This window comes from Oncorhynchus mykiss, chromosome 3 (assembly GCF_013265735.2).
Source record: "Oncorhynchus mykiss isolate Arlee chromosome 3, USDA_OmykA_1.1, whole genome shotgun sequence".
Classification (NCBI taxonomy): domain Eukaryota; kingdom Metazoa; phylum Chordata; class Actinopteri; order Salmoniformes; family Salmonidae; genus Oncorhynchus; species Oncorhynchus mykiss.
Genome location: NC_048567.1, coordinates 2,346,475 through 2,407,422, shown reverse-complemented (window position 1 = coordinate 2,407,422; position 60,948 = coordinate 2,346,475). Strand labels below are relative to the sequence as shown.

Sequence of the window (60,948 nt, the reverse complement as noted above, 5' to 3'; positions counted from 1 at the left end):
TTTGACAGCTCTTTGGTCTTGGCCATAGTGGAGTTTGGAGTGTGACTGTTTGAAGTTGTGGACAGGTGTATTTTATACTGATAACAAGTTCAAACAGGTGCCATTAATACAGGTAACGAGTGGAAGACAGAGGAGCCTCTTAAAGAAGAAGTTACAGGTCTGTGAGAGCCAGAAATCTTGCTTGTTTGTAGGTGACCAAATACTTATTTTCCACCATAATTTGCAAATAAATTCATAAAAAATCCTACAATGTGATTTTTCTGGATTTTTATTCTCATTTTGTCTGTCATAGTTGAAGTGTACCTATGATGAAAATTACAGGCCTCTATCTCATCTTTTTAAGTGGGAGAACTTGCACAATTGGTGGCTGACTAAATACTTTTTTGCCCCACTGTATGTGTGTCTGATGGCAGTGTATTCCAGATATGGGAAGCTCTCGCAGAGAAAGCAGATTGACTAAACGTGCTTTTCCTTAAGGGAATGGTACAGTCACCTCTCATATTACTAGTTTATCTAGCGTGTCCTGCGTTGCAATGATGTTGAAATGCAACGCAGGGGGATGGTTAAACAAAAGCGCATTTGCGGAAAAAAAGCACAATCGTTACACGAATGTACCTAACCATAAACACCAATACCTTTCTTAAAATCAATACACAGAAGTATGTATTTTTAAACCTGCATATATAGCTAAAAGAAATACAGGTTAGCAGGCAATATTAACCAGGTGAAATTGTGTCACTTCTATTTCCCCAGAATTCTACGTAATTATGACATAACATTGAAGGTTGTACAATGTAACAAAAAAAAAAATTAGACTTATGGATGCCACCCGTTAGATAATATACGGAACAGTTCCGTATTTCACTGAAATAATAAACGTTTTGTTTTCGAAATTATAGTTTCCGGATTCGACCATATTAATGCCCAAAGACTTGTATTTGCGTGTGTTATTATGTTGTAGTTAATTCTATGATTTGATATTTGATAGAGCAGTCTGACTGAGCGATGGTAGGCACCAGCAGGCTAGTAAGCATTCATTCAAACAGCACTTTCGTGCGTTTTGCCAGCAGCTCTTCAAGCATTGAGCTGTTTATGACTTCAAGCCTATCAACTCCCGAGATTAGGCTGGTGTAACCAATGTGAAATGGCTAGCTAGTTAGCAGGGTGCGCGCTAATAGCGTTTCAAATGTCACTCGCTCTGAGACTTGGAGTACTTGTTCCCCTTGCTCTGCATGGGTAGCGCTGCTTTGAGGGTGGCTGTTGTCGATGTGTTCCTGGTTCGAGCCCAGGTAGGGGCGAGGAGAGGGACGGAAGCTATACTGTTACACTGGCAATACTAAAGTGCCTATAAAGAACACACAATAGTCAAAGGTATATGAAATACAAATGGTATAGAGAGAAATAGTCCTATAAATACTATAACAACCTAAAACCACTTACCTTGGTATATTGAAGTCTCATGTTAAAAGGAACCACCAGCTTTCATATGTTCTCATGTTCTGAGCAAGGAACTTAAATGTTAGCTTTTTCACATGGCACATATTGCACTTTTACTTTCTTCTCCAACACTTTGTTTTTGCATTATTTAAACCAAATTGAACATGTTTCATTATTTATTTGAGGCTAAATTGATTTTTATTGATGTATTATATTAAGTTAAAATAAGTGTTAATTCAGTATTGTAGTAATGGTCATTATTACAAATAAATAAATCAAATGTAAAAAAAAATAATAATAAATAAAGGCTTTTTTTTGGTCCTCCAATAATTGGTATCGGCGTTGAAAAATCATAATCGGTCGACCTCTAATTGGGATGCATAGATCTATCCTAGGCTGTATCCCAAATGGCACCCTTTTCCATTTATAGTGCACTACTTTTGCCTAGACCCCTATAGGCCTGAATCAAAAGTAGTGCACTATAAAGTGATTGGAAATAGGGTGCCATTTGGGACACATATCTATTGAATCTCTTGTCAAATCAGTGCTAGTTCCCTCTGTCACCTTGGCGGTGATGGCGAGTTGAGCCCTGTTGCGTTGCCGTATGGCCTGGTTCTGCAGCTCGCTGACAGCCCATAGTGATGTCAACAGGTTCTACACATAGAGATCTAACCCACGATACACGTCCCTCACACAGGCCTCTTTGTACAGTTCACAGATGTCCTACACAAACAGAGGGTAGATAGTGATGACGTCTAACTGATAGGTTCAACACTAAGGCATCTAGTTCTTTGCTAACACATAGGGCATAATGACAGAATATACTGCAGAAGAGATGGGGAGGGTGATGTGTGTGTGTGTGTGTGTGTGTGTTGAGGCGTTAGGTAGGTAGATGATGTCACCTTGACAAACCTCCTGAGCTCTGCGCCCATCTGGTCCATGTTTATCTCCCTCCACTTGGTCATTGTCCAGACCTCCACACTGCACTGCATAGATAAATATACACAAGTGAATGAATGGGGAGCCTTAATGGGACCGTTTTGAAGTTACCAGGGACACACTGGTGTTATCCTGAAGAGAGAGGAGAGGGCTTCCACAGCTCTGGGGTTATATTATGGTGTTATCCTGAAGAGAGAGGAGAGGGCTTCCACAGCTCTGGGGTTATGTTATGGTGTTATCCTGAAGAGAGAGGAGAGGGCTTCCACAGGTCTGGGGTTATATTATGGTGTTATTCTGAAGAGAGAGGAGAGGGCTTCCACAGCTCTGGGGTTATATTATGGTGTTATTCTGAAGAGAGAGGAGAGGGCTTCCACAGCTCTGGGGTTATATTATGGTGTTATTCTGAAGAGAGCGGATAGGGTTTCCACAGCTCTGGGGTTATATGATGGTGTTATCCTGAAGAGCGAGGAGAGGGCTTCCACAGCTCTGGGGTTATATTATGGTGTTATTCTGAAGAGAGCGGATAGGGTTTCCACAGCTCTGGGGTTATATGATGGTGTTATCATGAAGAGAGAGGAGAGGGCTTCCACAGCTCTGGGGTTATATTATGGTGTTATCCTGAAGAGAGAGGAGAGGGCTTCCACAACTCTGGGGTTATGTTATGGTGTTATCCTGAAGAGAGAGGAGAGGGCTTCCACAGCTCTGTTATATTATGGTGTTATCCTGAAGAGAGAGGAGAGGGCTTCCACAACTCTGGGGTTATATTATGGTGTTATCCAGGTCAAACAGCATGTCTGTCCCTGACCGCCAGCAGGTGTCCCATCCCCTCCACTAAGACACCACGATCGCCCTCAGAGACAGCCTGCCTCAGCCCCTCGTCTTGGCCCGCACAAACTGCTCCAGCTCATCCAGACTGGGAGGGTAGGGGAACCATGGATGTAATGTTTAAACAGTAGATAGTGCTGACTAAATTAGAGGTCAAGTCTTAAACAGTAAATAGCCTCTGAAGTGTGTGCAATGTTTTCTCCTGATCATAGCTCCACCAATAAACAACATTTTTCTCCTGATCATAGCTCCACCAATAAACAATGTTATTCTCCTGATCATAGCTCCACCAATAAACAACGTTTTTCTCCTGATCATAGCTCCACCAATAAACAATGTTATTCTCCTGATCATAGCTTCACCAATAAACAATGTTATTCTCCTGATCATAGCTCCACCAATAAACAATGTTTTTCTCCCGATCAGAAATCCACCAAGAAACAATGTAGGGTTTTTTGTTTGCTGTTGTGATGGAAATTATTTTGCTGCTGAACCCAACCCATCCTGACAACACACACTTGGGAGGAGCACACATTGAATTCTGCTAGATAAATGAAAAGACGTTCTGTCAGACAACCTGTCAGTGACGTATGTCATAAGATGTTCCTTGAACATCCAGCTCCGCTTCTTAATGATATTCGGAAGACTGATCTTGAATGACTTGATATCTACTCTGAACCATCCCCCAAACACTCTAACGTCCACCAGCTTCATAGTAGTCAATCTGGAAAATCAAGCAGAAACTGAATTAGAAATCACCTAATTTAGTGACAGATTTGAGTATTGCAGTCTTTTAAAATATCTACTAGGGTTGGAACATTCCTGTAGATCTCCCCAAATTCCCTGGTTTCCCAGAAATCCTTGTTGGAAAATTCCCAGAATAAACAGGAACACCGGGAATCATCCAAAACGGATTACTGAAAAAAAAACAGAATTTTGAATAAAGTTACTGGAATTTTGCAACCCTAGTCTCTGTAGAGCTTTACAATGTCCTAAAATGTAGTAAAATGTTCAAATTGGGAGACTGCTTGTGTAACAGTTTCTTCCTTCCCTCTCCTTGCCCCGAATCAGGGACCCTCTGCACACATCAACAATGGACACCCTCGAAGCAAAAGCCACAGCCACAACTATTTCAAGGTCTCAGAGAAAGTGACATCACCAATTGAAACGCTATTAGTGTGCACCCCGCTAACTAGCTAGCCATTTCACATCGGTTACACTCACCATCATATCTATCTAACCGAACCATGACACCACCAGACCAGTAAACATCTATCTAACCAAGCCAAGTCCTAACAGCTGAAATCTGATGATAGTTAGATACCTGATAGCCCTCCATGTCTAGGTGTTCTGCCACCCTCTTCACCCAGACTGACGTCTTAAAACACATCCCCCACCAGGCCCTCCAGCAGCTCATACATGCCGTACCCAGCCTCTCTCTCCAGGGAGGGGATGAAGGTCACCACGGGCCTAGGAGGGGAGAGCACCATGTGGGACTCAAACAGAGGAGCCTGCTGCCTCCACCCAGGTCCTCCCCCAGCCATGTTCTCCACAAAGAAGTCCAGAGAGCGGATGTTGAAATATGGCATCTCATAAGAGGGACACTGTACCTGCTGGGATATGATGAGTATATGATATTTCCTGAAGGTCCAGAAGTTGAGCTCAGCACTGGGCCCTGGATTCTTGGTTCAAACCCTTCAGAAGCAGCTCAGCACTGGGCCCTGGGTTCTGGGTTAAGACTTAAGAAGTAGCTCTGCACTGGGCCCTGGATTCTGGGTTCAAACCCTTCAGAAGCAGCTCAGCACTAGGCCCTGGGTTCAGATCCATCAGAAGCAGCTCAGCACTGGGCCCTGGATTCTGGGTTCAAACCCTTCAGAAGACGCTCAGCACTAGGCCCTGGGTTCAGATCCATCAGAAGTAGCTCTGCACTGGGCCCTGGATTCTGGGTTCAAACCCTTCAGAAGAAGCTCAGCACTAGGCCCTGGGTTCAGATCCATCAGAAGCAGCTCAGCACTGGGCCCTGGATTCTGGGTTCAAACCCTTCAGAAGAAGCTCAGCACTAGGCCCTGGGTTCAGATCCATCAGAAGCAGCTCAGCACTAGGCCCTGGGTTCAGATCCATCAGAAGCAGCTCAGCACTGGGCCCTGGGTTCAGATCCATCAGAAGCAGCTCAGCACTGGGCCCTGGGTTCAAACCCTTTAGAAGCAGCTCAGCACTAGGCCCTGGGTTCAGATCCATCAGAAGTAGCTCTGCACTGGGCCCTGGATTCTGGGTTCAAACCCTTCAGAAGAAGCTCAGCACTAGGCCCTGGGTTCAGATCCATCAGAAGCAGCTCAGCACTGGGCCCTGGATTCTGGGTTCAAACCCTTCAGAAGAAGCTCAGCACTAGGCCCTGGGTTCAGATCCATCATAAGCAGCTCAGCACTAGGCCCTGGGTTCAGATCCATCAGAAGCAGCTCAGCACTGGGCCCTGGGTTCAGATCCATCAGAAGCAGCTCAGCACTGGGCCCTGGGTTCAAACCCTTTAGAAGCAGCTCAGCACTAGGCCCTGGGTTCAGATCCATCAGAAGCAGCTCAGCACTGGGCCCTGGGTTCAGATCCATCAGAAGCAGCTCAGCACTGGGCCCTGGGTTCAGATCCATCAGAAGCAGCTCAGCACTGGGCCCTGGGTTCAGATCCATCAGAAGCAGCTCAGCACTGGCACCTGGGTTCAAACCCTTTAGAAGCAGCTCAGCACTAGGCCCTGGGTTCAGATCCATCAGAAGCAGCTCAGCACTAGGCCCTGGGTTCAGATCCATCAGAAGCAGCTCAGCACTGGGCTCTGGGTTCAAACCCTTCAGAAGCAGCTCAGCACTGGATTCTGGGTTCAGATCCATCAGAAGCAGCTCAGCACTGGATTCTGGGTTCAAACCCTTCAGAAGCAGCTCAGCACTAGGCCCTGGGTTCAGATCCATCATAAGCAGCTCAGCACTAGGCCCTGGGTTCAGATCCATCATAAGCAGCTCAGCACTAGGCCCTGGGTTCAGATCCATCAGAAGCAGCTCAGCACTGGGCTCTGGGTTCAGATCCATCAGAAGCAGCTCAGCACTGGATTCTGGGTTCAAACCCTTCAGAAGCAGCTCAGCACTAGGCCCTGGGTTCAGATCCATCAGAAGCAGCTCAGCACTGGGCTCTGGGTTCAAACCCTTCAGAAGCAGCTCAGCACTGGATTCTGGGTTCAGATCCATCAGAAGCAGCTCAGCACTGGGCTCTGGGTTCAAACCCTTCAGAAGCAGCTCAGCACTGGATTCTGGGTTCAGATCCATCAGAAGCAGCTCAGCACTGGGCTCTGGGTTCAAACCCTTCAGAAGCAGCTCAGCACTAGGCTCTGGGTTCAAACCCTTCAGAAGAAGCTCAGCACTAGGCCCTGGGTTCAGATCCATCAGAAGCAGCTCGGCACTGGGCTCTGGGTTCAAACCCTTCAGAAGCAGCTCAGCACTGGATTCTGGGTTCAGATCCATCAGAAGCAGCTCAGCACTGGGCTCTGGGTTCAAACCCTTCAGAAGCAGCTCAGCACTGGATTCTGGGTTCAGATCCATCAGAAGCAGCTCAGCAATAGGCCCTGGGTTCAGATCCATCAGAAGCAGCTCGGCACTGGGCTCTGGGTTCAAACCCTTCAGAAGCAGCTCAGCAGAATCCTCCTTCAAAATCTTCTAGACCAGATGGGTCCAGCTGATCACCATAGACTCAATGACATGGACCACTGTCCGGTCATGGATATCATGCCTGATTCAGAAGATAAATGCCCTAAAATCACTCAAAGACATTGAATACTGTAGTAATGCAGCAGCTGCCTCAAATGGCACCACGTTTTTCCATATATAGTGCACTACTTTGAACCAGTGAGCTATTAGGGAATAGGGTGCCATTTGGGATGTAGCCCGTATTAGGACCCCTTAGAGTGTGTCTTATGTTCTGATGTTCCTCTGAGAGCCCTCGATCCTGGCTGTAGCGGTTGAGGATCGTTTTCCCAAAGAACTGTCCCCTAACCATGGACACCTTGTTCCTCATGTTCTCTGAGTGACCAACTAGGTCTTGTGACATCAAATGCGGCCACGTCTGATGGTTCTTCTCGTTGGACAGTAGTGGCACACACACACCTTGACAAACTAGATTAGTAAAAGTAGACCTTCTCTATCTGTTCATGTCTTTGGTCTTATGGATAAACACACATGTACTGTAGTCATTGACTACATCTTAATATGATGACTACATGTGGATATTTTGTCACCTTGACCAAATAGAGAAGGTAAAATCTCTCAATGTTTATTGGTCTTTGGTACAAACAAGCAGTGACAAATATTCCCTTTAATCTATCAATATAGGTCTAACCTTATTTCATGCTAGTTGTTTAATTATTTAACATAATTCAGGTCAGAATCATTTGGTGGGCTGACTGACTGTAATATGGATTGGGGACTGGGTCAAAACAACAACACTTGATTACCTGTTCAACAGTGAATGACATCTGTGGAAGAAGAGGCTGGGAGACCAAGCCAAAAAGTAAGTTTCCTGCAGTTTTCAGCAATTATGGACACAGCTCTCTTCTTGAGAACATAACAGTATTTGTCTTTAGAAGCAGGTAAGGCCTAAAGATTGATTTACAAAATAGTTAGAAATTACAGGCAGTAGCCATGACAACGTTCCACTGTAAAAAAAAAAAAAAAATAGTCAAGTAAAACTATTATTTACAGTCTCCTTGCTCATCGACCCAAAACAATAATGTGTTAACAGCACTAATAACACATTCAAGTACTAAAGTGACTGAGTAACCTGCCAGCCTTACCTCGGGGAGCACCAGTCGATGGTAGAGTAAAAAACAATACTTTGCTTTTCGAAGACACCTTTCAGAGCGGTCTGGCTTTCCTCGACTGTAACACACTTCTTCTCCCAGGTTTCCTGCCTCACTTCCAAAATCCGACAAAACGTTTGTTTTTATAAACTTTACTCTGTCATCCTCCTAAAAGGGGGGAACATTCTCCTCGACAGACATGTTTCATCCTGACAATTCCTTGTCACTAAAACTTCAAACTTGTGTCACTATATAGCGTTACTTCATTCCGCGGGAAAGTATTAACAGTTTCTGACTATTTGACGAACTAATCATGATGGACGTGAAAGGTATGCATGCTCTCCTGCGCAAGATTTTCCTTTGCCGTACAATGTTAGGGGGCTGTGCAGCGTCTCGTTTCCTTGCCGACGATTATACAGATGCTCAAACTTCCTTGTATCTTCAAAGAGAAAACCACTCCTGGAAAAACAAATCTTCCCAAATTGCTCAGTAGTTGAAGGTTTTTTTCAAACCATATTCAGGGTTGGGGAGTAACGGATTACATGTAATATGTTACATGTAAGAGATTACAAAAACGGTAACTGTAATCCGTTACATTACCAGCAAAAATATTGTAATCAGATTACAGATACTTTTGAAAAACTAGATGATTAATTCGAGGATTACTTTTAAATTCAGAAAAGATGTTTACGAAAAAAAATGTTTGACACTCCTCTGCTTTCTCAATGACATTCAAAACAGCATTGAAAAAAATCTCAAATTTAAATTGGTTCCACTTGAGCGAGTCTGACCACAACTCAGAGACCACTGTGATGACACACCAAATGTGTTTGATGGATCGCGGGAAAAGAACAGCAATAGCATTTTATAGGCTACAGTCCAAGCTATGTCTTCCATTGGTGCGACTGCTGTCGGCATCCAAAGATTATACAATTTGAACAAACGCTTGGAGGTAAGGATGACAGCTGTGGTGTAGTCTACGGCGATATAGATTTCACTTATTGTTGATATCTACATAGCGCATTGATGTGAATCATACTGCTGCTCTCTCATTTAGCTATTTGCGGCTTTTATCAGTGGTGGAAAAAGTACTCAATTGTTATACTTGAGTAAAAGCAAAGATACCTTAATAGAAAATGACTCAAGTAAAAGTGAAAGTCACCCAGTAAAATACTACTTGAGTGAGTAAAAGTCTAAAAGTATTTGGTTTTAAATATACTTAAGTATCAAAAGTAAAAAATATAAATAATTTCTTATTCCTTATATCAAGCCAACCAGACGGCACAATGTTCTTGTTTTTTTACTATTATTTATGTATCGTCAAGGGCACACTCCAACACATAATTTACAAATAAAGCATTTGTCTTTAGTGAGTCCACCAGATCAGAGGCATTGGGGGTGAACAGGGATGTTCCCTTGACAAGTCTGTGAATTGGACCATTTCTTTGTGCTGCTAAGCATTCAAAATGTAATGAGTACTTTTGGGTGTCAGGGAAAATGTATGGAGTAAAAAGTACATAATTTTCTTTAGGAATGTAGTGAAGTAAAAGTCAAAGTTGTCAAAAAATATAAATAGTAAAGTACAGACACTAAAAAAACGACTTAAGTAAAAATACTTTAAGGTACTACATAAGTACTTTACACCACTGGCTTATATTGCTCAGTCTAATTCATGCTGATAAAAAAAAATCCATAGGCCTAATGGACACATGCTCAAACTTGCACACTTTTGATAGACTTTTGATAGACTTAATGGGGCAATCTGTAGTTCCTACATACATTTTTGGACTTATAAATGTTTTATATATATATATATATAAAATGTATAAGTCCAAAAATGTTATATATATATTAATGTAAAGATATAATTTAATCGTATTATTATATGTAGTAGAAAGCGATGGGTTAGAAAAAGCCTACATAACCAACCCAGAAAGTAAAATGTAACATCCATATATGGCCAGCTATGTAAACTTTAACATTTATTTATCCTGCAATAGATCATTCAATTGGTAACATACATTTGTGTCTTCTTCTAATGCCTCTTAAGGGGAAAGTAATCTAAAAGTAACTGAATGTAATCAGATTACGTTACTGAGTTTGGGTAATCCAAACGTTACGTTACTAATTACAATTTTGGACAGGTACAGTAATTAGTAACTGTAACAGATTACATTTAGAAAGTAACCTACAGTACCCAACCCTGACAATATTTTATAATAATTACTAGTTGACTACAGAAAGAGCATGGCAAATGTAGGTAGTGGAATAACCTAAATTGCAATCCAGGGTAAGTTTGTTGAATAAATTCACCTGCATTGATGTAGAATTGTGTTTGGGCAATATTCAACATGTAGATCAGACTGTTAAATGGAATACAATTGTATTGTATTGAACTGATGATCCCAACTGTAGGCTGGGATGTTGTAGGTGTTGTCCTTTGGGACTATGGGGCCCAGGGGGTGATCATCTCCATTTTAGGGGTTTGTGTGTACAATGCTGTCCAATGTCCATGGCAACAGACAGTCCTGTGACAGGGGCTGAACTCAGCCTTCTAAAGCCCTAACACTGGTCAGGGTAGATAAGGAGAGGAACGGAGAAGTGTCATTTCAGACTTCCGACTAGCACGTGAGTGCAGAACTAGTAGACATGCATGTGGTGAGTTCATCCACATAGTAATTGTGCTGAAATGTAATATATTTAGATAAGGTTAGCAGCCCATAAGCCGATGCATTTCAGAGTTATATTGATGATCACTAAGGTTAATATGACCATATTGATTATCAATTTTCACAATGCAAAGACAAATGTACCCAAGAACCTTCACCCCTCGTAATGCGATTATGAATCATGCAAACATGAAAATATGTTTTTGCCATTATCTCCAAATTCAGCACTCTCAATTATAAAGAGTCCTGTATAGGAGGATGACGAATGTGGGAACTTGTCTTCTTGAATTCTTGAGATGTGGTCAATAATGCAATTACCTGCAAATAATGACAGACATTTTGTCAAATTTACCTACAGTTCCTTATTATTAACATTACTACTTCAGGATTACAGCAACCTGACCTATGTTGTGTTTCCTTTCTTACACAGGCTACACCAGGGGGAGGAAACCCTGGTCCTGGAGGACTGCAGCCTCTTCATGTGTTTGATTTAACCAACCTGGAAGACCAGGTGTGTTGAATGTAGGCAATCACTGTACTGATCAGTTAGCTCAGTTGGTCAGGTGTGGTGCCGAGTTGGAACAAAATCCTGCAGTACCTGTGGCACTGCATGAACAGGGTTGCCTATCCCTGGGCTACAGAGTAGGCTACCTATTTTCAGAACTCGGTTCTACTCAACACGTGGTAGTGTTGAGTAGACCAACCCTCACCTTTGATGTAGGCTAGATAGCTAGAGTAAGACAGCATGTCAAGGATGCCCCCTGCAGGATATAGGCAGCCTACCAAGGGCGCATCGGCCTTTCACACAAGTGTTCATCTCCAGCAGGATAGACTGTGCTTAGCTTTCTATAGCTTTCTCTTTAGACTGTGCTTAGCTTTCTATAGCTTTCTCTTTAGACTGTGCTTAGCTTTCTATAGCTTTCTCTTTAGACTGTGCTTAGCTTTCTATAGCTTTCTATTTAGACTGTGCTTAGCTTTCTATTTAGACTGTGCTTAGCTTTCTATAGCTTTCTATTTAGACTGTGCTTAGCTTTCTATAGCTTTCTCTTTAGACTGTGCTTAGCTTTCTATAGCTTTCTCTTTAGACTGTGCGTAGCTTTCTATAGCTTTCTCTTTAGACTGTGCTTAGCTTTCTATAGCTTTCTCTTTAGACTGTGCTTAGCTTTCTATAGCTTTCTATTTATACTGTACTTAGCTTTCTATAGCTTTCTCTTTAGACTGTGCTTAGCTTTCTATAGCTTTCTCTTTAGACTGTGCTTAGCTTTCTATAGCTTTCTCTTTAGACTGTGCTTAGCTTTCTATAGCTTTCTCTTTAGACTGTGCTTAGCTTTCTATAGCTTTCTCTTTAGACTGTGCTTAGCTTTCTATAGCTTTCTATTTAGACTGTGCTTAGCTTTCTATTTAGACTGTGCTTAGCTTTCTCTTTAGACTGTGCTTAGCTTTCTATAGCTTTCTATTTAGACTGTGCTTAGCTTTCTATTTAAACTGTGCTTAGCTTTCTATTTAGACTGTGCTTAGCTTTCTATTTAGACTGTGCTTAGCTTTCTATAGCTTTCTATTTAGACCGTGCTTAGCTTTCTATAGCTTTCTATTTAGACTGTGCTTAGCTTTCTATTTACACTTTGCTTAGCTTTCTATTTAGACTGTGCTTAGCTTTCTATTTAGACTGTGCTTAGCTTTCTATAGCTTTCTATTTAGACTATGCTTAGCTTTCTATTTAGACTGTGCTTAGCTTTCTATAGCTTTCTATTTATACTGTGCTTAGCTTTCTATAGCTTTCTATTTAGACTGAGCTTAGCTTTCTATAGCTTTCTATTCAGACTGTGCTTAGCTTTCTATAGCTTTCTATTTAGACTGTGCTTAGCTTTCTATAGCTTTCTATTTAGACTGTGCTTAGCTTTCTATTTACGTTTTGGGTGTTGAACAGTCTGGAGAATCAGGAGGCTTTGTCTCATGGGATTTAACTAGATTTTTAAATGACAAAACAGTTGAATCGCTAAAATGAATCACTGAAATCAAATTAATTAAAATAACAACAAACTTTACTGTAGTTGGAAGAAAGGTGCTCTCCAAAAGTCTGCCTATTCTTGATGAGGCATGTCACCACGTCAGAAGGGAAATAAAAGCCTTCAGTTTTCTGAGTCTCAAGACGATGATACATTTGATTATGAAGAATTCTGACGTTGCATTGGGTAGGTTAGCTATCATGTCCTGCAGAGGGCACTGCTTTGTCTCTTTTAGCAGACTTATCTCAAGACAACGCTTGACTTTTTCATGCCTCTGAGTTCCCCTCGCATTATGCAACAGAGTGAAACACAACGGTGAGTTTTTAACATGTAATCCAAACAAGAACTGGCCTATTAGATCAGATTGTGCGATTTCAACATTGATGAGGTGTGTTTTTCAGTAGCCTCTGTCTATTTTTACAGCAATTAGGCAAACGTCTATACGCCAGCAGTGCCACTAAAATGCAGTCAAATGTAGGCTAAACTTATGCCATAATAAACTGCATCACTGTGTCATGTGTGAATTAATAAAGACAATGTCAGTGATGAAATGAATAGGGCCGACGGATAGGCCTTACAACACAACACAAACATAGTTGTACGCTATTCCATCAATCTGAAAGTGTAGCCTAACATGGTAACGGCTATGTGGCTGTCGGAAAGCCCGTAGCTATCGATGGAAATAGTTGATCTTTACACGCACAGGTTGTGTAACTTTAATGTAGAAATGTAGTATGCATTTTTAAATGATAAAGAAGTGAATATCGTACAATTTGAACAGCATAACGTGAGTATGAATGAGTATTATTGAATGAGTATTATTTATTAGTATAGACTAATGTTGGCGTATGTATTTGTTTATTTATTTCGGTTATTTATTTTATCATGGAATTCCTTACATCCCCATATTATTATTATTTTTAAATGGGTCTATAAAGACAAAAAAAAAACACAAGGAAAACATCTCGATTGATATGAATGCAGATATGAGCCCACATCAAACCTAATAGTCTAAAAATCAACGATGCATTTACTAAAAATAATCCATATTGATAAACAAACAAACAAACAGGTAGTTTTTTTTATACCGCTGGAATTGTGTTACAGCAGAGAGACTAGCATGTCAAATCCGGCCCCATGCAGGTTTCCCATGAGGCTACTGCTGTGTTATGTAAGCCCCCGAATGAACAAATTTGTTATCCCACACCCGAGGGCATCTGTTGATGGATACGCTGTCCTGTGGGACAGAGTAAAGCTCCAGTACAACAGCCGGCGCTTATCTTGAAAGGCTTGTTTTAAGTGTTCCTCTGTTAATATACAAAAGATTTAAGGACACCCATTACCTGACTATTGTGCTATAATCCCATGGTTTTGTGTTAAACGTGCACAGTTGATAGTTTGGACATATGTCTGCTACTTAAATATCAAATTCAGCCGTTTTTATCTCGATATCAAAACATTTCTTGGTAACAATTAAGTACCTTACTGTGATTGTTATCAATTAAAATGTTCAAAAATAAACAAAAAGCCTTTCTCAATCAATAATTTGCTAGGACTGTCTGAGTGGGAGGGGAAAACTGAAAATATATGATTATTATTGGTCTATTAACTACTTTACCACCTGATGATGTCACCAGGCAGGCCAAAACTCCATTCCCCGAAACAGTTAGACATTTCAGGCGGTCTTTTCAAACAGCTCTTACACTAAAAGGGAATTATCATCATTTTGACAATTCAACAGTATTATTCCAACCTCATGGTGTGGAAATAATATAAAACACTGGGAATCACTTTGTTGACTGCACTGGGCCCTCAAGGGTTTTAGTATTCATTTACAGGCTTTCAATATTTCTTTTATTGCAGGTATGTCCCACCAAACGATGTCAGCAAATTATAATTGAATCTTTAATCATAATAAGCTAAATATATTAAAGCCATAATATTCTAGAATTAGGACCTAACCAGTATATTGTCCGTTAATGTGAGTCACACAAAACTATTTTTCACAATTTAATAGTCCAGAATATTGAAAGATACATGCATATCTTATTCGCTTAGAATTTCACATCACTCCATGTCGCTCTCTTTTAAAAAATTAAATACTGAAAACTGTATCTCAAAACCCAAGAAAATATTAAGAAAATATAAGAAAATATATTCGATCAAATGGAGCCATAAGTAATAGCCTAATATAATTTATTGTACAGCAACCCTTCCAAGACATGGCCTGCCGGTCCTGCACAGTGACCCATGGTAGCACAGTTACTGCACAGGGGAGTGTTTGGTGTGTGTAGTGGGTGTGGAGGGGTGTGGAGGACTTAGACTAAGGGGAGTGGTGGGACACTGAGGGGAGGGGAGAGGAGGGGTGGTGTGGGACACTGAGGGGAGGGGAGAGGAGTGGTGGGGTGGGGCTGAGGGGAGGGGAGAGGAGGGGTGGTGTGGGACACTGAGGGGAGGGGAGAGGAGGGTTGGGGTGGGACACTGAGGGGAGGGGAGAGGAGGGGTGGGACACTGAGGGGAGGGGAGAGGAGGGGTGGGACACTGAGGGGAGGGGAGGTGTGGGGTGGGACACTGAGGAGAGAGGAGGGGTGGGGTGGGACACGGAGGGGAGGGGAGAGGAGGTGTGGGGTGGGACACTGAGGGGAGAGGGAGTGGAGGGTTGGGGTTGGACACTGAGGGGAGGGGAGAGGAGGGGTGGGAGACAGGAGAGGGGTAGAGAAGGGGTGGCGTAGGGGGCTGGGACCAGACTGTGGAGGAGACCTGTGGGGACGGGACTGGGACTCCCGAGGATTCCCAGTCCACTTGTGTCTGAAGGGCTGGATGGTTTATCCCACTTAATCAGCATCCTCTGAGACTGGCACTACCCCTGTGGTCATAGGACCTGCATGGGGTCACTGTGGAGGAGTCTAAATGAAGTGAGGCCCACGGAGACAATGGTTCTGTCAATCAGACTTAACCTGACTTACTTGTGTAATTATTCACCATAAATGCAAATTAAATCTCTCCAGTGTTATTTTAGTATAACATACAGGACAATATTGGGCCGCAGGTAGAGAGGTTTGAGTCATGTCTTTGCATGTCCTCTACCTACATCGTTGTTCACGTTCTTGTCAAATGTGTGATTGATACAGTAGGACTTTACTACAGAGTTAGATACTATATTTATCACAGCTTTCTACCCACAGATGAATTGGACAGTGGACACACAAAACAATAATTTTCTATCACAGTGTTGACTCCCATCATCTCCAAACCCTCCAGTATCATCATAAGATCAGATCCATCCACAGACAGTGACAAATCACACCATGCATAACATGCTGCAGCATTACCCTGAAAAACAACTGATGAAAAAGTTTCAATGAACATACATAGGCATCGTCACGATCAAAACATATATCATATCAAAACATATCAAAACATACAGTATATACAGTGGGGCAAAAAAGTATTTAGTCAGCCACCAATTGTGCAAGTTCTCCCACTTAAAAAGATGAGAGGCCTGTAATTTTCATCATAGGTACACTCAACTATGACAGACAAAATGAGAAAAAAAATCCAGAAAATCACATTGTAGGATTTTTAATGAATTTATTTGCAAATTATGGTGGAAAATAAGTATTTGGTCACCTACAAACAAGAAAGATTTCTGGCTCTCACAGACCTGTAACTTCTTCTTTAAGAGGCTCCTCTGTCCTCCACTCATTACCTCTCTCATCTTTTTAAGTGGAAGAACTTGCACAATTGGTGGCTGACTAAATACTTTTTTGCCCCACTGTATATGTACTGTATATATATATATATATATATATATATATATATATATATATATATATATATAATGTGTATCTCAGAAAGCCAACAGGTAAATGAAGATGTGACATTGCTTCCTGCAATTAGCCCGAGCTCGTCTCTTCCGCTGCTGTTTGGGCCATCATTTGTAGTTATTGGGATGGCACAGTGGTTTGGAGGTTGTAGCGGTAATGTCCTGGGGGCAGCTGTCAGTCCTACCCCATTATAAATGACAGAGCTGAGCGAGCCTCCTTGGCTGACTCTCAACACTCCGGGCTTCCTTCGGGGCCTTGCGTAGAAGCATTTGTCAGAGCGTGTGCCCTTTTGGTTTTCTAATCGCAGCACAAGCTGTGGAATGCTGGCCCTCGATGAGATATTCCGCTCACAAACAGTGATTTATGTTCCTTGCGGTTTGCAGGCTGTTCGATGGTGAGGGGATTGCAGGTGTTGAGGAACTGGAGCCCCAGTACAAGGTTTGAATATGCACACCTCGGGGTCTTTAGGCACAGCCTGTACCGGGAGGTGGGACAATACATGTTTAAAATGCATATAGGTCCCTACAGTCAGATAGCGATTATACAAACACCCATATATGAACGATTTTCCCCCCAACACATACTGTAAGTCTATGTCACATACAGCTGAAGCCTGGAGTTTACATACACCTTAGCCAAATACATTTAAACTCAGTTTTTCATAATTCCTGACATTTAATCCTAGTAGAAAGTCCCTGTCTTAGGTCAGTTAGGATCACCACCTTATTTTAAGAATGTAAAATGTCAGAATAATAGTAGAGAGAATGATTTATTTTAGCTTTTATTTCTTTCATCACATTCCCAGTGGGTCAGAAGTTTACATACACTCAATTAATATTTGCTAACATTGTCTTTAAATTGTTTAACTTGGGTCAAACGTTTTGGGTGGCCTTCCACAAGCGTCCCACAATAAGTTGGGTGAATTTTGGCCCATTCCTTCTGGAAAGCTGGTGTAACTGAGTCAGGTTTGTGGGCATCCTTACTCGCACACGCTTTTTCAGTTCTGCCCACATGTTCTATAGGATTGAGGTCAGGGCTTTGTGATGGCAGCTCCAATACCTTGACTTTGTTGTCCTTAAGCCATTTCGCCACAACTTTGGAAGTATGCTTGGGGTCATGTCCATTTGGTAGACCCATTTGCGACCAAGCTTTAACTTCCTGACTGTCTTGAGATGTTGCTTCAAAATATCCACATAATTTTCCATCCTTATGATGCCATGTATTTTGTGAAGTGCACCAGTCCCTCCTGCAGCAAAGCACCCCCACAACATGATGCTGCCACCCCGTGCTTCACGGTTGGGATGGTGTCCTTCGGCTTGCAACCCTCCCCCTTTTTCCTCCAAACATAACGATGGTCATTATGGCCAAATAGTTATATTTTTGTTTCATCAGAAATAAAAAGTATGATCTTTGTCCCCATGTGCAGTTGCAAACTGTAGTCTGACTTTTTTATGGCAGTTTTGGAGCAGTGGCTTCTTCCTTGCTGAGCGGCCTTTCAGGTTATGTCGATATAGGACTTGTTTTACTGTGGATATAGATAATTTTGTACCTGTTTCCTCCAGCATCTTCACAGAGTCCTTTGCTGTTGTTCTGGGATTGATTTGCACTTTTTTCACCAAAGTACGTTCATCTCTAGGAGACAGAACGCGTCTCCTTCCTGAGCGGTATGACGGCTGCATGGTCCCATCGTGTTTATACTTGTATACTATTGTTTATACAGATGAACGTGGCACCTTCAGGCATTTGGAAATTACTCCCAAGGATGAACCAGACTTGTTGAGGTCTACAATTTTTTTTATGAGGTCTTGGCTGATTTGTTTTGGTTTTCCCATGATGTCAAGCAAAGAGGCACTGAGTTTGAAGGTAGGCCTTGAAATACATCCACAGGTACACCTCCAATTGACTCAAATGATGTCAATTAGCTTATCAGAAGCTTCTAAAACCATGATCATTTTCAGGAATTTTCTGAGCTGTTTAAAGGCACAGTCAACTTAGTGTATGTGAACTTCTGACCCACTGGAATTGTGATACAGTGAATTATAACTCAAATAATCTGTCTGTAAACAATTGTTGGAAAAATTACTTGTATCATGCACAAAGTAGATGTCCTAACCAACTTGCCAAAGCTAAGGTTTGTTAACAAGAAACTTGTGGAGTTGTTGAAAAAACAAGTTTTAATGACTCCAACCTAAGTGTATGTAAACTTCCGACTTCAACTGTATATACATCGCTATATGTAGTAGGGAACAGCCTGATTTCTCCAAGAGAGACCTGATCCTGGATCATCCTTATTTAGTTGTCTGTGGATCAACAATGCATCAACCAATCAGATAAAATGACAATCCGGGATCAACAATACATCAACCAATCAGATAAAATGATGATCCGGGATCAACAATACATTAACCAATTAGATAAAATGATGATCTGGGATCAACTCAGCTTCTGTAAATTATATCACATAATCAACACAGTAAAATGAACATTTGTTATTTGTTTTGATAACATAAAAATTGGATCTAAGTCGAGCACAGTTCATCACCAATCGGTAACTATATCAAAGAGTGCCTGTCTACATACTGTAGATAATTAGTTTGGAGAATAAATATGTTATACCTCCAGATCTAGACAAGCAGTGTTGTTGATAAGCAGTGTAGGCTAGTGTTCAACATACCGCTTAGCTTCTCCTCTCTTTATGGAGTAACCCAGCTGACCTTTGCCCCCGATTTGTATTGAAAGTCACAACATAAAATCAAGAAGGCAAAACGGAGAGTGTTTTTTTTTTTCACAGCTCTAGTGTTTGCCCTCTCTTCACCACTTATGCTGCTTTGGTGTCTACTTTAAAAGGTAATTGAAGCTTGGAGAGCACATCCTTTTTGTCATGCAAAGCAGAGCTAGGTCCTTTTAGCTCTTTAGCTTCAACTGGAGAATTGGCGTTGAGAAATAAAGATTCCATTGTTGGGAAATTCCCCTCCGGCTTTGTTGTAAGATTTACGATTGTTTTTGTGAATGAGTGTTTTGGCAAGAGGCTACTGCAATATTTCACTGAGATACATATATTTTATGGAAACATCCACAATATTTTATAGGTGAAGAAGTCACAGTTCAAATGACTTTTTTAAAACTATGTGAGTTTCATAATGTGTGATAAAAAAAACACATCTGCACCCTTTGTGTGTTTAGATCATTGTTACTGTGTTGTTGACTTATTGTTACTGTGTTGTTGACTTATTGTTACTGTGTTGTTGACTTATTGTTACTGTGTTGTTGACTTATTGTTACTGTGCTGTTGACTTATTGTTACTGTGTTGTTGACTTATTGTTACTGTGTTGTTGACTTATTGTTACTGTGCTGTTGACTTATTGTTACTGTGTTGTTGACTTATTATTACTGTGTTGTTGACTTATTGTTACTGTGTTGTTGACTTATTGTTACTGTGTTGTTGACTTATTATTACTGTGTTGTTGACTTATTGTTACTGTGTTGTTGACTTATTGTTACTGTGTTGTTGACTTATTGTTACTGTGTTGTTGACTTATTGTTACTGTGTTGTTGACTTATTGTTACTGTGTTGTTGACTTATTGTTACTGTGTTGTTGACTTATTGTTACTGTGTTGTTGACTTATTGTTACTGTGTTGTTGACTTATTGTTACTGTGTTGTTGACTTATTGTTACTGTGTTGTTGACTTATTGTTACTGTGCTGTTGACTTATTGTTACTGTGTTGTTGACTTATTGTTACTGTGTTGTTGACTTATTGTTACTGTGTTGTTGACTTATTGTTACTGTGCTGTTGACTTATTGTTACTGTGTTGTTGACTTATTGTTACTGTGCTGTTGACTTATTGTTACTGTGTTGTTGACTTATTGTTACTGTGTTGTTGACTTATTGTTACTGTGTTGTTGACTTATTGTTACTGTGCTGTTGACTTATTGTTACTGTGTTGTTGACTTATTGTTACTGTGTTGTTGACTTATTGTTACTGTGTTGTTGACTTATTGTTACTGTGTTGTTGACTTATTGTTACTGTGTTGTTGACTTATTGTTACTGTGCTGTTGACTTATTGTTACTGTGCTGTTGACTTATTGTTACTGTGTTGTTGACTTATTGTTACTGTGTTGTTGACTTATTGTTACTGTGTTGTTGACTTATTGTTACTGTGTTGTTGACTTATTGTTACTGTGTTGTTGACTTATTGTTACTGTGTTGTTGACTTATTGTTACTGTGTTGTTGACTTATTGTTACTGTGCTGTTGACTTATTGTTACTGTGCTGTTGACTTATTGTTACTGTGTTGTTGACTTATTGTTACTGTGTTGTTGACTTATTGTTACTGTGTTGTTGACTTATTGTTACTGTGTTGTTGACTTATTGTTACTGTGTTGTTGACTTATTGTTACTGTGTTGTTGACTTATTGTTACTGTGTTGTTGACTTATTGTTACTGTGTTGTTGACTTATTGTTACTGTGTTGTTGACTTATTGTTACTGTGTTGTTGACTTATTGTTACTGTGTTGTTGACTTATTGTTACTGTGTTGTTGACTTATTGTTACTGTGTTGTTGACTTATTGTTACTGTGTTGTTGACTTATTGTTACTGTGTTGTTGACTTATTGTTACTGTGTTGTTGACTTATTGTTACTGTGTTGTTGACTTATTGTTACTGTGTTGTTGACTTATTGTTACTGTGTTGTTGACTTATTGTTACTGTGCTGTTGACTTATTGTTACTGTGTTGTTGACTTATTGTTACTGTGTTGTTGACTTATTGTTACTGTGTTGTTGACTTATTGTTACTGTGCTGTTGACTTATTGTTACTGTGTTGTTGACTTATTGTTACTGTGTTGTTGACTTATTGTTACTGTATTGTTGACTGATTGTTACTGTGCTGTTGACTTATTGTTACTGTGTTGTTGACTTATTGTTACTGTGTTGTTGACTTATTGTTACTGTGTTGTTGACTTATTGTTACTGTGCTGTTGACTTATTGTTACTGTGTTGTTGACTTATTGTTACTGTGTTGTTGACTTATTGTTACTGTGTTGTTGACTTATTGTTACTGTGTTGTTGACTTATTGTTACTGTGTTGTTGACTTATTGTTACTGTGCTGTTGACTTATTGTTACTGTGTTGTTGACTTATTGTTACTGTGTTGTTGACTTATTGTTACTGTGTTGTTGACTTATTGTTACTGTGCTGTTGACTTATTGTTACTGTGTTGTTGACTTATTGTTACTGTGTTGTTGACTTATTGTTACTGTGCTGTTGACTTATTGTTACTGTGTTGTTGACTTATTGTTACTGTGTTGTTGACTTATTGTTACTGTGTTGTTGACTTATTGTTACTGTGTTGTTGACTGATTGTTACTGTGTTGTTGACTTATTGTTACTGTGTTGTTGACTTATTGTTACTGTGTTGTTGACTTATTGTTACTGTGTTGTTGACTTATTGTTACTGTGTTGTTGACTTATTGTTACTGTGTTGTTGACTTATTGTTACTGTGTTGTTGACTTATTGTTACTGTGTTGTTGACTTATTGTTACTGTGTTGTTGACTTATTGTTACTGTGTTGTTGACTTATTGTTACTGTGTTGTTGACTTATTGTTACTGTGTTGTTGACTTATTGTTACTGTGTTGTTGACTTATTGTTACTGTGTTGTTGACTTATTGTTACTGTGTTGTTGACTTATTGTTACTGTGTTGTTGACTTATTGTTACTGTGTTGTTGACTTATTGTTACTGTGTTGTTGACTTATTGTTACTGTGTTGTTGACTTATTATTACTGTGTTGTTGACTTATTGTTACTGTGTTGTTGACTTATTGTTACTGTGCTGTTGACTTATTGTTATTGTGTTGTTGACTTATTGTTACTGTGTTGTTGACTTATTGTTACTGTGTTGTTGACTTATTGTTACTGTGTTGTTGACTTATTGTTACTGTGTTGTTGACTGATTGTTACTGTGTTGTTGACTTATTGTTACTGTGCTGTTGACTTATTGTTACTGTGTTGTTGACTTATTGTTACTGTGTTGTTGACTTATTGTTACTGTGTTGTTGACTTATTGTTACTGTGTTGTTGACTTATTGTTACTGTGCTGTTGACTTATTGTTACTGTGTTGTTGACTTATTGTTACTGTGTTGTTGACTTATTGTTACTGTGTTGTTGACTTATTGTTACTGTATTGTTGACTGATTGTTACTGTGTTGTTGACTTATTGTTACTGTGTTGTTGACTTATTGTTACTGTGTTGTTGACTTATTGTTACTGTGTTGTTGATTTATCATTTTATTTTTGAATTAACTTGTTCCCCTTTCTTAGTCTATTAAGTCCCTATAGCAGCCTAGATACTACAACTGTGAAACAGAACAATATTGTACAAAATGTACACATGTTCACATTTTTCTGTACATTACCATAAAACAACCCCTTTGTGCAGGAAAACCATTTTGATTTATAAATTGTTGTCAATGTCTATGAATTATTGCTATGGTAACCTAGTCGGTCAACTGGCAGCTTCCACATTACATTAATGTCGATCAAATGTGATGTCATCAGATTATGTGCCTATCAAAAAAATTCCATTCAGAAAATGTGACTGTGGAGACTAAAGTGCAAATTAATGGGTTGAGTGAGTCTGGGTTTTGTCATGACATGTTGCAAACAACTTGACGTGCGCTAACAACCTTCCTCAGTGATTTAATAACAGTCATCTATGTTAGACCCCACCCCCACCCCTCTCTCTCCTTCTTTCTTTGCCAGAGGGATTGCTATAAACTGCACCAATTTACCCGAGTCCAACCATATTGTAATGGGTGCGTCTCTCAAACCCTTCCCCCTTCCCTCTGCTTGTTCCAACCAAGGACAGGGGTCAGTTAGAAGGCCTTTCTGGCCCCGTGGCAGATACATAGTTCCAGGCTCCTCATTGGACAGTACTAGTCCAATGACCTTTTCAACTCTTCTCTCCTCCGTGACCCCAAAATGCCTAGTGCTTGAGGTCATCATTTTCTATGTTTATCTTTCTTGTTTTTCCTTTCACGTTTGAATAAATGTTTGCTCTTAGCCCAGCTGTAATGAATGTCAAATAATATTATCTTTATATCTTTATACGCTGCACAATGAAGGTGAGAAGTCTTTATTAATAGTGATTCCTTTGTGTCTCTCTATAGGTGGAAGTATTCATTACCAGCTCTGCAGTGCTCCTGAAGAAAAGACCGGATCCTACCGGTAAGTTAGACACACTGTATGTACAACACAGCGAAAGGTTAAATTACAGTGTTTTAATTTTCTATTAAGTCATCCGGTGTTCCTTGTTAACAGGGAGACGAATCAGTGTTATTGCAATTATGTGGCGCTCTTAATTCAATTTGCCCCTGTGAACTAAAATGAGTTCTAAACTTCCCCATTAAACTTAATTGCTGTTCATTCAATTCCATAAAACGGGGGGAATTGTCAGGGGAAATCCTGATCATAAATGTAATTATTTTAATAACGGGGGCGCCGGTGTACTAGTTATCCCCCTCATTACCGTACGTGATTCACTATCGCTCTAGCCTGACAAAACCCAACCAAGATCCTCCTCTGACAATGTATTGGGCTGGAACAGGGCAGGGAACCATCAAACAAAGATGTTCTACAGGTCAATGTGGAATGTATTGTGTCAGGGTTAGACACCACACAGATCATGGTTTTTGGTGCTTTTCTATCAAATGTCATTATTTTTACCCAGGTTGGAAGCCACATATTTCCAATATTTTCAATCTGATCATTAATAAACTGCTTTGACTCTACACATTGTCTTCCTGTTAGATATTTAAAAAACAGTAGCATTTATTTTCAGAAAAAGAGAAATGTACCTGGAAGCCCTGATCACAGTCACAAGCTCAGTCTCTCCATGACGCTAGAAAATATCGCTCCCCAAGGTTTCAAAATGGTAGCATTTAGCCCTTCACTGTGCTGTCCCCCCTTTCTCCTTCTATCCTTCCCTCCCTCCCTCCTTCCTCCTATTTCTTCCCATGTCCATTAGACCTTGCAGACTAATCGAGCAGCACCAATTGCTCCCGCGGTGAGATCATTAAGTAAATTATTTTAAGATCAAACGGCCAGCAGTCACAATGAAGTCCTGTGTAATGGTGAAAAGCTCAGAAGTCTCCCCCTCCTCCACCCCCTCCTGTGAAATGAAAGCCCAGTGGGTAGTTGTCTCTTGCACCTATCAGGTGGATACCCAGGCCATTAGACTCCTTTTAGCTGCAGGCTAAGGCAGGACCCGCTAATTGGCTGCAGGAACAAAACCAAACCCACTGACAGGATCAGACTTGCATGCCGCTTTTAAAGAGATGCCAAATTATTGTGAGGGTCCAAAGACTGAAACAGCAGTGACAGGAGGCTAGCTAGCTAGCTACCACTGGAATGGTCCACCTAGGAGAGGCAGGGGGCTTGCTAGCTAGCTACCACTGGAATGGTCCACCTAGGAGAGGCAGGAGGCTAGCTAGCTAGCTAGCTACCACTGGAATGGTCCACCTAGGAGAGGCAGGAGGCTAGCTAGCTAGCTACCACTGGAATGGTCCACCTAGGAGAGGCAGGAGGCTAGCTAGCTAGCTACCACTGGAATGGTCCACCTAGGAGAGGCAGGAGGCTAGCTAGCTACCACTTTGAATCACTTCCGGTACTTTATGGTAAATTAATGTAAGTGTTTTGTTCATAAAGTACATTGCATTCAACCATGTTTACACAATTTTGATGAATTGGACTGATAAACCACATTGATGAAAGAATCAGAATTCCAGGAAAGGTTTTTCCAGCTATACAGCCACTTTCATCCCTCAAAAGGGGTCTAACGTTGAGCTGGGTCCATAATTCAGATCCTATATAGATTAGGAGAAATCTATAGGCCTCAACCCCACATGAATGGATAAGATTGGCACCTTGTTTATAATTCAGTCATAGATAGATAGATGGTTAGATGGACAGGACGATAGAGAATTACTGAATTTATGTCCCAAATTACACCCAATTCCCTATATAGAGTACACTTTGGACTTTGGACCAGGGAGCCCTATGGGACTATGTAGTGCACTATTATGTAGTGCAAGAAATAGTGCACTACATATGGAATAGGCTGTGTCTCAGATAGCACCCCTGAGGTTCATTGTGGTCTCTCTCTCACATAAGGCCTCAGCTTAGCTGGCCAATTAGAGCATTTGATGAGGTTAGACAGAGGACAGGACAGACAGACATCACTGATCAGAGAGCTGCAGGTAGCTACAGAGGACAGCACAGACATATATCACTGATCAGAGAGCTGCAGGTAGCTACAGAGGACAGGACTGACAGACATCACTGATCAGACAGCTGCAGGTAGCTACAGAGGACAGGACTGACAGACATCACTGATCAGACAGCTGCAGGTAGCTACAGAGGACAGGACTGACAGACATCACTGATCAGACAGCTGCAGGTAGCTACAGAGAACAGGACGGACAGACATCACTGATCAGAGAGTTGCAGGTATCTGTCTGTGTGTGTGTGTGTGTGTGTGTGTGTGTGTGTGTGTGTGTGTGTGTGTGTGTGTGTGTGTGTGTGTGTGTGTGAGTGTGTGTGTGTGTGTGTGTGTGTGCCATTAGCTCAGTTCTAAAGCCATTAGACAGACAGTGATTACACACTAAGTGCTGTCCCTGGACGGTGGTTTGACAGCTTGCCTTTTTACTGGGTCAGAGTTCCTGTTGGGTAACATAATTAAGAGCATGGGTGTAGAAAGCAGGTCACTATTATATACAATGGACTTTCCCGTGTATCTCCTTTATAATCTATCTCAGTATAAACCTACACAAGAGAAGTTTCAAATCATATTTGGTTTGTTTGTTTCTGTTGTCTCACTGAAGAATACATACATTTTGCCATCAGAACAGCCTCAATTCATCGGGGCATGGACTCTACAGGGGGGGGGGGGGGGGGGGGGGGGGGTGTCAAACTCATTCCACGGAGGGCCGAGTGTCTGCAGGTTTTTGTTTTTTTGTTCCAATTAATCCCTAGACAACCAAGTGAGGGAAGTTCCTTACTAATTAGTGACCTTAATTCATCAATTAAGTACAAGGGAGGAGCGAAAATGCACAGATACTCATCCCCTGTGGAATGAGTTTGACATTTGTGCTGTGTGAAAACTCCAGCACCATTGCAGTTCTTGACACAAATCAGTGCACCTGGCACCTACTACAATACCCCATTCAAAGGCACTTACATCTTTGTCTTGCCCATTCACCCTCTGAATGGCACACATACACAATCCATTTCTCAATTGTCTCAAGGCTTAAAAATTATTCTTTAACCTGTCTCCTCCCCTTCATCTACACTGATTGAAGTGGATTTAACAAGTGACATCAATAAGGGATCATAGCTTTCACCTGGATTCACCTGGTCAGTCTATGTCATGGAAAGAGCAGGTGTTCTTAATGTTTTGTACACTCAGTGTATTTTGCGCTGAATTCTTGCACTCACTCACCCGCACATACAGCGATCCTTTTTCAGTAGTTTGGCTCTGTTTTGACCAAGGAGAGGAGATGGAAACCAATCAATGAGATGTAGTTTTGATTTAAAAAATGACATTGTCAAATAACATGAATTAAAATGTGAAATCAACAAAAATGTGTACCATGTCACTGGATTTAGGTTTAAAGGTTAATCCAGTCCAAAAGAAATAAAAATATTTTTTAAATAATTTTTTTATTAATCTACTGTTCATACAGTCCCAAAATGTGTTGCATGTCAGCAGTCAAGTTTTGAAGATATTGGGCATTCAAGAAGCAAAGTGTCACCAGCCGCATCATCATGTATAAAATACCAAAATATAGTTCTTTGGGGTGGAAAAAAAGGAGTAAAATTCTCCAAATTCCATCACGTTGATGACTTGAATCAGTTTTCCATGTTGATTCAACGTCATCAGAAGGAAAGACATTGAGTTTTTTGTTGTTGAAATGACATGGAAACAACACTGACTCAACCAGTGGGGAATGTTGTAGATAGATGAGATAGAAACCAATGCAGCAAAGTGAAGAGCGTGATTTATCCTCCTCCAGCATGGACCGTCAGTCTCATCAATCACATGTTTTAATTAGTGATAGCTCTCCTTTGTGACTGAGAAATGTGCATGTAATTCAATTTGGGGCTCCCCGCAGCTCCGACCCAGTTCTCCCAAGTGAAGATTTGTCAATTCAATGGAAGTTCAGGCAAGGTCCTAATGGTAGAGACAGGGGAAAGGAGTGAATTAGGTAAAGCAATCTGCCACCGCTGACATCATTGTGTTCTGTTGAATGCTGTGGGGCAGGACAGGAGAGACACGTGCTGTAAGCTTTATGACACCCTCTGCAGTTCCTGTATCTGTACCTATGACTCAATGATGTAGGTTTACATAAGGGTTTGGCTATGATAAGATCAGCTGAGGTATGTGGCTCTGCTGGACTTTTTAATGTCCTTGGTTACAGGGAACTTATCAGTCCGACTTTTTATTTTTTATTTCGTCTTCAACTTTTTTATTCTCTCCCCGTCTCTGTCTTCAGGGAGCTCTTGCTCTATCTAGTCAGCTAAACACCAGCCACTAGTTCATTATTTGTGGGTAAAAGGAAGCAGCATGTTCAGTACAGCTAAAGCTACAGTATTAAGGATGGCATTATCCACCATCTGACGTTGTCACCAAACTAAACACCAAACTAAAAAGGTGCTATCTAGAACGTAAAAATGTTCTCCGACTGTCCCCATAGGTGAACCCTTTGAAGGACCCTTTTTGGTTCCATGTAGAACCCCTATTCCAAAGAGGGTTCTACATGGACCTCAAAAGGGTTCTACATGTAACCAAAAATAGTTCTATCTGTAACCAAAATGGGTTCTATGGGGACAGCCAAAGAACCATTTTGGAACCCTTTTTTCTGAGTGTATCTATGAACAGATGATCAACCACACCACCCTCGACAGGGACACACTATACTCCAAAACCTCCCAAACAGTCGTTGGGCCAAACGGCCCTGTCGTTGACCCAAACGGCCCTGTCGTTGACCTCCTGTACAGGTTTAGGGATTAACACTTTAGGCAAAACAAATCCACCTAATCTGTGTATGGCCCTGCACTGCAGAAAACAATTAACTGACATAACCTCATTGATTTATAGTAGCTATACTGTAAATACTGTAATATTTTTGCCTCAGAGTGAGGGTCAGCATTAAAAGTTACACTATCTGTCAATCTGTCAGGTTGCATTACAAATTCCACCCTAGTCCCTATATTGTGCACTCCTTTTGATCAGAGCCCCATGGGTACCCTATAGACCCTGGTCAAATGTAGTGCACTATATAGGGAATGGGGTGCTATTTGGGATGCGGCGACGGTCTCTGTCCATGTACATGTTTGAAATACCCTGTAGGACCCCAGGCTGTACAGATGGCTGTATGACTGCTCAGGTACCTATTAAAAGCTATTGTACAGGCCTGTACGCCTGTCGTCTCATTTGTAGACCATCTGCTCACAGAACCATGCCAGCAGGTGTTATGTGATTGGTTATCACGGTCAGGATGACCGAACCATGATGATCCAGCAATCTAGTAATGTGATGTTGTTAAATGACTTCAACTACGATGCGCAAACAAGCCTGTCTGTTGGTACTCTTTACACTAGTCTGGACATGGCTGTTGGTATTCTTTACAGTTGTCTAGACATGGCTGTCTGTTGGTATTATTTACAGTTGTCTGGACATGGCTGTTGGTATTATTTACAGTTGTCTGGACATGGCTGTTGGTATTCTTTACAGTTGTCTGGACATGGCTGTTGGTATTCTTTACAGTTGTCTGGACATGGCTGTTGGTATTCTTTACAGTTGTCTGGACATGGCTGTTGGTATTCTTTACAGTTGTCTAGACATGGCTGTCTGTTGGTATTCTTTACAGTTGTCTAGACATGGCTGTCTGTTGGTATTCTTTACAGTTGTCTGGACATGGCTGTCTGTTGGTATTCTTTACAGTTGTCTAGACATGGCTGTCTGTTGGTATTCTTTACAGTTGTCTAGACATGGCTGTCTGTTGGTATTCTTTACAGTTGTCTGGACATGGCTGTCTGTTGGTATTCTTTACAGTTGTCTGGACATGGCTGTCTGTTGGTATTCTTTACAGTTGTCTGGACATGGCTGTCTGGTGGTATTCTTTACAGTTGTCTGGACATGGCTGTTGGTATTCTTTACAGTTGTCTGGACATGGCTGTTGGTATTCTTTACAGTTGTCTGGACATGGCTGTCTGTTGGTATTCTTTACAGTTGTCTAGACATGGCTGTCTGTTGGTATTATTTACAGTTGTCTGGACATGGCTGTCTGTTGGTATTCTTTACAGTTGTCTAGACATGGCTGTCTGTTGGTATTCTTTACAGTTGTCTAGACATGGCTGTTGGTATTCTTTACACTTGTCTGGACATGGCTGTCTGTTGGTATTCTTTACAGTTGTCTAGACATGGCTGTCTGTTGGTATTCTTTACAGTTGTCTGGAGATGGCTGTTGGTATTCTTTACAGTTGTCTAGACATGGCTGTCTGTTGGTATTCTTTACAGTTGTCTGGAGATGGCTGTTGGTATTCTTTACAGTTGTCTGGTCATGGCTGTCGGTATTCTTTACAGTTGTCTAGACATGGCTGTCTGTTGGTATTCTTTACAGTTGTCTAGACATGGCTGTCTGTTGGTATTCTTTACAGTTGTCTAGACATGGCTGTTGGTGTTCTTTACAGTTGTCTAGACATGGCTGTCTCTTGGTACTCTTTACAGTTGTCTAGACATGGCTGTCTGTTGGTATTCTTTACAGTTGTCTAGACATCAAATCAAATCAAATGTATTTATATAGCCCTTCGTACATCAGCTGATATCTCAAAGTGCTGTACAGAAACCCAGCCTAAAACCCCAAACAGCAAGCAATGCAAGTGTAGAAGCACGGTGGCTAGGAAAAACTCCCTACAAAGGCCAAAACCTAGGAAGAAACCTAGAGAGGAACCAGGCTATGTGGGGTGGCCAGTCCTCTTCTGGCTGTGCCGGGTGGAGATTATAACAGAACATGGCCAAGATGTTCAAATGTTCATAAATGACCAGCATGGTCGAATAATAATACGGCAGAACAGTTGAAACTGGAGCAGCAGCACAGTCAGGGGGACTTGGGACAGCAAGGAGTCATCATGTCAGGTAGTCCTGGGGCATGGTCCTAGGGCTCAGGTCCTCTGAGAGAGAGAAAGAAAGAGAGAAGGAGAGAATTAGAGAACGCACACTTAGATTCACACAGGACACCGAATAGGACAGGAGAAGTACTCCAGACATAACAAACTGACCCTAGCCCCCCGACACACAAACTATTGCAGCATAAATACTGGAGGCTGAGACAGGAGGGGTCAGGAGACACTGTGGCCCCATCCGAGGACACCCCCGGACAGGGCCAAACAGGAAGGATATAACCCCACCCACTTTGCCAAAGCACAGCCCCCACACCACTAGAGGGATATCTTCAACCACCAACTATACCACCAAGTATAGCCCAAAAAGATCTCCGCCATGGCACAACCCAAGGGGGGGCGCCAACCCAGACAGGATGACCACATCAGTGAATCAACCCACTCAGGTGACGCACCCCTTCCAGGGACGGCATGAGAGAGCCCCAGTAAGCCAGTGACTCAGCCCCTGTAATAGGGTTAGAGGCAGAGAATCCCAGTGGAAAGAGGGGAACCGGCCAGGCAGAGACAGCAAGGGCGGTTCGTTGCTCCAGAGCCTTTCCGTTCACCTTCCCACTCCTGGGCCAGACTACACTCAATCATATGACCCACTGAAGAGATGAGTCTGTCTGTTGGTATTCTTTACAGTTGTCTAGACATGGCTGGCTGTTGGTATTCTTTACAGTTGTCTGGACATGGCTGTCTGTTGGTATTCTTTACAGTTGTCTGGACATGGCTGTCTGTTGGTATTCTTTACAGTTGTCTGGACATGGCTGTTGGTATTCTTTACAGTTGTCTGGACATGGCTGTTGGTATTCTTTACAGTTGTCTGGACATGGCTGTCTGTTGGTATTCTTTACAGTTGTCTGGAGATGGCTGTTGGTATTCTTTACAGTTGTCTAGACATGGCTGTCTGTTGGTATTCTTTACAGTTGTCTGGACATGGCTGTTGGTATTCTTTACAGGTGTCTGGACATGGCTGTTGGTATTCTTTACAGTTGTCTAGACATGGCTGGCTGTCGGTATTCTTTACAGTTGTCTGGACATGGCTGTTGGTATTCTTTACAGTTGTCTAGACATGGCTGTCTGTTGGTATTCTTTACAGTTTTCTGGACATGGCTGTCTGTTGGTATTCTTTACACTAGTCTGGACATGGCTGGCTGTTGGTATTCTTTACAGTTGTCTGGAGATGGCTGTTGGTATTCGTTACAGTTGTCTAGACATGGCTGTCTGTTGGTATTCTTTACAGTTGTCTGGACATGGCTGTTGGTATTCTTTACAGGTGTCTGGACATGGCTGTTGGTATTCTTTACAGTTGTCTAGACATGGCTGGCTGTCGGTATTCTTTACAGTTGTCTGGACATGGCTGTTGGTATTCTTTACAGTTGTCTAGACATGGCTGTCTGTTGGTATTCTTTACAGTTTTCTGGACATGGCTGTCTGTTGGTATTCTTTACACTAGTCTGGACATGGCTGGCTGTTGGTATTCTTTACAGTTGTCTGGACATGGCTGTTGGTATTCTTTACAGTTGTCTAGACATGGCTGTCTGTTGGTATTCTTTACAGTTGTCTAGACATGGCTGTTGGTATTCTTTACAGGTGTCTGGACATGGCTGTTGGTATTCTTTACAGTTGTCTGGACATGGCTGCCTCCTTATACAGGACAGTATCGCTGGAGCCTTCGTAGACCTAGTGATGTGTAGAAGCACCTTGTCCTTGATACTTCCTCCATTTCATTTGCTTGATGACTGTTGTTTAGTGTGTGTTGACTCTATAGTGTTCTCTATTGAATTTAATTGCATTAGACCCAGTGCTGGGTGGAAGCACCTCGACACATCCTCCACTTCATTAGCTTGCTTAGAGTGTTGACTCCAGGGTGCTGTTGACTCTAGTGCGTTGACACTTCATTTTGGATTGTCATTGACTTCATGTGATAGCCTATCTTGCTATTCTGGGATCAATGATGAGGGTTTGGGGAAAGAACTTCTGTGCACTTGTGAGACACATTTGATCTTATTCATGATGTGAGGGTGCTATCAGCATGACTTTGTTTACCCCTTCAGTAATCCATTGAAATGACAATCTAGTGATGGGCAACAAAACAGGTCCCGCTGCCTCTTGACCTACAAAGACACCAGGACCTCTTATCCTTCATTTAAACGTTTCTCTTCTGATTCCCTCTTCAATAGGAGACTTAACTGATACTGAGGGTATAGGGCCCGAGCCGTTACTCAAAACAATGAGAGCTTTCAGAGTTAAAGGGCCCATTCAAATGCTAAAGGAGGCAATAGCTAATTATTTAGTTCTCACCAGACACTTGAAAGTCTCTTATCTGACACATGTTGATGCAAAGTCACTGTAGGGTTATCTACAGTGCCTTGCGAAAGTATTCGGCCCCCTTGAACTTTGCGACCTTTTGCCACATTTCAGGCTTCAAAAATAAAGATATAAAACTGTATTTTTTTGTGAAGAATCAACAACAAGTGGGACACAATCATGAAGTGGAACGACATTTATTGGATATTTCAAACTTTTTAACAAATCAAAAACTGAAAAATTCGGCGTGCAAAATTATTCAGCCCCCTTAAGTTAATACTTTGTAGCGCCACCTTTTGCTGCGATTACAGCTGTAAGTCGCTTGGGGTATGTCTCTATCAGTTTTGCACATCGAGAGACTGAAATTTTTTCCCAGTCCTCCTTGCAAAACAGCTCGAGCTCAGTGAGGTTGGATGGAGAGCATTTGTGAACAGCAGTTTTCAGTTCTTTCTACAGATTCTCGATTGGATTCAGGTCTGGACTTTGACTTGGCCATTCTAACACCTGGATATGTTTATTTTTGAACCATTCCATTGTAGATTTTGCTTTATGTTTTGGATCATTGTCTTGTTGGAAGACAAATCTCCGTCCCAGTCTCAGGTCTTTTGCAGACTCCATCAGGTTTTCTTCCAGAATGGTCCTGTATTTGGCTCCATCCATCTTCCCATCAATTTTAACCATCTTCCCTGTCCCTGCTGAAGAAAAGCAGGCCCAAACCATGATGCTGCCACCACCATGTTTGACAGTGGGGATGGTGTGTTCAGCTGTGTTGCTTTTAAGCCAAACATAACGTTTTGCATTGTTGCCAAAAAGTTCAATTTTGGTTTCATCTGACGAGAGCACCTTCTTCCACATGTTTGGTGTGTCTCCCAGGTGGCTTGTGGCAAACTTTAAACTACACTTTTTATGGATATCTTTAAGAAATGGCTTTCTTCTTGCCACTCTTCCATAAAGGCCAGATTTGTGCACTATACGACTGATTGTTGTCCTATGGACAGAGTCTCCCACCTCAGCTGTAGATCTCTGCAGTTCATCCAGAGTGATCATGGGCCTCTTGGCTGCATCTCTGATCAGTCTTCTCCTTGTATGAGCTGAAAGTTTAGAGGGACGGCCAGGTCTTGGTAGATTTGCAGTGGTCTGATACTCCTTCCATTTCAATATTATCGCTTGCACAGTGCTCCTTGGGATGTTTAAAGCTTGGGAAATCTTTTTGTATCCAAATCTTCATTCAAATTCTTCATGATGCTCTCTGCGCTTTTAACGGACCTCTGAGACTATCACAGTGCAGGTGCATTTATACGGAGACTTGATTACACACAGGTGGATTGTATTTATCATCATTAGTCATTTAGGTCAACATTGGATCATTCAGAGATCCTCACTGAACTTCTGGAGAGAGTTTGCTGCACTGAAAGTAAAGGGCTGAATAATTTTGCACGCCCAATTTTTCAGTTTTTGATTTGTTAAAAAAGTTTGAAATATCCAATAAATGTCGTTCCACTTCATGATTGTGTCCCAATTGTTGATTCTTCACAAAAAAATACAGTTTTATATCTTTATGTTTGAAGCCTGAAATGTGGCAAAAGTCGCAAAGTTCAAGGGGGCCGCATACTTTCGCAAGGCACTGTATCTCACAGCAGTCATCTATCGGCTTTACTTCCCTATGGGAACAGAGAGGGAAACCTTCAACACTGTTGATGCTCCTCTCACAAATGTGTATCTGTTATTCTAATCTACTGTAATCTGCACTATTCCACTGTAATCTGCTCTATTCTACTGTATTCTACTCTGCTCTTTTTAATTTTTCCTTTATTTAACTAGGCAAGTCAGTTAAGAACAAATTCTTATTTACAATGACGGCCTAAGAACAGTCGGTTAACTGCCTTGTTCAGGGGCAGAAAAACAGGTTTTTACCTTGTCAACTGGGGGATTTGATCTCGCAACCGTCTGGTTACTAGTCCAACGCGCTAACCACTAGGCTACCTGCCGCCCCACACTGCACTCTGCTCTATTCTACTCTGCTTTATTCTACTCTGCTCTGCTCTACTCTACTCTATTCTACTCTAATCTATTCTACTCTAATCTGCTCTATTCTAATCTACTCTATTCTACTCTGTTCTACTCTATTCTACTCTGTTCTATTCTACACTGCTCTATTCTACTGTATTTTACTCTATTCTATTATTCTCTATTCCATTCTACTCTATTTGACTCTGCTATACACTGCACTACTCTGCTCTATTCTACTCTATTCTACTCTGCTCTACTTTTCTCTATTCTACTTTGCTCTGCTTTAGTCTACTCTATTCTATTTTACTCTATTCTACTGTACTGTGCTCTACTCTAGTCTACTCTATTCTACTCTACTCTACTCTATTCTGTTCTACTCTGTTCTCTTCTACTCTACTCTACTCTACTACTAGGTGTCTGGTTAGACTGTAAACTCTCCTTCCAGACCCATATCAAACATCTCCAATCCAAAGTTAAATCTAGAATTGGCTTCCTATTTCGCAACAAAGCATCCTTCACTCATGCTGCCAAACATACCCTTGTAAAACTGACCATCCTACCAATTCTCGACTTTGGCGATGTCATTTACAAAATAGCCTCCAATACCCTACTCAACAAATTGGATGCAGTCTATCACAGTGCAATCCGTTTTGTCACCAAAGCCCCATATACTACCCACCATTGCAACCTGTACGCTCTCGTTGGCTGGCCCTCGCTTCATACTCGTCGCCAAACCCACTGGCTCCATGTCATCTACAAGACCCTGCTAGGTAAAGTCCCCCCTTATCTCAGCTCGCTGGTCACCATTGCATCTCCCACCTGTAGCACACGCTCCAGCAGGTATATCTCTCTAGTCACCCCCAAAACCAATTCTTTCTTTGGCCGCCTCTCCTTCCAGTTCTCTGCTGCCAATGACTGGAACGAACTACAAAAATCTCTGAAACTGGAAACACTTATCTCCCTCACTAGTTTTAAGCACCAACTGTCAGAGCAGCTCACAGATTACTGCACCTGTACATAGCCCACCTATAATTTAGCCCAAACAACTACCTCTTTCCCTACTGTATTTATTTATTTATTTATTTTGCTCCTTTGCACCCCATTATTTTTATTTCTACTTTGCACATTCTCCCATTGCAAATCTACCATTCCAGTGTTTTACTTGCTATATTGTATTTACTTTGCCACCATGGCCTTTTTGCCTTTACCTCCCTTATCTCACCTCATTTGCTCACATCGTATATAGACTTGTTTATACTATATTATTGACTGTATGTTTGTTTATTCCATGTGTAACTCTGTGTAGTTGTATGTGTCGAACTGCTTTGCTTTATCTTGGCCAGGTCGCAATTGTAAATGAGAACTTGTTCTCAACTAGCCTACCTGGTTAAATAAAGGTGAAATAAAATAAATAAATAAAATACTGTAATCGGCTCTACTCTGTTCTACGCTATTCTGCTCTTCTCTATTCTACTCTGCTCTGCTCTGCTCTACTCTACTCTATTCTACTCTATTCTACTCTATTCTATTCTACTCTGCTCTACTATGGTCTATTCTACTCTATTCTATTCTACTGTTGGCTTCTCTATTCTATTTGACTCTGTTCTATATGCTTTCCATCTCAGACCATGCATGGACACTACCATTCAAAAGTTTGGGGTTGCTTAGAAATGTCCTTGTTTTTGAAAGAAAAGCACCTTTTTTGTCCATTTAAAATAACATAAAATGTATCAGAAATACAGTATAAACATCGTTAATGTTATAAATGCTATTGCAGCTGGAAACGGCAGATTTTTAAAGGAATATCTACATAGTCGTATAGAGGCCCATTATCAGCAACCATCACTCCTGTGTTTCAATGGAAAGTTGTGTTAACTAATCCAAGTTTAGAATTTTAAAAGGCTAATTAATCATTAGAAAACCCTTTTGCAATTATGTTAGCACAGCTGAAAACAGTTGTTCTGATTAAAGAAGCAATAAAACGGGCCTTCTTTAGACTAGTTGAGTATCTGGAGTATCAGCATTTGTGGGTTCAATTACAAGCTCAAAATGGCCAGAAATTTTCTTCTGAATCTCGTCAGTCTATTCTTGTTCTGAGAAATGAAGGCTATTCCATGCGAGAAATTGCCAAGAAACTGAAGATCTCGTACAACGCTGTGTACTACTCCCTTCACAGAACAGTGAAAACTAGTAAAGTGGGAGATTTGTACAGGGTAAAAGGGATCTTGAAGAAGGAAGCCTGTCACTCCATTTCGCAACGCCATACCCTGTGGACGGCGCTTAATTGGAGCCAATTTCCTCCTACAACAGGACAATGACCCAAAGCACAGCTCCAAACTATGCAACAACTATTTAGGGAAGAAGCAGTCAGCTGGTATTCTGTCTATAATGGAGTGGCCAGCACAGTCACCAGATCCCAACCCTATTGAGCAGTTTTGGGAGCAGCTTGAGCAGCTTGAGCAGCTTAAGAAGTGCCCATCAAGCCAATCCAACTTGTGGGAGGTGCTTCAGGAAGCATGGGGTGAAATCTCTTCAGATTACCTCAAAGAATTGACAACTAGAATGCCAAGGTCTACAAGGCTGTAATTGCTGAAAATGGAGGATTCTTTGACGAAAGCAAAAGTTTGAAGGACACTATTATTTCAATTAAAAAAACATTATTTACCACCTTGTCAACGTCTTGAATATATTTCCTATTCATTTTGCATCTAATTTCATGTACGTTTTCATGGAAAACAAGGATATTTGTAAGCGACCCCAAACTTTTGAATGGTAGTGTATATTATCATAAATACTATAGGACAGATATCACATAGTAGATTTAGAATCAGTAAACTGTTCCAAATTCGCTTCAAAATATTCCTAAGAAACTGCTTTGGTATATGCAGTTGAAGTCGGAAGTTTACGTACACTTAGGTTGGAGTCATTAAAACTCGTTTTTCAACCACTCCACAAATTTCTTGTTAACAAACTATAGTTTTGGCAAGTTGGTTAGGACATCTACTTTGTGCATGACACAAGTAATTTGTCCAGCAATAGTCTACAGGCAGATTTTTTAACTTATAATTCACTGTATCACAATTCCAGTGGGTCAGAAGTTTACATACACTAAGTTGACCGTGCCTTTAAACAACTTGGAAAATTCAAAAAAGTGATGTCATGGCTTTAGAAGCTTTTGATAGGCGAATTGGTGTACCCGTGGATGTATTTCAAGGCCTAACTTCAAACTCAGTGCCTCATTTCTTGATATCATGGGAAAATCAAAAGAAATCAGCCAAAACCTCAGAAAAAAAATTGTAGACCCCCACAAGTCTGGTTCATCCTTGGGAGCAATTTCCAAATGCCTGAAGGTTCCATGTTCATCTGTACAAACAATAGTACGCAAGTATAAACACCATGGGACCACGCAGCCGTCATACCTCTCAGGAAGGAGACGCGTTCTGTCTCCTAGAGATGAACAGACTTTGTTGTGAGAAGTGTAAATCATTCCCAGAACAACAGCATAGGACCTTGTGAAGATGCTGGAGGAAACAGGTACAAAAGTATCCACAGTAAAACGAGTCCTATATCGACATAACCTGAAAGGTCGCTCAGCAAGGAAGAAGCCACTGCTCCAAAACCTCCATAAAAAAAGCCTGACTACGGTTTGCAACTTCACATGGGGACAAAGATCGTACTTTTTGGAGAAGTGTCCTCTGGTCTGATGAAACAAAAATAGAACTGTTTGGCCATAATGACCATCGTTATGGTTGGAGGAAAAAGGGTGAGGCTTGCAAGCCGAAGAACACCATCCCAACCGTGAATCAACTTCTTGGTGTCCCTCAGTTAAATTAGTTTATTTTTGGGGTACAGTGGTGTGAGTGGATATTGTGTGAATGTTTTACAGTGTATTTTGTACAGTAGAGCTATAAAGTCAGTGTCTCAAATCCCCACATAAAGTGTCTATTGGTCTCCTGAGGAGCAGACCCTATGAGTATGTCAAACTAGCTGCCTGCCCATTGCAGGGGCCAAGCTGTTCTCTCTAACAATGTTACAGGGCAAGAAAATCATCAGCTTTCAATCCTGTTTTGATATGACAGGCTATTTTATGGTACACCCAAAATACATTTGGTACCAATTCATCCCAGGGTCTACATATACTGTCACTCTCTCGCAGTGATGTAAAGTACTTCAGTAAAAATACTTTGGAATAAAAAAAATTGTTAAAAAGTGTTGGACCATGCCCCTGCCTGTCTGTAAATTAAAAAAACAGTGTTGGACCATGCCCCTGCCTGTCTGTAAATTAAAAAACAGTGTTGGACCATGCCCCTGCCTGTGTGTAAATTAAAAAAACAGTGTTGGACCATGCCCCTGCCTGTCTGTAAATTAAAAAAACAGTGTTGGACCATGCCCTGCCTGTCTGTAAATTAAAAAACAGTGTTGGACCATGCCCCTGCCTGTCTGTAAATTAAAAAAACAGTGTTGGACCATGCCCCTGCCTGTCTGTAAATTAAAAAACAGTGTTGAACCATGCCCCTGCCTGTCTGTAAATTAAAAAACAGTGTTGGACCATGCCCCTGCCTGTCTGTAAATTAAAAAACAGTGTTGAACCATGCCCCTGCCTGTCTGTAAATTAAAAAAACAAGAATGTGGTGCCGTTTGGTTTGCTTTATGTAAGGAATTGTTGTTGTTGTTGTAGATTTATACTTTTACTTTTACTTTTGATACTTAAATATATTTTACCAATTACATTTACTTTAGACTTTTACTCAACTAGTATTTTACTGGGTGACTTTAACTTTTTAAAAATGGGGTGCTTTTTCCACCACTGCTCTCTCCTCACTGCTAGAGAGAGTCCAGTATGGGGGACGTGTAGGGTGGGGTAACAAATACAGATTTAGAATACATAGAAAACGTCATTTTGGATCCTGGATGCTGATTGGCTGAAACAGCATTCCAGACGTGTACATTGTGAACTGGAAAAGTACAACACAACAACAAAGCAAACTAAACATCTTGTTGCTTAGAAACCTGTATTGAAATAAGTTCCAGCGGACGGCAGTAGTGTCACACTTTGTGGTGGTGACATCACACGACAAGCAGCAGAGATGTCTGTAATCAGTCTCTACCTGCATTTACACACTTTATTAACCCATCATAGACCCACAGCAGAGATGTCTGTAATCAGTCTCTACCTGCATTTACACACTTTGTGGTGGTGACACCACACGACAAGCAGCAGAGATGTCTGTAATCAGTCTCTACCTGCATTTACACACTTTGTGGTGGTGACACCAAACAACAAGCAGCAGAGATGTCTGTAATCAGTCTCTACCTGCATTTACACACTTTACTAGCCCATCATAGACCCACAGCAGAGATGTCTGTAATCAGTCTCTACCTGCATTTACACACTTTACTAACCCATCATAGACCCACAGCAGAGATGTCTGTAATCAGTCTCTACCTGCATTTACACACTTTAGTAACCCATCATAGACCCACAGCAGTAAGAAAGTATTGTAAGATAATTATAAAGTCCCCCTCACTACTGGAAGAGACATTTATTTGTGTTATTCTGTAGTAGCAACAGTGTAGTATGATTAGGATTTAGGGTGTGCGTGTCATATTAAAGAAGAATTCACCCCTCTAGACTCATCTCTAGACTCATTTCCTACATACAGACCTCCAAAAGAAATGACCTTAAAGCAATCACTTAATTCCACCAACCTTAAGTTATTATGGCATCATCTTTATGCCACCATTTTTACAAGACTGTGTTTGCATTTCTTAATCAATCTCACAGTCAATCCCAGTTAATCCCACATGTTTCACCTTGGCAATTTTCAATGTCGTATCCCCTCAGTAGACAGACAGACAGACAGACAGACAGACAGACAGACAGACAGACAGACAGACAGACAGACAGACAGACAGACAGACAGACAGACAGACAGACAGACCAATTTAGTTCTATATGAATGACTTACTGGAAATTACTATACATTTTAAATCAAATGTATTTATATAGCCCTTCTTACATCAGCTGATATCTCAAAGTGCTGTACAGAAACCCAGCCTAAAACCCCAAACAGCAAGCAATGCAGGTGTAGAAGCACGGTAGGTACACTAAATGAATTCAGGCACATTATATCAAGACTGTTGAGTAATGTTTTTTATTTTAATCTGGTCTGTATGTCCTTTTAGTGTTTGGAACAATAAAGCAAGATTCTGCATGCAAATGCATCAAACAAGCAACTACGTCATGATGAATGGGATTGAATAGGTCACATATGTTAATAATCTTATGTACCCTGTCCCCTACATCATATTTGTGATGCAAATAGATACAATGACTCCGATAGGAATGCTGATGATCCAACAATCCACAGGACATTCAGTTGATTGGTTACGGTAAAACAGAATGTATTCACCGTTCTTTGCTATTAAAGATGTTAAGAGAGCTCAGCTCTGTTACTCCAGCATCTTATTCCCAATCAGTTAGTCAGTTAGATGTTCATTTCCTGTGAAAGTTTTAGAGATGTTGTTGATTGTGTTCTGTCTGTTTTCTCTCAGTATCTAATGGCTCTGAATCAGTGTGGCTGAAATCCCTGCTCGGAGACAAAAATGGAAATGCTCTCCCTGCAATCACAGCCTTTCATCCAGCCCACTAGGAAATATCGTGTCTATTAGCCATTAGCTGATCTGATATCCTGGTTTAGACAGCTCAGGCGTCTCTCTGTGTGGCTGTTTGGAGGGAGACTGAAGAGATTGCAGGCTTCGACCCATGTGTCTGTTGATTGACTCAAATCAACCAAACTGTGGCCCAGATCAGGCTGTCTGGAAACAGATGTCCATTGGTGATTGATTTGATTGGCTGTCTAATGCATTGCCAAATGTGTGTGAATGCTCCGGAAGAGTCAAGGAGTCATGTTACGATGTGTTTGTTAGAAACAGGCTGTAAAAATACGTTGACAGATGTAACAATGTGATGATGGATGTCAACATACTTCTTGGAGTGAAGATTAATTTAAGGAAATGATTCACCAATGAAATTATATATGATTATGTATATTTCTATTAAAAAAAAACGTCTTTATGAAAAATAGCAGCTTTGAAGTCCTTCAGAACATCATTTAGGCACATCTGTTAACTTTCAATAATATTCTGAAGGAATTTAATTTGTGTTTTGCAATAAGATTAAACAATCACGTGAAATACTTTGTTCTCAGAACAGGTAATGCTGTCCCGTATCCAAATTCCATAACGTTGTAGGTACACTAAGAACATGGTTTTGGAAGTGTTGTTAACTATGTAGCTAATCGTTCAAAAGGGAAATTCACACAGCTCCAAGTGGAAAGAAAACTTCATTCTGAAAGACTTATAGATGTAGCAGCATGTATTGGCTTGTGTCTCTAGTGCTGAAGAGAACAGGTCTGACAACAGAGAGAAACATGGCTGACGCCAGGCTCTCCCCCTCTGTCTGGTCTCCCAGTTCACAGCAGGTTAAAACACTACAGTACTAAACGCTCCAGGCTGCTCTCTCACGACACACTCTCACATTTTACAGCTCCGCTATGGTGTTTCAATTCATATCTGCACTGTTGTTTTGGCTCTTTGGACTAGATGTGCTTGTGTGTGTCTGGTGTGTGCGTTCTAATTCATGGATTTGTGGATTAACACACAGACACACCAGACACACACCAGACAAACACACACAGACACACACCATACACACACACACACACACAGACACACACAGACACACACCAGACAAACACACACAGACACATACCAGACAAACACACACAGACACACACCAGACACACACACAGACACACATCAGACACACACACAGACACACACCAGACACACACACACAGACACACACACAGACACACACAGACACACACACAGACACACACACGGCAGTATCCAGCGGCAGTGAGAGACCCAGGTCAGTCTGACAGAGACACACACACAGAGAGACACACCACACACACACACACACACACACACACACACAAACACACCACACACAGACACAGACACACACCAGACACACACAGAGACACACCAGACACACACACACAGGCACACACCAGACACACACAGAGACACACCAGACACACACCAGACACACACAGACACACAACAGACACACACAGACACACACCACACACACACCAGACACACACACGGCAGTGTCCAGCGGCAGTGAGAGACCCAGGTCAGTCTGACAGAGACAGTAGTTGATGTGCTCTGTGAGGGGCCTCACCTGAGCTGTGATCTAGCAGCCGTGATCACAGGGAGACAGCAGTGGAGTGAATTCCTCCTGTTTCACTTCAAATGCAGCAGAACAGTAAATCAGACAGGTAGACGACACCAGGCGGGCCACTCATCCACCGCTCCACTTCTGTCCCCTCTGGCTCAGGAAGCAAGTATGCCAACAATGTCACCTGACAACACTACTGGAGCCATTTTACCACTGTTGCATTTTACGGGATGGGTCAGGATGTGTGTGTGGCAGGTTAGTGTTTTTCATCAATGTTGTTGATGAAACATTCAATGAATGTTGTTCTGGAGGCAGCACTGCAGAGTGGTATCTAGCTGGCACAGCCACAAAGTCATAAAATCTGATTTTAGCCTAACCCTAACCACTCTGCTAACCCTAATGTCTAACCCGAACCACTCTGCTAACCCTAATGCCTAACACTAACCCGAACCACTCTGCTAACCCTAATGCCTAACCCTAACCACTCTGCTAACCCTAATGCCTAACACTAACCACTCTGCTAACCCTAATGACTAACCCTAACCACTCTGCTGACCCTAATGCCTAACACTAACCACTCTGCTAACCCTAATGACTAACCCTAACCACTCTGCTAACCCTAATGCCTAACCCGAACCACTCTGCTAACCCTAATGACTAACCCTAACCACTCTGCTAACCCTAATGCCTAACCCGAACCACTCTGCTAACCCTAATGCCTAACCCGAACCACTCCGCTAACCCTAATGCCTAACCCGAACCACTCTGCTAACCCTAATTCCTAACCCTAACCACTCTGCTAACCCTAATGCCTAACCACTCTGCTAGCCCTAATGCCTAACCACTCTGCTAACTCTAATGGCTAACCCTAACAAATCAAATCAAATCAAATGTATTTATATAGCCCTTCGTACATCAGCTGATATCTCAAAGTGCTGTACAGAAACCCAGCCTAAAACCCCAAACAGCAAGCAATGCAGGTGTAGAAGCACGGTGGCTAGGAAAAACTCCCTAGAAAGGCCAAAACCTAGGAAGAAACCTAGAGAGGAACCAGGCTATGTGGGGTGGCCAGTCCTCTTCTGGCTGTGCCGGGTGGAGATTATAACAGAACATGGCCAAGATGTTCAAATGTTCATAAATGACCAGCATGGTCGAATAATAATAAGGCAGAACAGTTGAAACTGGAGCAGCAGCACGGCCAGGTGGACTGGGGACAGCAAGGAGTCATCATGTCAGGTAGTCCTGTGGCATGGTCCTAGGGCTCAGGTCCTCCGAGAGAGAGAAGGAGAGAATTAGAGAACGCACACTTAGATTCACACAGGACACCGAATAGGACAGGAGAAGTACTCCAGATATAACAAACTGACCCTACCCCGACACATAAACTACTGCAGCATAAATACTGGAGGCTGAGACAGGATGGGTCAGGAGACACTGTGGCCCCATCCGAGGACACCCCCGGACAGGGCCAAACAGGAAGGATATAACCCCACCCACTTTGCCAAAGCACAGCCAAGGGGGGGGGGGGGGGGCGCCAACCCAGACAGGATGACCACTCTGCTGACCCTAATGCCTAACCCTAACCACTCTGCTAACCCTAATGCCTAACCCTAACCACTCTGCTAACCCTAATGCCTAACCCTAACCACTCTGCTAACCCTAATGCCTACCCACTCTGCTAACCCTAATGCCTAACCCTAACCACTCTTGATAACCCTAATGCCTAACACTAACCCTAACCACTCTGCTTACCCAAATGCCTAACCCTATAGCCTCATTGTTTTTTCATACATTTTTACAATATTAACTTTGCAGCTGGCACATCTAGGGAAAATAACTCTGTCCTGCCTCCAGGGCAAGACTCATAACAATAAATGTCAACCTGCTTGTGTGTGTTGTGTGTTTGGGCGTGCCTGTGTACATTTGTGTGTGTGTGTGTGTGTGTTTGGGCGTGCCTGTGTACGTGTGTGTGTGTGTGTGTGTGTGTGTGTGTGTGTGTGTGTGTGTGTTTGGGCGTGCCTGTGTACATGTGTGTGTGTGTGTGTGTGTGTGTGTGTGTGTATGTGTGTGTGTGTGTGTGTTTGGGCGTGCCTGTGTACATGTGTGTGTGTGTGCGTGTGTGTGTGTGTGTGCGTGCGTGTGCGTGTGTGTTTGTGGGCACGTGTGTGTTTGTGCGCACGTGTGTACCATTGCAGTGTTATCCACGGATTTCCCCGAAGACTACCGTAGAAACATCTGACTCACAGTTTTTGTGGCATACTGTGCATTATGCCAAAACAGAAGTTGAAAGACAATGATACGTTACATAGAAACACGTGATAACAGCAGCCGGAGAAGTTTAGGTTGATGAACATTTCACTCTGTATTAGCCCAGTGTACAGAACCACATCACCCCAAGTCTCACTATGAGATGAAGCTATCAGAGGAATCCTATCTGTGTGAGGGGTGTCTGTCTGTCTGTCGGGGGGGGGAATGGATCAGGCAAGGTCACAGTGCTATTTCAAGGCGTCTACTTTACATGGCCGCATAGGAAATGAAGCCCTTCAATCAAGCAGGATTGGGTGGCTGGACTATATGTGTAGACGAAACAGAGCACTGAGAGTAATGATAAAGTCATAAATCCATCAAACCAAGGGAAAAGTGAGTAGGGAATCTCATGGTCAGAACAATAGTATTTCTGAAATGGCTGCATATCAATGTGTCCATGTTCTTGAAAAGCAGGATTATTTGATACACTCACAATTAATGAGAAAAGGGAACGGGGGAAAATCTGTCTATATATTCCAACAAACAGATATTTATTCAAGACCACAACTAATGGTGGAGGGAATCACTACATCCTGTATATATTACACTATACAGTATATACAAAAGTATGTGGAAATCCCTTCAAATTAGTGGATTCGGCTATTTCAGCCACACCTGTTGCTGACAGTTGTATAAAATCAAGCACACAGCCATGCAATCTCCATAGACAAGCATTGGCAGTAGAATGGCCTTAAGGAAGAGCTCAGTGACTTTCAACGTGGCACCGTCATACGATGCCACATTTCCAAACAAGGCAGTTCGTAAAATTTCTGCGCTGCTAGAGCTGCCCTGGTCAACTGTAAGTGTTGTTATTGTGAAGTGGAAAGGTCTAGGAGCAACAACGACTCAGGTAGGCCACACAAGCTCACAGAACGACAGAGTGCTGAAGCTCGTATAAATGGTCTGTCCTTGGTTGCAACACTCACTACCGAGTTCCAAACTGCCTCTGGAAGCAAAATCAGCACAATAACTGTTCGTCAGGAGCTTCATGAAATGGGTTTCCATAGCCGAGCAGTGGCACACAAGCTTAAGATCACCAAACACAATGCCAAGCGTTGGCTGGAGTGGTGTAAAGCTCGCCACCATTGGACTCTGGAGCAGTGAAACGCATTCTCTGGAGTGATGAATCACGCTTCACCATCTGGCAGTCCGACGAACGAATCTGGGTTTGGCGGATGCCAGGATAACGCTACCTGCCCTAATGCATAGTTTGGTATAAAGTTTGGTGGAGGAGGAATAATGGTCTGGGGCTGTTTTTCATGGTTCGGGCTAGGCCCCTTAGTTCCATTGAAGGGAAATCTTAATGCTATGGCAAATAATGACATCTAGTCTAGAAGATTCTGTGCTTCCAACTTTGTGGCAAAAGTTTGGGGAAGGCCATTTCCTGTTTCAGCATGGCAATGCCCCCGTGCACAAAGCGAGGTCCATACGGAAATAGTTTGTCGAGATTGGTGTGGAAGAGCTTGACTGGCCTGCACAGAGCCCTGACCTCAACCTAACCGAACACCTTTAGAATGAATTGGAACGCCGACTACGAGCCAGGCCTAAACGCCCAACATCAGTGCCCGACCTCACTAATGCTCTTGTGGCTGAATAGCAGCAAGTCCCTGCAGCAACGTTCCAACATCTAGTGGAAAGACTCCTCAGAAGAGTGGAGGATGTTACAGCAGCAAAAGGGGGAACAACTCCATTTTAATGCCCATGATTTTGAAATTAGATGTTCGACAAGCAGGTGTCCACATACTTTTGGTCATGTGGTGTATTTTGTAAGATGTAAAAACCCCCTAGATGTTCCTAAGGAACAAACAAACCATGTACAGATGAAGACAGAAGTTTACATACACCTCAGCCAAATACATTTAAACTCAGTTTTTCACAATTCCTGACATTTAATCTTAGTAAAAAATTCCCTGTCTTAGGTCAGTTAGAATCACCACTTTATTTTAAGGATGTGAAATGTCAGAATAATAGTAGAGAGAATGATTTATTTCAGCTTTTATTTCTTTCATCACATTCCCAGTGGGTCAGAAGTTTACATACACTCAATTAGTATTTGGTAGTATTGCCTTTAAATAGTTTAACTTGGGTCAAAAGTTGCAGGTAGCCTTCCACAAGCTTACAACAATAAGTTGGGTGAATTTTGGCACATTCCTCCTGACAGAGCTGGTGTTATTGAGTCAGGTTTGTGGGCCTTCTTGCTCGCACACGCTTTTTCAGTTCTGACCACATATTTTCTATGGGATTGAGGTCAGGGCTTTGTGATGACCACTCCAATACCTTGACTTTGTTGTCCTTAAGCCATTTTCGCACAACTTTGGAAATATGCTTGGGGTCATTGTCCATTTGGAAGACCCATTTGTGACCAAGCTTTAACTTCCTGACTGATGTCTTGAGATGCTGCTTCAAAATATCCACATAATTTTCCCTACCTCATGAAGCCATCTATTTTGTGAAGTGCACCAGTCCCTCCAGCAGGAAAGCACCCCCACAACATGATGCTGCCACCACTGTGCTTCACGGTTGGGATGGTGTTCTTGCAAGCCTCCCCCTTTTTTCTCCAAACATAACGATGGTCATTATGGCCAAACAGTTTCATCAGACCAGAGGACATTTCTCCAAAAAGTATGATCTTTGTCCCCATGTGCAGTTGCAAACCATAGTCAGGCTTTTTTATGGCGGTTTTGGAGCAGTGGCTTCTTCCTTGCTGAGCGGCCTTTCAGGTTATGTCGATATAGGACTCGTTTTACTGTGGATATAGATACTTTTGTACCTGTTTCCTCCAGCATCTTCACAAGGTCCTTTGCTTTTCGCACCAAAGTACGTTCATCTCTAGGAGACAGAACGCGTCTCCTTCCTGAGAGGTATGACGGCTGCGTGGTCCCATGGTGTTTATACTTGCGTACTATTGTTTGTACAGATGAACATGGAACCTTCAGGCGTTTGGAAATTGCTCCCAATGATGAACCATTCTTGTGGAGGTCTGCAATTTATTTTTCTGAGGTCTCGGCTGATTTATTTGGATTTTTCCATGATGTCAAGCAAAGAGGCACTAAGAGGCACTAAGTTTGAAGGTAGGCCTTGAAATACATCCACAGGTACACCTCCAATTGACTCAAATTATGTCAATTAGCCTATCAGAAGCTTCTAAATCATTTTCAGGAATTTTCCAAGCTGTTTAAAGGCACAGTCAACTTAGTGTATCTAAACTTCTGACCCCACTGGAATTGTGATACAGTGAATTATAAGTGAAATAATCTGTCTGTAAACAATTGTTGGAAAAATTACTTGTATCATGCACAAAGTAGATGTCCTAACCAACTTGCCAAAACTATCGTTTGTTAACAAGAAATTTGTGTCGTGGTTGAAAAATGAGTTTCAATGACTCTAACCTAAGTGTATGGAAACTTCCGACTTCAACTGTACATCTGAGAAATATCAATCTGCCTATTCATACAACTAAATTTGACCATTATAATGGCCGTGCCTCAACATAGTTATTTCCCTAATAGTGCCTTCCCACTCGGCATATACATCAGTTTAACGTCTTTTGCATGTTGGTTCAACATCATTTCATTGAAATGACGTGGGAAACAATGTTGACGTGGAAACAACCCCAGTGGGTTGATCCTACATGTAAGCTTTTGTTTTCTATAGAGCAATTCATCTTTTTAGCATTTCTGCCTGACCATAAGAATGTTAATCACTGGCTATGATAAAACAATTTATCTATCCCTTGTTTTAGGTATTCAAAACTCTCCATTGTATTTGATATTTTAATAGAATCCGCTTTAGCTGTTGCCAAGGCAACCACTACTCTTCCTGGTGTTTAAAATATATGTAAAACACAATACATATATGTGTAAAGATCCTTGACACTGTGTACGTCTGCTACCCAACAAAGTATATATCCAGAGATATTAATACCCAAGAGGTGGATACATTTTTTCTGAATCATTTCTCAAAAGTTTGTGTTTATCTGAGTAGGAGCCAGGAACCCAATGCACCAGTGCTTTAACAATCAATACATTATTTTATGTGCAAAAAGTCTAAACTATCTATGATCTTTGACCCCTCCGTATTATGAAAGAGCTTTAAACAAATGAAAGCCACAGCAGAAAGAGAAGCCACCATGCAGCCAGTCAGTGAAATACCAATTGATAAAAGTGAAGAAGTAGCCTGAGCCGCCGCTCTGTGCTCGGCTCTCTGACGGGGAGGGCCAGTGGAAAATCTGTGCTGACCCCCTCATCCCAGTGCTCATCTATCTCTCACTACTGTCCACTGATAGATTCTCCACCGTTGATTTATGGGAGAAGAGAATGTCACAGTGGAATGGGCTTTTGATAAAATTGTTCAAGAGATTCTGGGCAATAAATCCTGATCTTTACATTCAGGTCGCGAGCTACTTTCACATTCTCCTGCCATCAATACAAGCCCGCCAGACATGACAACTAATCCATAACTTTACAATATTCTCCGGCCGTTTAGGAGAACACTAACATTTCTATTTAACACGGGAAGGAAAAAAGCAAGTCACTCTTTTATGTGTCAAACGGTATGGGTTATAGAGGGTATGGGTTATAGAGGGTATGGGGTTATAGAGGGTATGGGTTATAGAGGGTATGGGTTATAAAGGGTATGGGGTTATAGAGGGTGTGGGGTTATAGAGGGTATGGGGTTATAGAGGGTATGGGTTATAGAGGGTATGGGTTATAGAGGGTATGGGTTATAGAGGGTATGGGTTATAGAGGGTATGGGTTATAGAGGGTATGGGTTATAGAGGGTATGGGTTATAGAGGGTATGGGTTATAGAGGGTATGGGTTATAGAGGGTATGGGGTTATAGAGGGTATGGGTTATAGAGGGTATGGGTTATAGAGGGTATGGGGTTATAGAGGGTATGGGTTATAGAGGGTATGGGTTATAGAGGGTATGAGTTATAGAGGGTATGGGTTATAAAGGGTATGGGTTATAGAGGGTATGGGTTATAGAGGGTATGGGGTTATAGAGGGTATGGGGTTATAGAGGGTATGGGTTATAGAGGGTATGGGGTTATAGAGGGTATGGGTTATAGAGGGTATGGGGTTATAGAGGGTATGGGGTTATAGAGGGTATGGGTTATAGAGGGTATGAGTTATAGAGGGTATGGGTTATAAAGGGTATGGGTTATAGAGGGTATGGGTTATAGAGGGTATGGGGTTATAGAGGGTATGGGTTATAGAGGGTATGGGTTATAGAGGGTATGGGGTTATAGAGTGTATGGAGTTATGGAGGGTATGGGTTATAGAGGGTATGGGGTTATAGAGGGTATGGGTTATAGAGGGTATGGGTTATAGAGGGTGTGGGGTTATATAGGGTATGGGGTTATAGAGGGTATGTCTGGAAGATAGAGAGCAATTGTTGTCCCTCACATTCAGACATGTATTGTGTGACCACTGCAGTATGTCATGTCAGCCAGCTATATAGGTTATAGAGGGTATGGGTTATACAGTGTCAGCCAGCTATATAGGTTATAGAGGGTATGGGTTAGACAGTGTCAGCCAGCTATATAGGTTATAGAGAGTATGGGTTATACAGTGTCAGCCAGCTATATAGGTTATAGAGGGTATGGGCTATACAGTGTCAGCCAGCTATATAGGTTATAGAGGGTATGGGCTATACAGTGTCAGCCAGCTATATAGTTTATAGAGGGTATGGGCTATACAGTGTCAGCCAGCTATATAGGTTATAGAGGGTATGGGCTATACAGTGTCAGTCAGCTATATAGGTTATAGAGGGTATGGGTTATACAGTGTCAGCCAGCTATATAGGTTATAGAGGGTATGGGTTATACAGTGTCAGCCAGCTATATAGGTTATAGAGGGTATGGGTTATACAGTGTCAGCCAGCTATATAGGTTATAGAGGGTATGGGCTATACAGTGTCAGCCAGCTATATAGGTTATAGAGGGTATGGGCTATACAGTGTCAGCCAGCTATATAGGTTATAGAGGGTATGGGTTATACAGTGTCAGCCATCTATATAGGTTATAGAGGGTATGGGTTATACAGTGTCAGCCAGCTATATAGGTTATAGAGGGTATGGGCTATACAGTGTCAGCCAGCTATATAGAGTAGTGGAAAGTATTCACACTGAATACAGATACATTTATCTACATGGGGGGGTTAAATATATTATTATCAAAATAATTATCCCAATTCATGAAAATCCTGGAATTTTATAGAATACAATATTTACATTAGAAGCTATTCTCAATGTTTTTCTAAACAAAACACCAACTCATGGTAGTAAGAATGACTAGCATCTGGAATCTCTGGTCAAACACACCTTGATTGAGTCTGCCCAGATTGCACCCTAATCTCTACCTAGTGCACTACTTTTGACCGGAGCCATAAGGGCCCTGGTAAAAAGTAGTGCACTGCATAGGGAATAGAGTTGGCATTTGGGAGGCATAACTCCTGATGGAGTGCTTCTGACAGGAACTTGTCAGTCAGCAGTGTGGCGCCAGGAAGGGGGAGTGATTCAGCAAGCCTGCCGCGCCGTTGTCTCTTTGGTCTCAGTCTTTACCACATAGCTAAGAGGAAAACAATGAGGCCTGTTGCTCAGTACAGGTGTTTTACACAGGAGATGACTTGTAAAAACACATTTCCTCTGAGAGAGATGTAGGGACGATTGACTCACATAAAAGGAGCCTGTAGCTTTCTGTAATAACTCAGAGAGAGAGAGAGAATCCAGAGAGATCCCGGTGTGGCCTGGCCGCCTGCCCAGAGAGTGATTGAAATCATAACACGGTTTAATTTGTCCTGCAGAAATGTCCTCACACAGGTGAATATAACCCCCCCCCCCCCCCCCCCCCCCCCCCCCCCCCCCCCCCCCCCCCCTGACAGTGTTTGCGGTGGTGTAATCCATTGTTGCCCAGTAGATAAACATCAGACAGCACAGTAACCTCAGATTGACAAAGGCAAACAAGAAGCCACTTAGCAGGAAATGTTTTTTTGTTGTTGAAGGACTGCAGTGGAGATCAGATTGAAGAGGGGGAAGAGAGGAAAGAAAATACCCGAAGATGAGGTAAAGTAGCACCGAAGACCAATGTTGGCACAAGAAGAGGAAGGAGACAGAGGGTACGTCCCTAATGGAACCCTATTCCCTATAAAGTGGATTACTTTTAACAAAAGCCATATGGGTCCTGGTCAAAAGTTGTGCACTACATAGGGAATAGGGTGCCATTTGGGATGCCGAGTAGCTAGGAGGCTACAAACAGACCATGAAGCAGCTAGCTAAGGATTACTGAGTCTGTGTTTCAGATTAAGGCCTGAAGACCAACAAGTGTTAAACAAAGACAGCAGGGACAGGAAGAGGAAATGAAATGTTTACAGTGAAGGAGAGGAGGGGTGGCAGAGGATAGTGATAACTGACGGAGGACCAGACTTCCTCTGCTACTGTCACTGGAGGTTAGAGATGTTCTCAGAGAACTGGTGTCATTGGTGGAGAAATAAAAATGACAAGCTGTGATCTTTCTCCTTTTTTTCTCTGTCTCTCTCTCTCTCTCTCTCTCTCTCTCTCTCTCTCTCTGTCTCTCTCTCTGTCTCTCTCTCTCTGTCTCTCTCTGTCTCTCTCTCTCTCGCTTTCTCTCTCTCTCTCGCTTTCTCTCTCTCTCTTTCACTGTCACGTTCTCTCTCTTTCTCTCTCTCTCTCACTTTCTCTCTCTCTCTCTGTCTCTCTCTCTCTCTCTCTCGCTTTCTCTCTCTCTCTCTTTTACTGTCGCTTTCTCACTCTCTCTTTCTCACTCTCTCTCTCTCTCGCTTTCTCTCACTCTCTCACTCTTTCACTGTCACTTACTCTCTCTCTCTTTCTCTCTCTCTCTCGCTTTCTCTCTCTCTCTCTCTATCGCTTTCTCTCACTCTCTCTCTCTCTTTCACTGTCACTTACTCTCTCTTTCTCTTTCTCACTCTCTCTCGTTCACTCTCGCTTTCTCTTTCTCTCTTTCTCTCTTGCGAGCGCTCTCTCTGTCAGTTGATTTGCTCTGTGTGTGCTTTAGAACCAACCCCCCTACCAACCCCCCCAAAAAACAGTTATTTCAATTCAATACACTATTCCTACAAACAATTGGCTGTTTCTTCACTATAAAATTCTAACAAAATCTCCCCCAGGTGTCAATAATGCTTATGTTGTTGCTGCTGAGAGATTGAAGGAGAATGTGTTTTTCCATACCTGCGTTTTATGGAACTCACTTATTTTTAATTGGATCCACATAAATTGTAATGTCAGCTACATTCATGCTACTGTCTATGTTGACTACAACACTGAAAGGTTAAAGGGTGGCTGTAATGTCAGCTACATTCATGCTACTGTCTATGTTGACTACAACACTGAAAGGTTAAAGGGTGGCTGTAATGTCAGCTACATTTATGCTACTGTCTATGTTGGCTACAACACTGAAAGGTTAAAGGGTGGCTGTAATGTCAGCTACCTTCATGCTACTGTCTATGTTGGCTACAACACTGAAAGGTTAAAGGGTGGCTGTAATGTCAGCTACATTCATGCTACTGTCTATGTTGACTACAATACTGAAAGGTTAAAGGGTAGTCTACAATGCACATGCATAACACACTGTTGAATTATTTACATCACTTGTCACACAGCGCTGGTGTGATTTCTGAGGAACGGTGTTGCTCCTATTATCCTGGCCCTTGTGTGTGGGGGGGTGAGACATTGTCTGCATCCCAAATTGAACCCTATTCCCTACGGGCCCTGGTCCAAAGTAGTGCACTATATAGAAGGAATAGGAGGTCATTTGGGACGTAGGCATTTTCCTCAGAGATGAGCTGCTCTCCTGATTCCTAGGGGTCGGGGTGGGCAGGGAGAAAAACTCTTATGTTAATGTAATCTTCCTTGGTCCATCGCCATGGATACACCGACTGTGGATGGAGAGAGTAAAGACACTGCAGTGGCTTGTTCCCCCATCTTTATAATGACAGCGTGGGGAGCAGAGGACAGATGTTCCCAGCACCTCATCATTTCATAGTCCCACCTCTCCATATCTAACAGCATAAATTTGCTCCATTTGCATGACAGGATTTGTAACAGGGTGAATCAGTTGTCAGACTCGATTAAACATTACACCAGAGTGCTATCATAATCAGCCCTAGTCTAATGAGCGCGGCGGCGTGGCCGGACGGGCGCACAGCAGTGTGTGTGTGGATCAGGGGGTGGTTGCATGTGGGATTCATTCTGAGGTGATGCTTGTCGTGACAGAGAGAGAGAATCTCCCCTGGGAAGCAAAGTGTAGGCACTGTGATGCCTGCCTGCCTGAGTCGAGCCCAGACAGAGTCCAGCCCAGACAGAGTCCAGCCCAGACAGAGTCCAGCCCAGACAGAGTCCAGCCCAGACAGAGTCGAGCCGAGGCCACACACACACACACACACAAAAAGAAGAAATGGAAAACCTCTCCTTCCTTGTGGTTGAAACACAAGCGAGCCAAGAAGTACCATCTGAGCACTTCTTATTCCTGTCAGCTTTGAATACTAATGAGGCCTTAGGCCATTACAGGAGAGGAGACCCATTAAAATGACCCCCCCCCCCCTCCCCCGTTCAGACCTGGCCCCCCAGCACATCCCTACAAATACACACACACACAGAGGGTCATTAAGATGTGGGGTTATTCCAGGCGAGGAAGCCGAGCCATCATTTGGTGCTGAAAAGGGGGGCTTCCTTCTTTGAGTTGACAATACTTTTTGAAGGATAATTCTCCATCTCCATAATGGTCAGTGTGATTTACATACAGATTGCTCTCCAAGCTGATTACTGAGTTTGGATTTGGTTGTTTACTTCAAATGGTGGTACACCTTTCATCAGTCAAAATATTGATTTATCATTTCCCCGTTTGATTCAGAGAGGGGTCAGATACATTGCAACCTTTTCTTATGACTTTTAAGACGTTCAGAAGCTAGAAACAGTGAAGAAAACGTAACATTTTTTAAGACGTTCAGAAGCTAGAAACAGTGAAGAACACTGAACATTTTTTAAGACGTTCAGAAGCTAGAAACAGTGAAGAAGACTAAACATTTTTTAAGACGTTCAGAAGCTAGAAACAGTGAAGAAGACTGAAACATTTTTAAGACGTTCAGAAGCTAGAAACAGTGAAGAAGACTGAACATTTTTTAAGACGTTCAGAAGCTAGAAACAGTGAAGAAGACTGAACATTTTTTAAGACGTTCATAAGCTAGAAACAGTGAAGAAGACTGAATTTTTTTTAAGACGTTCAGAAGCTAGAAACAGTGAAGAAGACTGAAATTGTTTTAAGACGTTCAGAAGCTAGAAACAGTGAAGAAGACTGAACATTTTTTAAGACGTTCAGAAGCTAGAAACAGTGAAAAAGACTGAACATTTTTTAAGACGTTCAGAAGCTAGAAACAGTGAAGAAGACTGAACATTTTTTAAGACGTTAAGAAGCTAGAAACAGCGAAGAAGACTGAACATTTCTTAAGACGTTCAGAAGCTAGAAACAGTGAAGAAGACTGAACATTTTTTTTATCATTTGCGGCAAGTAAAATCAAAGTAGGGAATAATACTGCCAGTATTATGTAATAAAAATAATTTAACTTAATTTAATCATATTGCTCATAAAGATATTGTCTACAAATGCATCATAAATGTATTGTTTGCAAACAGGTTTGATTGACAGTCAACATTTTATTTACAATGATTTTATTCACAATTTATATCACATTAGCAGTTGATCGTTTCCACATTGCCGGTCAACGAATCGTATAAACATGCTGTTCTAAAAGTAGTCATTTTCTCCACCCTACTGGAGCTAATCTCATTGCTTGTATAAATGAGACATAATTCCCTACAGTCCTCTGTGTTCAGCCGTTGTGTACAGTACAGTGTGGTCCCTCCTCTTGCCCAGCCCTCATTGTTTTGTGATGAATATACACTGATGCTAATTCTCCTCACGCCAGTCTGCTCTGGTCCCCTGTCTGACTGAGCTGTAGGTTTGGTCTGCTCTGGTCCCCTGTCTGTCTGAGCAGCAGGTTTGGTCTGCTCTGGTCCCCTGTCTGACTGAGCAGCAGGTTTGGTCTGCTCTGGTCCGCTGTCTGTCTGAGCAGTAGGTTTGATCTGCTCTGGTCCCCTGTCTGACTGAGCAGCAGGTTTGGTCTGCTCTGGTCCCCTGTCTGACTGAGCAGCAGGTTTGGTCTGCTCTGGTCCGCTGTCTGACTGAGCAGCAGGTTTGGTCTGCTCTGGTCCCCTGTCTGACTGAGCAGCAGGTTTGGTCTGCTCTGGTCCGCTGTCTGTCTGAGCAGCAGGTTTGGTCTGCTCTGGTCCGCTGTCTGTCTGAGCAGCAGGTTTTGTCTGCTCTGGTCCCCTGTCTGACTGAGCAGCAAGTTTGGTCTGCTCTGGTTCGTTGTCTGACTGAGCAGCAGGTTTGGTCTGCTCTGGTCCGCTTTCTGTCTGAGCAGCAGGTTTGGTCTGCTCTGGTCCGCTTTCTGTCTGAGCAGCAGGTTTGGTCTGCTCTGGTCCCCTGTCTGACTGAGCAGCAGGTTTGGTCTGCTCTGGTCTGCTGTCTGACTGAGCAGCAGGTTTGGTCTGCTCTTGTCTGATTTCTGTCTGAGCAGCAGGTTTGGTCTGCTCTGGTCTGCGGTCTGACTGAGCAGCAGGTTTGGTCTGCTCTGGTCTGCGGTCTGACTGAGCAGCAGGTTTGGTCTGCTCTGGTCCGCTGTCTGACTGAGCAGCAGGTTTGGTCTGCTCTGGTCAGCTGTCTGACTGAGCAGCAGGTTTGGTCTGCTCTGATCTGCTGTCTGACTGAGCAGCAGGTTTGGTCTGCTCTGATCTGCTGTCTGACTGAGCAGCAGGTTTGGTCCTCCAACCCTTACCCTATCAACCAACCCTCAGCACCACACTACACCACACTGCCTCCAACTCACTACCACCCTCCCCCTTACCACACCCATCCCTCACGCCTCCTCTCCATTAACCCCCATCCACCCTCTGCGCCCCGCTCTCCATTTGGGGGAGACCCGGGTGCTGTTCCGAGGTTCCCTTACACCCCAGAAGCTGTCAGCGTTCTCCTTCCTTCCCATGAGCAGAACTCACAATAGAGAAAGGGACCCGGCTGAGAGGTTCAGTGGCCATTAACCTCTACCAGCTGTTACTGCCCAGGGTATTCTGCCCCACAATACCGGGCCCCGAGGGGGCCCTCACAGCCACTAATCTAGCCATTGTTGGCCAGGAATGCTGACAGAAGAAAAGAAATTTTTCTTGTGTCCATGCAAGCGTGTGTATCCATGTGTGAGAGCCGAGAAACGGAGGGCTAATTTCTATAGTAGAGTCCGTGAAGGAGGGGGCCTTGAAGAATACCCACCCCTGTTTAGTTGCTTGACAAAATTATTTTGCTCATAAAATGGATGGTGATTGTTTTCAGAGTGTAACTCCACAACCCACCACACTGACTCTGTCTTATATTTTGTTGTAACTTGTGAGTTTAAATATATATATATATATATATGTAAACATGATTTGTCAAAATATAACTTTTGAAACCAAGCAACAAATGTTAAATGTGATGTGCTTCAGAGATATCCCTGGTTTGTTTGTAAATCACAGACATCTTCCCCCCAAAAATTCTCACTTCCCAAAAAGCTGATTTCTTTGGGGAAAAAGCCATTTTATGTTGGTACTTTGCTCTGAGAATATATTAACAATTAGTCCCTTTCGATTAACATGAAAATTAAAACAGCATTTTCCAGTCAATTTAGCAATGAGCCAGCCATTAGGAAGCTTCTGGTGTGCTGAGAATGTGTACAACACCATCTTCATTTCTGATAGAGAAAAACAAAAATGACAGAAACAAGAGAGGGAGAGAGAGAGAGAGAAGGGAACCTTTAAAATCCCTATTGTGTTATTGACTGTACGTTTGTTTATTCCATGTGTAACTCTGTGTTGTTGTTTGTGTCGCACTGCTTTGCTTTATCTTGGCCAGGTCACAGTTGTAAATGAGAACTTGTTCTCAACTGGCCTACCTGGTTAAATAAAGGTAAAATACAAATGTATTTAAAAGATAAAAAAATAAAAGAAAGAGGCAGAGAGTGAGAGAGAGATAGAGAGAGAGACAGAAAGAGAAAGAAAGAGATAGAAAGAGAGACAGAAAGAGAAAGAAAGAGAGAGAGAGAGAAAGAAACTTACAATTTAAGCCACACATTCAAAAAAAGACTTCCTGATTAGATAGTATGAGGTTGAAACAGTAAAGTTGCATGTTATATCTGTTATTATTGTGATACTTTGATCATTTGAGTATTTTATAGTTTTCTCGAAGGCTTGCGAGAGGAGTGACTGTATGATATTTCACAATAACTTATTTTTCCAGCCACAAACTAACATCGGAATGTCAATATCATACCAATGTAACTATTAATACTATACTACTACGATAATAATGTATGCATGGATATGCTCACATGTTGCATCATGTTTGCCTAGGTAATTAGCAGTCATTATTAAATGGACAATAAAAACCAAAACACAGTCGTCCAACCTCCCCTCTCACGTCTGGTCCTCTCCTCAACTTAAACCCCAACAGATCAGATATCAACAGTGTCAACATCAACAGGAAGCAGTGATCCGTAACTGTGAGCAGATCATAGACAGGCTTCGGCTCACACAGCATTACCACAGAAGAAGAAAACACCAACATGACAACACCTAGAGAAAAAGGGAGGAAACCTTTCATGGAAAGTTGTAAGATGAGTTCTATTTAAAGACAAAGTGTAGTGTGTGTGTGTGGGGGGGGGGGGGGGGGGGGGTGTGGGTGTGGGTGTATGTGTGGGTGCATCCTGCTAGTCTCCATGTGTGGTGTTGTGGCAGAAGGGGGGGGATCTGCGTCAGTCAATTATCTGTCCCCACAGACCTTTGTGCTAATGAGGCGGTCCAGCCATCGGCAGACTTCCCCTGTCTCCCCCAGAAGATCACTTTCATTGCTGGCAGAACTAATTCAGGGCACAAAAGTGGAGCGTCACCATTGCGGCCTCTTTTACTGCTTCTTTTGTGGGGCCTTTAGAAGTGCTGCTGAAGAGAGGGTCCTGGGCTCAGGCCTCTTCATCTCCACTCCATTGCCTGTCATTAACATACATATACATATGAAAAGTGGGGTAAGTCCCCAACAGCTGTCCGGCAAAGAGGCAAGAGCCATTCCCTGATTCCCTCTCTGCCTCCAAATGCTGACAGAAGCCTTTAGCTAGCCTCTCTTCCCTGGGCAATAATACACCAAACCATTTAAACAGTCTTTCAGAGGACTGAGAAAGAGATTGGGTTGGGGGGGATAATGCTCCATCCACAGGCCAGGGCCCACGGTTGCTCTCTGCTTATTGCCTTGCTACAGTCTCCAGTGGGATTTCTCCTTCATAGAAGTTAGGGTACGGAGGGAGGGAGGGAGGGAGGGAGGGAGGGAGGGAGGGGAGGGAGGGAGGGAGGGAGGGAGGGAGGGAGGGAGGGAGGGAGGGAGGGAGGGAGGGAGGGAGGGAGGGAGGGAGGGAGGGAGGGACATCCAGCATTGGGACAATATGAATCTCTCAGACATTTCTAACAGAAAATAAATTCATGAATAGCAATTGCACTTGATTCATCTTCTGTTTTGGAGATTGAAAAAAATAATATATATTAACTTATTTCTTAAGTGTGTGTTTCTATGTGGTGTGCTGGTGTTAATCACCAGGGATCCTATAGGGAAGGGAAAGGGGATAGCTAGTCAGTTGCACAACTGAATGCATTCAACCAAAATGTCTCTCCTGCATAATAAGACTCCGTTTGAAATAGCTTTTGGATGTGCATAGAGTGTCTAGCACAAGTCCTTGTCATGATCTACATGGTGTATGTTTATATATGTACTCGGGGCTGGAAGTGAGGAGGAACGTGTGGGAACTCATTTTCATATGTAGAAATGGTTTATTTGCTGAGTTCCTGGTATTTAATAGTGTAGTTCCCTTGTCTCTTATTCCAGCCCTGCGTATGTTACCTAACCTACTGTATGGTCGGCCCACTGCAACAGATAAGGAATATCTGTCAGGGCGTTTTGATGGTGGATTTCCTTCTTGATCGGCGTCATCCTCTCTGATTCAGCACCAAGGACAGGTTGACGGCTGTGCGTTTACCATCCTGCTAAATGGTGATGTTGGGTATTAGTGCAGGGCGTGGAGGGAGATCAGGGCTTTTCACCCTGAGCAAAATGATTTGGTCCTGGAGGAATGGAGGAGTGTATGGGGACGGGGGCGCAGAAATCCCCTTATTTAGACTGGGGCGGCGGGACTCAACAC

The 60,948-nt window shown here is 42.2% G+C and overlaps 1 long non-coding RNA gene across 1 annotated transcript; it reads left to right on the top strand.

Moving 5' to 3' along the window:
• Positions 1-19,123: 19,123 nt before the first annotated feature.
• LOC118944775 lies at positions 19,124-53,140 on the top strand. The gene is made up of 3 exons (XR_005040075.1): positions 19,124-19,381; positions 23,710-23,767; positions 52,648-53,140. It is a non-coding gene; the product is annotated as an uncharacterized LOC118944775 (long non-coding RNA).
• Positions 53,141-60,948: the final 7,808 nt, after the last annotated feature.